The sequence below is a fragment of the Parus major genome, chromosome Z, assembly GCF_001522545.3.
Source record: "Parus major isolate Abel chromosome Z, Parus_major1.1, whole genome shotgun sequence".
Classification (NCBI taxonomy): Eukaryota; Metazoa; Chordata; class Aves; order Passeriformes; family Paridae; genus Parus; species Parus major.
The window spans coordinates 60,250,757-60,322,845 of record NC_031799.1 but is presented as its reverse complement, the minus strand read 5'-3'; the positions used below and the strand labels follow the sequence as shown (position 1 = coordinate 60,322,845).

The 72,089-nt window shown below is 37.7% G+C and overlaps 1 protein-coding gene across 4 annotated transcripts; it reads left to right on the top strand.

Annotated features, from left to right (window-relative positions):
• Positions 1 to 25,989: 25,989 nt before the first annotated feature.
• Positions 25,990 to 48,607, top strand: LOC107198483 (ribosomal large subunit pseudouridine synthase B-like). 4 transcript variants are annotated; one of them, XR_004495557.1, is made up of 4 exons: positions 25,990 to 26,426; positions 34,133 to 34,212; positions 43,400 to 43,485; positions 46,501 to 48,607. XR_004495557.1 is itself a non-coding variant. In XM_015615544.1 (3 exons), the coding sequence occupies exons 1-3, from the start codon at positions 26,031 to 26,033 to the stop codon at positions 38,346 to 38,348; spliced, it is 609 nt and encodes a 202-aa protein (XP_015471030.1). In that variant the 5' UTR covers positions 25,990 to 26,030; the 3' UTR covers positions 38,349 to 38,485. The 4 variants fall into 4 exon arrangements, 2 of the variants coding, with proteins under 2 accessions (XP_015471030.1, XP_015471038.1); XR_004495556.1 differs by lacking the exons at positions 43,400 to 43,485; positions 46,501 to 48,607 and adding exons at positions 35,331 to 35,462; positions 38,216 to 38,485; XM_015615544.1 differs by lacking the exons at positions 43,400 to 43,485; positions 46,501 to 48,607 and adding an exon at positions 38,216 to 38,485.
• Positions 48,608 to 72,089: the final 23,482 nt, after the last annotated feature.

Here is a 72,089-nt window from a genome sequence, read left to right as displayed (position 1 = left end):
TTGCTGTCATTTTCCTGATTAATTATTCATGCTTGATAGAGGACAGGACAAAGACCAATGGCCTGAAATTATGTTCATTTTTTATCTGACAGTTTGTAAAGGAAATTATGGTGCAAGAGGGATACCCTTGTGTTGTGACAAGAATTCCAACCTAGGCTGGCAGCTATGTGTACAGAGACCTCGTCAGCCTTTCCATTTTCACACAATTTTTGAGCTGATTTTCAAGAAGAGTGAGTATTACAAGTCTCATGTTTGGCTTTTAAAATAAATTTGCTTACCTTCACACAAGGGCCACTTGCAGAACAAGCACCCATCTCATGTGCATGTATTTCATGTGCAACCTTGAGGGCTTCCAGCAAGGCAATTCTCACGCTGCGATGAGCCATCTAGCACAAGATGCTACACCTACTTCATTCTGCTAACAAATCGGCTTCTGCCTGCTGAAGACTGCCTGACTTGACTTATTACACCTTCCCCATCAGCAGAAAGACTCATATCATCACTGGGACAAAGGTGAATTGCCTGAAGACAGAGTTAGAATGAATTTTTTGCAGTCCCATTGCACCAGAAATTCAAATCACTTTGTCTTGAGGAGAAAACACCTTTAATGGTCATATGTATATATGCTTATAAGGACAGAGCAGATTCTTTATGCAAATCTGTTCCAGGTGAATGTATCAAAACAGGTAAACCAGAGTAAAGTGTTTTGTTTCTCCCACCTTTTATTCACAATCAACACAATCACCCAGATGAAGAAGAGGTACGTTCCGGAGATGATGCTCCCCATGTGCATTCGCCTCCGTGGAGTCAAATGTGCAAAGCATGATGTAATACATGCTAAAGCATGCAGATATTCAAATTCAAATACAGTAGTGGGTTATGTGGGCAGAGCAAGGCAGGGGAACAAGTAAAGAAATTTATGCTTGTATGTGGCTTCTGGTCCAGAACAATATCAAGACATTTCCAGTCAGTGTCAGTTTTCATTTGAAGAGTTACTTTGTATTTATAGTTTTCTTAATCCCCAAAGCAAAGACTTAATTTAAAACCAAGAAATAATCAAAATCCCCAATTACAATTAAAATCTACAGAGCTAGATCTACAGAGCTACAGAGCAACTGTTCTAGCTTTCTTTATTGCACACATAAATAATCATACTTCAATTAACATGTTAGTGTCTAGGATCTCTTCCCAGAATTAGGTTGCCTCGAGACTACCTGGTTTGGCTACTGTAAATACGACGTGAATTCCTTACAGGAAAATATATTTTTCATGCTGTTTTTGAAGTAAATGATTTTCTTCTTATATACCTACACAACTGTCACAGGGAATTGCACTGCAGATTTAGTGATGTAAAGTGTCAATTGTAATTTGGTGACAACCATTTTATTGGCTATGCATATTGCTCTGCGAGGACCTACTTCTCAGTATGGAGGCCACCGTATCATTAAAACCCACTGATCCTTCACTGATGACATAATTTGACTGGCAGAGAGAGGAACAGTGAGGGGCTTGTTTCCACCTGTGTGGAATCTGCTGTGTGTCAGAGATGAATATGCCTTCAAATTAGAAACAGCATAGCAGACTGGTGCCTGTGATTTTGCCTGATTTCTTTTAAGGAGTTTTACTGGAATGGAGCAGCTGATACAAATTTGTTTAAATATGCCAAACTTATATACTATCCAACCTCTATAAACTATTCAGATATTTTTAGTTATCAGTGAAATACTTCCAGCTTAACTGAGGCATGTGCTTTGTCTCTCCCCCACGCCTCCTTTTGTGCTCTCATGCATACATCCTTTGGTCTGCAGGTCTGCCTTTGCAACAGGCTCAGAGTATTAAATTTTTGTGTTAAAAAAGGGGAAAAAATGTGTTAACATAAACCCCATGTTTCAAAGGATAAAATAAGTCATACAAACTGTGTAAAAATTTAGAGTATGAACAGAGCGATAATCATGCATTCTGAAAATTTTATAAACTGACAATTCAAGATATGTGTTTTATGCTAATACACATAGTGGTAACTTCCAGCAAACTGTGATTCACACATAAAAAGTAGAAAAGTTGAAGGTATTATATATGTAATATTTATTTTTCACATGTATATCTTTATATATACATTATGGACTTATTCTGAGAAAGAGAAAATAGATTATGAGACTTCCTTAGTAAATTTAAATCAATATAGCTGTCTTTCCATTGCCAGTGTTTAATGTTTTTTTTCAGCATGGCACTGCAAGGAACAAAGCAAAGTATCTTAAAAGAAACTGTATCCCTAGTAATTTCACCTCATTTCACACCTGCTTGGCAGCTTTTCTTAGCCAATTGATTTAATTGAAAATGCTGCCAATGTTCACTTATTAGAATTGTCCTTACGGTAAGTTGTGCTTTCCCCACTTAGATTCACTTTATTAATTTTAGATGCAGAAGAGAACTCTTGTCTTTTTTTTAAGAGAAACAACATTCCTCAATATATACTTTTGTCCATCTCTTGTTTTCCCACAATGCTTATTCTACCTTTTTTTCTTTGAAAAATCTTTATTGAACAGTAAATAGCATAAATTATTCAGTCAATTTCAGTCCAGTGGCATCAATAATACTCTAACAGACATGCTACTCATGGCAAATGCTTTGTGTAAGAGAAATGTACCACTGGAGGTTTAATCAGAAGCTCTAAACATTTCAGACCTGCTCAATTTTGTTCTTGGAAAGACGCACTCTTTGTTGCTGTATCTTCCAAAGCTTTGGGGAAATGTTCATTTTCCCCATGAGAACAGGCAGCCATTTTTTACACACCAAAAAGAGGAAAGCGCTAGCACTTTCCTTAAGAAAAAAAATATTGCTTTCAAAAGTTTATCTTATAGGAAAATTTGAATGTTTTAAATGTTTACTATATGATGAATTATATGATGAACTGTTAAGACTTTTACACTGTCCCTTTAAAGTATAAGTGTATGTTATGAAAACATATTTTTTTATAGAACAAAAGTATTTTTAAGAATTTGGAAAAAAAAAATACAAAAGAAACTCCCCAACATGAACTATCACCCTCCTGTTTTGCTGTGGTTTTAAAATAAGTCTGTTAAGAGTCTTGGCAACAATTGTTCTTCATCTGATTTAGAATAATGATTTTTATACAGCTTGTAAGAGTTGAATAACTGCTTTATTCAGAACCAAACTCTGGCTCTAAATATTAAATTGCTTCTGAGGAATTTTTAGCTTTGTTTCTAGCTATTCTTAAAATTACTTTTGAAAGAGGATCTGCTTTGTTATTAGGAATGTCTTTTTCACATTACTAATGTAGAAGCCTAGAGTCTTATGAAATAGCTAGATTGTACCCACTGTGTTCCCAAAAATAGTATATATTCTAATATGATGCCTTGCATGAGGGATTTTATTTCAGCATCTTCTAAAATGTTGTCTGAGGTTCTGGAATAAGATGTAGGTTCCTGAGTGGCTACCTGTTGCATAGAGAAGAAAAACACATGTGAGTCAAATTTATATAAAACAGCCACATGAAAAAATGATGGCATAACAGAAAGTAGGAAGAGAATTAGAGATGAACCAGTAATCAGCACAGTGCAGAGCTTATGCTCAGTTGTGTGAACGCAACACAAACTATTAATAGTTTCCAACTAAAGAGCAGAACATTTAAAACATGCAGACATCCAACAGATGAGAACAATCTGAGAGGTAACTGTATAGAGAGGCAAAACAGCTAACATGTCCTTTTAAAATAAAGTTTTGTTACTTTTATGTTCTGCCCGAAGTGAAGCTGTCTGAATAGAAAAACCACCATATGCAGAATGCATATGCCAGTTTTTGTTATTTTTGGTCATTCTAGTCAGCACCAAATAAAAAGGGATGTAAGTATTGACATCCTAAATCAAAGCTGCTATCTTCTGAGTCTCATAGATGCTTTAGCATAAGAAAAAGATTTGCCACTAGACATAGTGAATAAGTCTGTAACATATCAGTGTTTCTTTTTCTTCCTGAGAGTGGTGATTTGTAGAAATCCTTGAGTTTCAGACAGTGTATTCATTCAAAAAACATCTCTGTATTATAAATATTTGGATTATTAGGATTCTTGTTTGCATGTACACAGTCAGTCCTTTGTGAGTCTTGCAAGATTCTTGGTCTCAGAGGTAACATGTATTGAAGCTTCAAAGCATCGTTACAGAGCACGAATTTCTCTTTATTATTTCACCTTACTTGTATCACAACAGAGAGATTCAAAAGTAGCACAAAGCTGCCATTATAAACCTACTGCCAGACACAAAAGACAAAACACATTCTTCTCTGCTGAAATGAATCTTATTTAATTACAACCCTCCCCCCCCCCCCCCCCCCCCCCCCCCAAACAGGGAGAAATTTAAAAATCTACAGGGAAACAGGGAGATTCTCTGACACATCCTGCTCCATAATGAATGCAGCAGTTCGGTAAGGGCACACTAATGTTAGAGGACTGTAAGGAAAAACTGACATTCCCTCTCAGTTGCTTAGCTGGTCATGCCAACAGCCTATGACTCTCACCATGAACTGTTTTGGGGAACAGAATTCTCTCCTACTCCTGTGAAAAATCACTGCTGGAGCAAAGTTCTTCATGAGGGTTTAAACATGGATGCAGCTGAATGAAGAGCCATAATCCTGGATCATGTGGTCCCCATTTTGTGAAACATACTTTGCAGAAAATGATGTTTAAATCCCTCAAGTGCGAGCAATAATGCACATCTCTAGCCAAGCACTACTCATTCACTTAAATACAATTCCCCCTCACCTAAACATCCAGCACAGGGAGGGAAATACTAAGATTTCAAAATACTAAGATTTATAACCAGAACATTTTGGAATATTTTTTGTAATTGGATCTGATTGGAAGGAAGGGAACCATCTTTCCTTCTCAGAGTTCTGTAACTCAGTCTTGAGTATAAATAATTAAGAGCAGAACTATTTTTTTTCTTTATATTTGACATGGATATAAGAATAACCTAGAAGAAAACCAAAGTTGTTATTTGGTCCACTATGTAAAAACTAAAAAGGACCAAATCCCAATTGTAAAATAAGAGCCAAAGATTTTGGATACAGCCTTCAGACCTTTTAATAATGTTTATTACTCTTTTAATTAATGGTGATGTCAGAGATAGTGCTCTAAGTTCAAAACCAATAGATGTAAAGAGGTCAAAAATTCTGTGAAAAGGGTCAATCCCAATTTATTTAATATATTATGTGCAGACTCATATGTACTCATATGTATGGATTAGTAAATGTGAGGTGCTTGAAGTGAAGAAGACATCATCCAGATTAAAGTGGAAACTTAATAATGTGTCATTTTTTTGACTTCTTTGAAATGTTTTCCTGTTTGTTCTTTTGGAATGCTTTGGAAATCTCTTCCAAGTAGATGAGTTCATGAAAGTCTAACAACTGTCAACATTAGGAAAGGCCATAGTGTAGATTTAGAAAGACATAGTGTAGATTCTATGACATCAAACTGTCTGCAGGGTTAAAGCAAGTTCAAGCAAGGTCGCACCTTTCTCCTGAGAAGGCTTTAAAAAAAATCCACCCCACACCATGTTACCACAAACTGTCACAAAATCCACATCAATACATTCTGTGTAATGAAAGCATCAATTCACAGTCTGAGATTCTTTGTAGCTTTCTCTTGAAACCTGAAACTGAACCCACAAAACCAGCTGCTGAGTTGGCATGACAGCTTGAGAAGAGCCAGAAGACCACAATCATGTATTAGTTCTGCTTTTCACAAATTTGTTCAAGATATTGAATTTCTCCTGATTGTTAAATTATGACTTAAGGTGGGAAAATAGTCTGCAGTGTTGGTGTTGTTAGGTTATTTTTTTTTTGTTGTTGTTGTTGTTGTTTTGTTTTTATTTTCTTCCTAGAATCTTGTCTATGAAGTGAGAAACCCAAGACTTCCTCAGAGAAGTGCAATCTGTGAAAAAACGTATTTTTAATGTTTTTCTGCAATAGCTCATTTTCGGGGATGGCTGAAATACTAATTTTTTTTCTAGGCAGACTTCACTTTTATTTTCTGTGTCATGAGATAAAAGTATATAGTTCATTACTATAGTCACTAGAAGGGTGCTTTTGAGTACTAACACCAATTTTGTTCTTGCTTCAGCTTCTATTGATAAGTTAATGCACAATTCTTTTGATATGAAGCACAATCCATGACAGTCTCTTCACACTGGCAAGCAAGCCACTTCTCCTCTTGCAAATCCCAGATTTGCCTCATTTTTCAGTGTTTTCTCAATTACAGAACCTCTCATCCCAGTAGGTCCTAAAGCACCTGCCAGATTAACACCCCTTGATATACAAATGACTGCATGTCTCATAAAACTAGCATGAGGTTTTAACTCACCCTCATAACAGGCTTGACAAGGCAACTTTGTTCTTTAGCTAATGTCTTTAATTGGGCATACAGTGGTTGTTAGGGTAGGATTAATTGTGAGCATAGGAGCATCTATTTATTTACTGGGTTTTTAATCCCAAACAGAGAGAATCTCAAGTCTTTGCTGTGTGAAAATTCACATAAAGACTTGGCACTTACCTTGAATTTAATATGGCCTAAAAACACTTAAAGGAGGATTGCATTACAACAGTGTCTCTTTGTGACAGTCAAATTTGTGCAAGTTTTGTACTCCAGAAGACAGTAGATTTGTATGATAACTGGACAAATAAGAACCTTCATTCAATTCCAAGTTCTTGTAAAAAGAAGGTGGAAAAAAGAAAAACATACCATAATAGTTAAGTTTTGTGAAAAAGAAGAACCACTTTCTGAAGGTTGATTTTTTTAAAGGTATGCCTGAAATTAGCCTTTTCATTACTGAGGAGGGTTGTCTCTCAGAGATTGTACACTCATTTAAGTGCCACAGAGCAGGTTTGTAGGACAGAAGTTCTACACCAGAAAGAGGAGATCAGTGTGACACTCCAGTGCCTGGAGTTCTGATCAGAAAATGAGATATTTAAGTGCCTCATCCAGCTGTATTTTTTATATGTATGTATACATATATGGTATTAGTCATAGTGTTTGGTATGAAGAAATGACCAAAGTTCAGAAGGACGAGGGAGTTTTTGGTGAGACTGGTGAACACGAAACTTCAAAATCATTAATTGATAGTGTGCACAGTGATAAGAAAAGAGGTGTGAGACAAGGAGGACAGCTGTGTTGTCTTTTGAAGATTGATAGTGACAATTTAAGCATGTTCCCTTTGCAAAGCAGTTGGAGATTCCCAGTCTACATATTAGTGGTCTTTTGCTGGAAGAAGGCATTCCCTACAGCATAGGTACGTGTGGAGGCCCAGGGGCCTGTTGCTGGAGTGCGTCAACCCTGGAGGGGATGGCACAGGAGAGGAGAGGCGCTGCTTTAGATTGGGGTAGGGAGGAGCTTGCTCCCATGGGCCTGTGTCATACCTTTTGGGTTCTGGTATTATGGTTTGTAAAAATTGATATCACTCTTGTTGAGTCCCCGTTTGCCATTTATGTACACTTCCTAGAATGTTATTCCTTCCCTTAACCCCCACTGGCTCTGCTTTGCCACAATACTCCACCCCTGTTATCCCATTAGCTCTCCCATGTTGGGGGCAACAGGAATATTGGCAAAAAGCTGTGGGAAAAACCCCCTCAGTCATGGAAAAGAGAGTGTTGCCCACACTGCCTCCTGTTCACTTCTATGTAAATGTTACTAGAAAGATTTCTGTTCTCCTTACTGCTATTAGTTGACATTTGGTGCAGTGTTTTACATATTCTTAATCACCCTTCCCTATTGGACCCTTACTCTCAGACTCTGCCCCGACCTTAGTTTATATAAATTACTTCAAATGAGGACCTGTCCCTTTCCCTTTATCGTCAGTAATCTCTAGCGGTGCCTTCTGGGCCCTGAGGATACATGTTGCACTCATGGGATTGTTGTGGCAAGTGCCATAACAAGCGGTGCCTGAACAGGGACTTTCCCATAGAGAGGATGGATCCCTGAGAGCGACTCTGACAATGAATTGGTTGGTCCACCGTTGCTGGATGGAAGGTGCTTTCGGGTGAGCTACCACCCAGAAGCAGGACCTGAGTTTTATCAGGACTTACCAAAGGGAGAGTCGACACCCTCCAAGTGGCAGGAGGACCAGCTCTGCTGACAACACCCACAGGACCTTTGCAGGACCTGCACCCAGACCTGCCAGAGGGTGAGATGTTGGTAGGGAGCAACATTTAAACAAAAGAGCGCCTGCTTTTTGTTTAAGTCTTGTAGGTGGATGATCCCTTTTCATCAAGGGCAGCCATGGGGAATGTGTTGTCCTGGGCTGAGAGGGATGTGTATGTTTGAGTTATGGAAGTTCTGATCTTAGAGGGAAAACCATTTGTTAAGGGAAGCTTAAAATGTTTCATTCATTGGTTGTTTAAAGAGTTTTCTAATGTTTCTAATGACTCAGTTTATTAAATGCTGTTTTGGGACCCTGTTGGGAAAAGACTTTATTTTTTGCAAACTGAGGGGATGTTAAAGGTTGCTAATTTCTATCTCACTTTTCATTTGATTTATGGAGCTGTTTCCTGTGTTTGTGGTTAGGTTTGCTTTGACAGTTTGCACATTGCATCCCTTGCATCCCTAATCCCTCAGCCCCTGAGAACCGGACAGAAGATGGAGCCTGCCTTAGTGCACAGGCAAGCCACTTGTTATCTGCAATCCCTCCTCCCTTTCCATCCCCTACCCAGGACACTACTGGCCATGCCACCCTGGATTCTACCCCAATCCCTGTTCCATCATCCCTTGGTCTTATTCCCCCTTCCTCTTCGGTACAAGATGGCATCCACTCCATGAGGGGAACTGCAATTTTCAGCTCGCTCTGGCTGCCCCAGCCCTGTCATACTGCCTGTCCATCGGTGTGAAGCCCCAGCGAGAGAGGAACTGCCATTTTGAGTTTGCTCTCCCCACCCCATCCCGCTGCCACCCTGGGCCAGAGTGCCCCTGGCCCCACTGCACTCCCTCCACCTGCTGCCTGCACCACTGCACGCCTGGCCCTTCCCTGCCACTCCCTGCCCTTCCCAGCCCCTCCAGCTGCCAAGCGAGCTTGGCTCCCATGCCAGCCCTGGCATTCATGTGGTCTCCACCAGCTGCAGAGTGAGAGAGTAAGGGCTCAACCGATTATGAGGGTGAACCTGAGGATCACCCTCATAAAGGAGGCTGCATAAGAGGGGGATTGGGAACTGCTGTCAAAAATACAAGTGGCATCATTGTGGTATTGGCAGGGGAGCTAATCCCCGGTGGGAATCTGTCCCCCACAGGGAAATGAAAGATCTTTGTAAAGTGGCAAAACATTTTGGGAGGAATTAGTTTTATTTTAATAACTTGCTGAATGCCACTTTTGCTGCTCACATTATGGTGCCTCATGATCGGAGGCACTTCATGCAATTCCTACTTTCTCCCACTGAATTCATCTTGTGGGAGGGGGTATGGAAAAACTATTGGCACATCTGTTAAAGGACTGTGCCCGGGAGGATGGACGGGCACATCTAACTATAGATCACTTGTCCAGGGAGGGGGATTTCACAAAGCCAGGAGACCAGGCTGTAGACCTTCCCCAGACTGTACTAGAGGGTGCTGCAAAGACAGCCCATTTACAAATACAAGATGGGGCCACACCTAACACTGGTTTTACAGACATTTGGCAAGGGCCCGAGGAAGTTTGTCAACTTGTTACACAGGCAATTGACAAGTAGATGGAACACCCTAAGGCCCACCACAAACTTAGAAAGATAGCCATATCTAGTGCTAACAATGACTGTTGTAAGGTTTCATATGCTCTCTCCCTTGACCCTGAGCTGACCATGGCTCAGATGATTGAAGTCTGCATCTGCTGAGTGACATCCAACTGAGATACCAGCCTCTGGTCTGAGCTTCTGGTCAGGGTGCAGTAGAAGGATGAGTTGCAGTGAAGGTAATTCCCCAATGACGTGACAACACTTGTGGCAAGGGACAGTGCTGTAACTGTGGGGAGAGGGGACATTACAAAAAACACTGTATCAATAAAGGTGGTAGCAAATCCCAATTCTTGGGATGCCCTCCATGCCATGCACACTATCCTCGGACAACACCAGCACACATACTATCATCTGTGGCATTACCAGCCTCTGGGAAACTCCCAATTGAGCACAGAGTGACCTCGTGCAATGACACCAAATGCAAGGCCATTCCACCTCAGTCCAACTCCCTGGAGTTGGTAAGCACACTTGCTATACAAACTGAGGATGTTTATGTGCACACTATCCCAACTGGCAAATATGGGCCTGATGATCTGCCCAGGGGTGTTTTAATTACATGTGATACTTGAGATGGGATGGAGTGACTCACTTTGGTTTTACCAGAAATATTGAGTATAACATTGCTACAAGAAATAACAGTTCAGGTTTTATGCCTGAACTCTCCTTTTTTATCCCCAAGGGCACTGTTATCACCCAAGCTTTCCTTTTACTGAACTTGACTGAAACACCTCCTGACCCACTGGTTAAGTGGACACAAATCCTGGGCCATGATAGACCTCTGATAGAATGTGTCCTGTCCCCAAAGGGGAAAGAAGCTACCTGCTGGGACTGTTGGACACTGGAGTGGATGCTACCATTGTCTCCTGCTCCGAGTGGCCAAAAGAGTGACCCCTTGTTCCAGCTGCTGGGGTCATCTCAGGCATTGGGACAGCTACTACCAATTTCTGGAGTTGGGACACCATTTTTCTTTGAGGCTCCTGAGGGTAGGACAGTCACAGCAAGACCTTTTGTGGCTTGGGCACCTATAACACTCTTGGGGAGGGACCTGTTATCTTAATAACAGGGGATGAGACTAGAAATCCTGATAACACTGCATGATTTCTAGTCGGGGCCACTGAACAGCGTTCCACCCTTCAGTTAACTTGGAAGACCGATAAACCTGTATGGGTGAATGAGTGGCCCTTTCCAGAGAAAAAAATTGAAGGCACTACTGCCCCCCATGAAGGAGCAGCTGTCCAAGGGTCATACAGTACTATCCACTAGCTCTTGGAACACACCTGTCTTTGTCTTTCAAAAGCCAGGCAAAGACAGGTGCAGGTCCTGCAAGACCTCAGAAAGATCAATGAGGTCATTGAGGATATGGGTCCCCTCCAGCCTGGCCTACCCTCAGCTCTGATGTTACCCCGAGACTGGCACATGGTAATTGATCTAAAAGACTGTTTTTTCAGCATCCCGCTCCACCCAGAAGATGCTCCTTGTTTTGCCTTCTCAGTCCTGTTGCTAAATTGACAGGCACTTCCACAAAGGTACCATTGGACAGTACTTCAGGGCATGAAGAACTCTCCCACAATTTGCCAATGGTTCGTAGCCCAGATCCTGTCACCAATTGGCCAGAAGTACTCCGATGTCATCTTATTCCATTACATGGACAATATCCTGATTTGTGTAGAGATTCATGTTATTTTAGACTGTTCCCTTCAAGATGTCATCAATGCTGTCCAGAGCAGGAGATCTGAAATAGCAAAAGAAAAGATCCAGCACACCACCCCTTGGAAATACCTCAGCTTCAAGATCGTGGAAAAGATTATCATACCGCAGCCTCTGCAGATCAAGGACGACCCCAGGACTCTCTGGGAATTACACCAGCTTGGCAGGAGATCAGCTGGGTTCATCTACTGCCGGGCATAACCACTGAGGACCTTGTACCATTGTTCCAGTTACTGAAGGGTGATGAGGACCTGGATGCTCTGTGGTCCTTAACACCTGAGGCCAGGGTGGCAGTAGAAAAGGTAGCTGATGCCATACATACCAAACAGGCACACAAGTACCATCCTGAGATACCCTTTTCTTTGGACATTCTCTGCAGCAGCCCTAAATTCCATGCTCTACCCTTCCAATGGGATTCATATTTATCTAATCTCCTGATAATCATAGAATGGGCTTTTAAAACCTAGCAGACTCATAAAATCATCACTACAACACAAGATATCATGGCACAGTTAGTTATAAAGGCTAAGGCTCACCTTTATGCCTTAGCCAGAGTGGACCTTGCTAATATATATTTACCTCTCACTAATGAACACCTTAATTTCCTACTACAAACATTAGAACCACTCCAACATGCATTGGGCAGTTACCCGGGACAACTCTTAATTCACTACCCAAAACATAAACTATTTAATTTGGCTTTTAATTTAGTCCCCAAACCTCTAAGAAGTCAAATTTCATTAAAGACTCTGACCATACTCACTGATGGATCTGGGAGTTTCCACAAGTCTGTAATCACATGGAAAGACCTGACTACCCAGAAGTGGGAGTCAGACATTGAAATTGTCCATGGATGTCCCCTGATCATTAAATTAGTGGCAGTGGTCAGAGCCTTTTCTAAAAGTGAATAGCCATTTAATTTAATCACAGATTTGGCCTGCATTTCTGGGGTAGTTCAGTGGGCAGAAAATTCAATACTAAAAGACATCTCTAACCCTTAATACTATGAGTTAGTTTCCTGTTTAATTCATCTCTTATCCCATAGAAAACATCCTTGCTATGTCATGCACACAAGGTCCCACATGACCCTTCCTGGCTTCATAGCCAAAGGTAATAGGCAAGCAGACATCCTAGCCATGGTGGCCCGAAACACATTACCTGACCTCTTTGAGCAGGCTAAAATCAACCACTTTTTCCATTAGAATGTACCTGCACTAGTCCGATGTTTAAAATCACTAGAAAGCAGGCAAAATCCATTGTGGTAACATGCCCAAATTGTCAAGCTTATGTTCTGCTGTCTATCAGAGCAAGAGTCAATCCTTGAGGACTGCAGAGTCTCCAGCTCTAGCAGATGGACTTGATGCATTATGTCCCTTTTGGTAGGCTAAAATATACACATGTGTCTATTGACACATTCTCAGGGGCTGTCTTTGCTTCTGCACGTGCTGAAGAAAAAGCAAAAGATGCTATAAGACACTACCCATTAGCTTTTTCCACTTTGGGCATCCCCCAATTAAAAAAAAACCTGACAATGGCCTCACACCTCACACCAGTTCCACCTATTTTTAAATCAATGTGGTGTACAGCACATCACAGGCATACCGCACTCCCTTACAGGACAATCAATCCTTGAGAGGGCCCACCATTCCATCAAGCAGATCCTTGGTAAACAGAGAGGGGGAGACTTTATCTCCCATTGAGAGACTGGAAAAGGCTCTTTATGTGTTCAACTTTTTAAACAATTTGTTCATGGATCCCACTCCCCCAATCAGGCACTTTGACAGTTTGACTAATGGATAGCTAAAAGGAAAACTGCCTGTGTTGATCATGATGATCATGGTCATGGGCCATTTCCCACTAATAACCTGGGGGAGAGAGAATGCTTGTGTCTCTACAGGGACCGGCCCAAGGTGGACCCCAGCAAAAACCATCAAAACCTATATAGAAGCCATCAGACCAACTTCAAGACAACAGCTAGAGGAAAAACAAAAAGAAAATGCAAGGGAGGCTAGTGAAACCTGGAAAAGGAGACAGAAGTCCAAAGAAGATTCTCCAGGCAGTTTCACATCTATCAGGACCTGATACCAGATTTGCAGGACTGATTTGCCAGCCTCACCAGATATACTCAACTGCATTCACCAGACTTTATTTTTTTCATGATTTGTTAAATTGTATCTGGACTATATTTGAACCGTTTGTTACAAAGTCTGCGAGGGTTTGTATGTAGTGCAGGCTCTACTTTTAAGCTGTCATCTGTTTATTTACAGGCCACCCAGGTCTTCAGAGGCCAGAATCCAACTATGGCCAGAGAACTGTTCATTGCCCTAACGATGAAAATTTGGATGCTCATCTCTCTATTTCATGCCTTTGGCTGGGTGATCTGACAACCCAGCCACAATGTTTGGGTCACTTTAGCTAAGACTCTAAAACAAGATGACATGTGCCTACCTGTCGTAAGCCCTGATTACCCACTATCAACATGGGTGGTAGGGCTGCCCGTTGATGTGTGCCCAATGACTGTGGATACCATCAATGGAAGACAGTGTAGTCCCCCACCAAGGGATACAACCTGGTGGGTAACTGTGATAGCTGGACCATGAGGCTTCAATTTTTAATAGAAGAACCCCAAGAATTGGACCTACTGGAGTCTTAAATGAATTATTGTGTCAAATTTTATTTTAAACCCAAAGTGGGGGAGTGGAGAATAATGAGACCAGAGGAAGAAAAGGCAATTCCCAGAACACATATCATTATCCATCGTACAATATAGGGAAACAAACACTTGGTGCCAATATACATATCTGATCATTTCATGGTCTGGTACTTCCCGCCATAAGTTACCAAACGGTGTATTCCTTATCTGTGGGGATTGAGCAAGGAATGGGATCCCAGCTTACCTAAAGGGTGATTCCTGTAGCATTGGATGGCTTGCTATCCTCACTTCCAATATTACAGTAATTCAGGATTAGAAAGACAAATCAGGCTGAAAAAAGAGAGCACTTAAACAATTTGATGAAAATTCTGATGACCAAATTAAGAACTGGAGTTATGGAAAGAGAGTCGCAGCCTCCATTTTTCTACCATGAGTGGCAGCAGCCAAGAGTCTCAGAGAATTGACCCATTTAGAGTGTTTGATTAGCAAGCAGCCCATTGCTACCTTGGTTGCACTGACTGGCCTACTCAAAGATGAGGAAACCATCTAAAAAACATGCTACAATGCAGAATAGAGCAGCTATTGACTATCTGCTGCTTGCCCACGGATACGGCTGCCGGGAGTTTGAAGGCATGTGTTGCTTCAACTTATCATCATACAGCAAATCCATAACTGGAGCATCCAATTCTTAAAGGATCAAGTGAAGAAAATCCAAATGGAGGGCAACAACAACAACTGGGTCAGCAAGTTTTCAAGGACTGGGGACTTAAGGATTGGCTTCTATCTTTAGTTAAGACTGTTCTTTGGACGCTCTTTAGTGTTATTATTGTGTTTGTGTTTGTTTTCTTCAAGTGTCTGCAAAGATCCACGGCTGGTGACCTTCTTGATTAAGCAGAAAGGGTAAGCTGTGGATGCCCAGGGGCCTGTTGCTGGAATGTTTCAACCCTGGAGGGAATGGCATGGGAGAGGAGAGGTGTCCCTCTAGATTGGGGTAGGGAGGGACTAGTTCCCATGGGCGTGTATAACCACATGGTAATACCTTTTGGGTTCTGGTATTATAATGGTTTGTAAAACTTGATATCACTCTCGTTGAGCTTCTGTTTGCCATTTATGTACACCTCCTAGAATGTTACTCCTTCCCTTAACCCCATTGGCTCTGCTTTGCTGCAACACTCCACCCCTGTTATTCCATTAGTTCTTCTGGTCTTTTTCCACACCCCTGCACCAATTTCCCTTGTCCCTATTGGACCTTGACCCTCAGACCCGCCCTTTTGGCCCTGTATTTAACCCTGGGCCCTTCGCCTGGTCCTGTTCTCATCCCTGAATTTATTGGAGGCTGTTAGCCTTTGGATAAACAGCCTTTGGATACTCAAATGAGGATCCTTTTGCCTTTACCGTCAGAAATCTCTAGTGGTGCTCTCTGTGCCCTGAGAACTCAGATCATTCTCATGGATTCATTGTGGCACACACTGTAACAGGTATGGGTGAATGCTCCTGATTTGCTTCAGCATGGGGTCAGTGATGCCAGCTTAAACTCCTTGAAAAGGTGAGTTAGAGGCTGCTGTAGTGAATCAGGCTTAGCTCAAATACCCTAAATATGTGGCTGACATAGGTGGAACTGTTTCAAATTTCCAGACAACAACAATAACTTAAGTGGAGTGACTGCTGTAGCTACACAAACATCTGTCTATGTCTTGGCTGTCACTGCATGTAAACCCTGAAAAGTTTCAATCTATGGTACCTTGTAGAAATAATCTTAACTACAATGTAAGTGTTAAGCAAAGAATTTTTTAACTATGATTGGATAATATTCCAGTATCTAGTCATAATCAAGTAAAAACACTTTCTAAAGAATGTTCCAAAGCATTCATACATATTTTGCAAACTTGTTCATATGAATTTGTTCATTAACATTCTCTAGACCAGAAGACAATGATGCTAGGTGAGGAGTATGGATAGTAAAAGGGTAGAAGTCCTGGGATGGAAGTACCCTCAAGGAAAAGCTGTACATCTTTAACTACACCCCTTACTTGGTTTTGATTTTCAGAGAGAAAGTGGCATGGATTTGTGGGGCAAGCTTCTGAAACACTTAGCAGTAGGCTAGAAATACTACTAAATTCTTCAGAAACAAAACTATTTTATTTCAAGTATGAGATTATTGTATGTATCAATGATCCATGGCTGACAAGACTCTTCAGTGCATCTCTTGGCTAGTTTTAGGTTATACCCTGGAGCTAAAGAATGGACTGATGTAAAGTTTGGAAACCCCAAAAGGAACGATTTCTATCAGAATGCCATAGACATCCATACCTTGAAAAACATTGGCAAAAATTCTGATTTTTTTTTTTTATGTTACTTCCTGGTGTATCCTGTCCTAAAAGTGAACATTCAACAATTCCATAAAATTAACATTTCCCTTTAAAATCCCTTGACCAAAATAAAGAGTACTTCAACACCATGTAAGTATGTTTAGTAAAGGAATTAAAATTTCTTGGGACTAACAGAGCAAAATACTCAAGTTTTCAGAAGTAGGTTGGCATTTTTTAAATTTTCCAAAAAAAAAAAAAAAGGATTTATGTAAAGTTGTCAGTCTAAAGGTAGTTTTGGATTTACTCCCTGTATTTTAGTAGTCATTCACTTTGCATCAAGTGTGATATGATGAAACTTGGAAGTTTTCTCTTGAAAAATGATGTGTCTTATAGGTAGCAGGAACTAAGTAATTTTAGCTATGGCAGAGTAATAAAAAACATTCTTACTATGGATTCATTGAAGATACAAGGACAAATAATAACCTTGGTAGGTCTATTATAGCACTTATTTAAAAAACAGAAAAAAGAAGAATAAGGGAAGGAAAGGGTTTTATATTTGAATTATATCTATGTCTTCATATTAAGAAGAAAATTTATAAACCTACGTGGATAAAGGTTTAGGAGTAGGATGCTGTTGATGTGTTTGAAAGTATTTAAAAACAAATATAAAACTAAACAGCAGTTTGCACAATTTCTAGAACCTTCTTGATAATTTTTAGTAATAAAGTTATATATATTTTATATACATATTAGAGCGATAAATTAATGTTGTTTTGCTAATTTGATGATTCAGAAATTAGCAATTCATAACACTGATTCTAAACAAATAATGAATATAAGAGACTTATTGTCATATGTACAGTAGGAACATATTTGACTATATCAAATGTAATACATAAAGCCTTTGCCTGTTGGTAGAAATAACAAAAATGTAAATCCTATTCACTGTAAGCAAACAAGAAACCTATTGAAACCGATGGAACTATTTCCAGGAAGAAATGCAAAAAGGATTTGACCCAGGCACATAATTTAAAAATTACCTGAATCCTGCCCATGCAGGTGCAAAAGACAAATGGGTACACTCAGATATAGACATCCAGTCTACACTTCACACTCTTCCATGCAATATTGGAATTTTAATTTACTATTTAGGTATTTTCTGGGGTTGGCAGGGTGAGAAAGAGTTAAAGAAACATTTTCACATTTACCTAGGGAACCTGACCATCCTCTCAGTGAAAGGAAGCAATAAGGTTCCCAAGGTTCCTTGTTCCCATGCTCCGTGGGATCTCTCAGTTGCTAAAAGTCTATGGACTACAGTTTTGTATTTCTTTCTTTCAGCCTGGACTTCTAGTTGATCCTACTTTTAGAACTGATGTGCAGTATTTAGAGCCTGGCACAGAGCCGCAGTTATCATAAACCCTCTCTGCTAGCTGGAGCAGAGAACACTTCCAGGCTCGGAGCTCTCTTCATGTGAGAGAATTCTTAAATACAAGATGAAATACAATTTCTTAAATACAAGATGAAAAAAAAGGAAAATAAGTGAATTATTTGGGAATAAGTTTGGTAATCAAAGACTGAGAAATTTTATTAAAATGATAACAAAGGTCTTGTAATCAATTAAAGCCCTTTCATCTTTATGTAAATGCTAAACAGAGATATGATGCTGTTTGTAGTCCTTTCTGAAATGCATGGAGGATATCATGATGAATATGCTGAGCCTTCAGCCCTGAGGGTTGGTCTGTGTGGGAGGACACACCTGCCTAAATGGGAGCCATCCACTCCCACCTGTGGGATCTCAGCATGTGATTTCAGCACTTGTTCTTTTTGTCAAACTACAGTTTGGCACCAGAAAAATAACCTACCCCCAAAATTTGTTCTTGGTTTTCCCTTTACCTGGAGACAATGAACAGAAACAAACATACTTCTCAAAAGGAAAGCAGAATTATTTTATCATCAAGACACTAATTAAGATATTTTCTCCTGTTCAGAATCTATTTTCCTGGGTTGAATTAAAACTATTACATTAAATTGAAGGTATTTTACATTTTTACGGTAAAAAATAATCATAAGATGCTGTTTATTTGCTGCATTTTTTTAGCATATATGCTTGAAAAAATATGAAATAATGGTCCAGTTTTTCACCCTAATTATGAAATTCAGAGATTGAACTGAGTTTTTGGTTTCTGAAGGAAGTATTATAAGGTCACCATAATGCTAAACAGGATTCCATATTAGCTGATAATTTCTGAAAAGTCCTTACTTTTGAAAACAAAACAAAACAAACCACCAACCTAAAAGGAAAAAGCCCTGGCAACCATTCTGCCGAATAAAAAATATTTATATCAATCCCCTCATCTAAATTCTTAGACAGATCACTGCTCAAAATGCAGTCACCTGACAAAAACAGTTCTAATTATTACCCCCTTGGGCTAACATTTTTCAGAGTGACTGGCTAAAGTGCACTCCAGCTCATAATTTTTATCTCTGACAGTGGAAGACATAACCTAGTTTCCTCTAATGCAAAAGTCTCTAATCTAGAGGGCAAGACCCTTTTCCGTATAACACTGAAGGGAGAAAATGCAATTTGAGCACAGGAAAATTGCCCACATAGTTTGATAGTTCTACTGTTCTCATTTTTTTTCTCCAGGATTAAATGTCTTGTTTTATTTTATGCTAAATTATGACCTGGCTCAGACTTGTATATATTCTTCATCATATACTGGGAATTTTGTACTGTAAAAACAAAGGGACCTAGAAATGTGGTCTAGTTTTCTTATTCACATTTTAGCCATTAAAATTTCCAGTTTTCCTCATGGGGCTAAGGATATTTTTTTCTTAATAGATAGTTCTTGCTTCAGCAAGTGGCACTTGCAAACAATAAGCTTCATTCACCTCTGGGTTAATCCAGTTGTGTATCAGCACAATGTGATTGATTTCATATTGGTGTAATGCAGTAGTGAATCAAGGTTTGAAAGCAGAGCACTACATTAAAATCTACATTTGTATCCTGACACACTGGGGAGCAGACTTTCAGATGGGCTTCATCCCAATGTTGTTTCCTTGCAGCACATTTTTCAGCACAAAAATAAAATAATAATAATAAAAAAATCCACAATTTTGCTCTCATGAACGCCACAGGGAACAAAAATTAGAAAGTCTCTTGGATAGCGAACTCCCTGAATTATATATGTACCTACCTGAATTATACATGCAATTGAGTAGTTAGATGCTTAACTACTAATATTTGCAATAGAGGGTACCTGTCAAAATCTGGGCCTCGATGTGCAAACTCAACTGCTAACAGTGTCTCAGCTGAGATAAGCAGATTTACCCGTGTGCACAGAGGGGGCTGCCTCACTCCAATTAGCACCACCCAAACGGTTCAGCCTTCCCTCCCCCCTGACATCAGGGACACTACTGCATCTGTCCCCAGCTGAGCCTGACCAGAAGGATTCCTGGCAATATTAGGAGAAATGAATTAACCCTTTTCTCCTTTTTTTTTGGTTCAGTTCACATAGGCAGAGCTGAATAATAAATTGTCCTCAATCTTTTAAAGCAAAAAATGTTGAAGAGTTTGAAAGGAGTGTGTCAGGAATGCTGGAAGAGTTGTTTTTTGTGCTGTGTTTTTATTAACAATTTTTTTTTTCTCCTAGTCTAAGAACCACTTTTTCCTTTGTAGCTTGACAGCTGCTGCTTAACACCTTTTTTTTCCAGCTGGCAGGACAGCAGGGTGAGCATGTTTGTGGTTAGCATGCATTGCTTTTGTGAGCAGTGGGGGCACCAGTTCCCTCCTGAAAATGCACGTCACCCTCACAGCTCGTACATCTTCCATCACTTTGAGGACTATCTAGAAATACCAGTGGTAAAACTACTGTCCAAATAAAGGACAATCAAACCTATCTTCTGTTAAAAGCCCAATTGTGGCAATGATTATGTTAGTCCACATTCTTTTTTAAGCTGGACTCAATTTTTTTTTTAATACTGATGTTCGACAGAGTTTTCAGTGAATTATAGTACTTTGTGCTGGTGAGTCAGTGCTGGATGAATGGTCTCCTTTGCCTTTTTTAAGGACATTGAATGAATGAATGTGAGCAGGGAAAACTGGAGCCTGAGGCCAAAATAACCAGAAACCCTAAGTCCTTGAAAGCCTCTTGGGTTCAGATTCTGGGCAGAGAATTTTTTTTTTGTATAAATCCTTTTCTGTGTACGCACATCTGTTTGCAGGATCTCATCATAAACTTGTGCAGAAGATCACAGTATTTTTTAGCATCCATGCTTCAGGCTGAAATTGTGACAGGAACAATGGCTCTGAAGGGTGACTTTGGTTGCCTGGCTAGGTACCATTCACCAAGACATGGTGCATAATACAGTAGTTACTGCAGGAGACCATAAAATGTAAGATACTTGGTGGGTAGATTCTTAAGTGAGATTACCCTTTGCAATCAGAAGAGAACAGCTGAGATGTTTGAGTACTAAAGCCTGAGTTTAGCTGAGCAGTGCAATCAAAGTAAAATGGCATTTCCCCATATATTATACACAATTAGAAGGTTTCCTTGTTTTTGTGTGGTTAGTGAGGCAAGCAGGGAGATATAAAGCAAACTATTTATTTTCTACCATCATGTATCACAGCATTAGTGGTTAATATTTGAATTACCTTGTTTTCTACATTTTTTCTTGACTATGAGAGCTTAAGCTCATAAAGCATCAGAAGAACCCTACGGGATTTCCATGAAAACTTCTATTCTGAAACAAGCCCATCAATTATCAACGTATCTTATACTACTGCAGTCAGATGTATCAGTGCTCCATACTCCTGGCCATGGTGGACCCTTGCAAAGGTCACAGAGTTTTTGATGTCATCCTGAACCATCAGTCCTTAGGCATCCTGCTCAGACAACTGTTTGTCAGCCTGCCCAGAGGCAGGAGAAGCCCAGCTCCTCTCAGATGCTGTAGGAGACACATGATTAATAGCTTTTAGTCAGTCCTGGTGAGTGGGATTATAGTCAATGAGAAAGGCTTAACACCCGTTCACCAAGACATTTGTCCTCTGGTAGCTAGGTCTCATAATTGTCTATCCTTTGATATAGATTAACTGATGGCTTGTCCTTCAGTGAGGCACAGCATAAATACTGAAAGATCCTTCATAACACTGGTGGTTAAATTCAGACTGACAAATGAGCTGTAACCACTACCTGAGGGAATAATTGTACAGCAGCTCTTATGCAGCCAATGAATTGTCAAGGCAAGAACTTCCTATGGGCAGGTCACTCAAATAACCTCTGCTGAAACCCAAGCTCTGAGCAGCAAAGGGCTGAAACATGCCCAAACTCCCGGGAAGAGCCACTCCAGAGGCCCAAAGATAATGCAAATTCTGTAATGCTGAACATAGTATGGAACACATCAAGGAATGCATGTAAAGAGCAAGATATCCATAATCAGCAAATGGTGCTTGAAGGTATTTCTGGTGCTGTTTGGAAAGGACATGATGAATGAATGGTGAATCTTACTCCTTTGCAAAGAATGCCTACAAATACTGAGCCTGCATTTTTCTCACCTTCTGACTCCCACAGTTTGGGCACTGTCACACACTCCCATGGTGCCACACACTCTTGTCATTCACCAGTCCCATGTGACTGGTGTTGCTGGTCTGAGGACCTGCTGTTTGAAGCCTAGCGCTTTTCTGACATGATGTTGTCTACTTAATGGACGAGGACAGTTGAACAGTCCAGACTCCAGCTTCATGTAAATAATTTTTTAGAACAGAATGATCTTGGCACATATACAATATTTTATAAGAAGGTAATTTATTAGGACAATGAAAAAAAAACCCAACAAAACTAGTCCTTTTTTGTTTCTGTTTTTCTGAGAGCTGTGTAGACATGAAAGGAAGAAGCCTTTATATTAATTTGGACTACATATAGTAGTTGGATAGTGTAGCTGGGATGAGGAAGTGTTTTTGAACACTTAATGATATGTTGTTTAATGATTACTAAGGGAAGAAGTGAGGAAAAGTGAATCATCTGGTCAGTGGGAGATCTGCAGTTCACTTCAGCAAAGTTAGGATTTCATCACAAATCTGCTGCTGACAGCAGTGTTGATGAACATCTTAAAAACACTGCAGTATTATGTCATTGTTTAGTTGGGAAGGGAGTAAGCCTGTGCCTTGGGAGTAATTCACTATATCACCTAAACAACTTCATCATCTAAGTTTCTCATGTGTATGCAAAAGGTAGACCCAGATACTTGAAAACGGAAAACAATACATTTGAACACCTACTGGAGGTCACAAAATCCCTGTATTTTCCTAGGGAATTCTTCATTTTAGCTGCACTGTTTCTGAATTGTAGCTCTGGTTTAATTTTCAGCCTGCTACATAATGGATTTCACTGTTACAGGTTTTCATACTTGAAAGTAGAAAACTGTAAGGAACAAAGAGAGGAAAGCAGTAATAGCTTATAAGCAAAATAGTGTAAAATGGTCTTACTTCTGCAGTAGAGTTACTGATTTGATTGCTCTTCTTTTAACGTATTTTACCTACTTTCCTTAAATATAAATTACACGCATGAAGAAAATAATGTATGTTTCAGTTAGATATCTTCTGTCCATATGCTCATGATGGAACTGGAAAGGTTCAGGAAGACAGGGCACAACCATGTGCATTAAGTCTGACTTCTTCCAAAAGTAAGCAGAAGTAAAACAAAGACACATGCCTAATTAAGAAGAATATGAAATAAACTTACTCATCTACATAATCCTTATTTAGGAGTGCAGTGTAAATAACATCACACTTGCTCATGTGCACACAGACTGCATGAAATACTTCAGAATGGCTTCTTAGAACAGTCTTGTAGACTGCAATTTTTTTGAGCAATCCAAACATCCCCATTAAACAAACCCAAACAGGATTCAGAAAATGCAGGGTTCCAACACTTTCCCCCAGGATTAGAGAACCGCTGAGCATTCTTGTTCAATTTAAACAAAGTAAATGGCATACCCTCCATTAGTATACCCTCCCCTAATGGGCACCCCCACTGGGGACATTGTTCAGGCACCACCACGGACACGTCCCAAGTGCAGCTGGATATGTAAACAAGGACATAATCCGCCTGAAAGAATACTCACAGTTTGGCAGAGCTCGCTGTGTTGTTAATGCATTGTGCCAAAGCAATAACAAAGCCGTCATTTTAAAGTTTATTTGCAAGATTTTAATAATCAAGAAATTTTCCAGAAATCACTTCTGAGGGAAGGATGTTCCAGAAAGTCACCATTTAGGGGAAGAAAGTTTCCAGATGACATTTTTTTGGTGTCTGTAGCCTGTCCCTCAGAATAAATCACAATTTAGTCTGAGTTCATTTGAGACAGAAAACACATTGCTCTAGTACAATGTAAGGGAGCCTTCTGGGTTTTTATTCAGAATTCTCTCAATTTCTTGCAAGACCAATAAGCTTTAGGTTATAGTTTTTCATTAGGCTGGAGATAGTCAAGGTGCTGTATCTTGGCTTACTAGCAATGAATTCAAAACATTAGCATTTATAAATTCAATATAGTCATCCTGTTAATGTACAAACAAATATTTCTGAGTTTGGTACCCCAAGGAAAGAAAGTAGCTTGACAATTTTTTTCAGTTTTATTGGTTGATAATCTGGATTTTTAAAGTTTTTCTGGTGTTTTTGGGACAGTCATAATAATAGCAGAATAATGTGTCGAGAAAAGATGACATTTTGAAAATCAGATTTCCATGAGCCTTCAGTCTCATGAATCAATGGTCTGAGGTAAAACTATATCAAGAAGTACTAGCAAGATTTGTTATGGATATGACTAATTGAAAACAACTTCTAAGCCTTTTTCCTTTTTAAATTTAAAGTAAAAAGATCTTAGAAATTAAGGAAAAAAAAATACGTACAATTATATACAATACAATATATTGAATAAGAAAGAAGGCCAGAATGCAACAGGGAAAACGATGCCTGGTTAATTTTATCATTGCATACATTCATTGTGACCAATATTCACAGCACTTACACTGAAAAAGTAATATTTTTCAATAATACATTAATGTTGGAATTATTTTTTGTGTATGTGTTTTTTAAAATTTTCTTTTTTTTAAAGTTACACCATATGTTCAGTATATTTTGGTGGACTGAAAAAGAAATATATATAAGTGTATATCTTTTATGTGTATTGTGTTCAGCTCCACTTAAAAGTCATTGTTAGCCCTCCATTTGTGGGTAAACTCTTGGCGATTTGCAATGCTGCTAAACTGGACACTGCAACAAATATTTCTGGATACAGGATCTCTGGAAATCCCAGGTAAATTACTACCATGCATGCACAGAACAGATGTGTATACACAGACAAAAACTCAGTGTGCTCCTGCTGCATGTGGACCATTGGCTTGCCCTGTGCTCTGATGCGCTCACCACAGAGGTTTGGTTCAGATGAGCGTGTTTGGCAGGTCCCATGCTCTGCGTGGCTATACCTGTGCACTTCAGCTGCAATGCTTCAATTTACCACGCTGATGCCTGTTGAGTTCAACAGATGTGTGTTTAAGCTGTTTTTCAAGGGAAGTTTAACTGGAAACCCTTATCTGCCATATAAACCTTATCAGAACTAACAACTGATTAAAAAGAGAATGCATTTTGGTCTAACTTGATCCTGACTTCTTTGCTGAATTCCTTTGCACTTGAGGTCCTGCTAATACTGCTGAATATTTACCATTCCAGTGTTTCTACAGATCTGTGCTGTGCAAAAGATTCCTGTACAAGGTGACATTTACCTTAAAAGCCTCTTACACCCCAAACACTGCCGTTACTGACTATGCTGTTATTTTCAAAGGAAAGTTCAGAATTCACTGCAGCCTGTGCTTTCTGACCTGATGAGTTAAGGGCTTTCAATCTTACAGCCTGCAGTCAGGCAACGTAAAACTAGAGCAAAGCCTTTAATTTCTCTGATGTGGTACCTCACTCTTTGTGCTAAGGTGCATCTTGTAGTTGGGAGTGGTGAGCCTCTAGTATTGACATTGACTTGACTTCTACAACTACAACATTATTATTATTATTATTATTATTATTATTATTATTATTATTATTATTATTATTATTATTACTACAGAAATTATAATTTAAAATCAAAGAGCTTATTTTTCACATCCCTGATGGTTTCTGTTCTATTTCTTTGGTGATCAAAAAGCCATCTTCATAACATCACAATCTCTTAACACAATGCTTTAATTGCATATTAATAATTTCAATGCTGAAAAATACTGGTCAAAAAATTGAAAACAATGGCCAGCTGACAGTGACATGTTATTTTAGATCAGTACCTTGAGAGAAGTTGAGCCATGAGTGAAGCACAGCACTGAACTTACTGCAGCTACCTGCTAGCAGAGGTCAGGTATCTCTGAATCCTTGCATCAGTCGAACTGACTGACTCTACTTTGGAGCTGGTAAGCATGATGTAACAAAATTACATAGGGAAGTGTCTTGGTTTGAAAGATAGGTATCTATTAAGAAAGGTAGGACCCTCCCTTGGAATGGAAAATGTAACCCCCTGGCTCAGAATGACTATAAATTTGAAATGAGGGGTTTTCAGGCAGGGACATGAGAACAGCACTAGCATTTCTTTACAGGTGTGCACAGGCAGGCAAACACAAGAGTGGCTCTACAGGGCCCAGGCCCAGAGCCAGGCCCCAGAGCCCCTGCCCGGCCGCCCGCGCGCTCCCCTCGCTGCACTTCCGGGCACGGCCGACAGGGGGCGCTGCTGCTCCCGGCGGGCAGCGCGGCTGCAGGGATTCCGCCGCGCCGGCAGGGGGCGCTGTGCCGCGGGCGCGGGGAGGACGCGGTGATGGCGGCTCGGCCCCGCCGGGAAGGGCTGGCAGGGAGGCTTTGCTGCACGAACCCTGGGGCAGCCGGGCCCGCTGCCCGGCAGGACAGAAAGGGGCGAGCCCAGGATCCCGGGCACCCGAGCAGGTGGGCGTTGGTCTCTCTTTCAGTGAGGTAGGTGTCATTAAGGTCCCAGCCCAATGGCTGCTCTTTGGAGCAAAGGCTCACCCACAGAAAGGAAGGAGCAGTGCGGGAATGGGTTCCGGCGGTGACAGTGAATTCTCCCCGCAGTAAACAACTTGGCCATCCTCATCCCATGCCAAGAGCAAGAGAGAGAGACTAGCCCCTGCCCCTACCACTTTGCCTGCCCAATTTCTTGAGAGAAACTCCAAAAAAGAGAAGTGTAGCCCTCCTCCCCCCTGAATGTGGCTACTTTGTTTTTCTTAAGTGCCTGTAAGTGCCCAGTAGTAAGTGTTACTTAGCAACTTACAGGAAAAATTCTATTGATAAGAAGGAATAAGATAAAAGAAATTCAACCCCTAGGGAAGAAAGCAAAAAACCCCAAAATAAAATAAAATAAAATAAAAAGCTAACAAAAATCCCCTACCATCCCAAAACCAAAAGCAAACACCAGAAAAGAAAATGTATGTTTAAGAGGTGTATGTTCTAATACCTTCCACCTGGAAAAGTCAAAACATAGTAAAGAGCGGGAGGCTTAAATTAAAAATGTGCCTGTTTTTTCCCTTCTGAACATAATTGGTAAACCGTGAATTTACACTTTTTGTCATGAGGTACTATAGAAACCAGAGAAACATAGATACTCAATTTGTGCAGCTCCTCTTCTTCTCCACTGTCAGTTCTTTGTGCATTTGATGAGGATTGGGGTCTGTCTGACTTGGATTTCTGAAGCAGACTACTTGCAGATGCTACATTTAAAAAGATTGCGTTGACTATTAAGCGAATATGTACATTTTCTTTCCCCTTCCACCCCAAAAATCTCCAACACTGCATGGAGGAAACAAGGATTTAAAATGTGTTTTCTGTAAAAGGAGTGGAAGGGTCACACATAACCATTAGAAGCATACTAAATTTCTGGAAAAAAAATTATTTTTATTACTTTATGTTTGTACCTTAGAAGTGAAATAGTAAAATAATTTTGCCTTCTTTTGAAAAATATATAACCTCTTCATTATCATACATAGCTTTCAAGCATACTATTAGTTAAGGATACAGTGTATCCATCTGGTTGCTTATATAATCTTGAGGTTTAAATTTATATAGTAGGAGTTTTAGTGTATTTATGATGCATAGCAAGAATGTATTTAAAAATGTATTTAAAAAGTAACTTGTGCAATATATTATACAGTCTTGCTTAACACATACATGGAAACTTAAGAACAGATCCAGATTTTCTGTTCAGAACTTCAAGAATAAGTGAGAACATTAGACATTGTCAAAATCCCTGATTTCTTGTAGAGATGACTTACACTGTGAAACATTTTAGTGCTAAATGGAAAAAAAAAAAACCAACACTTTTGGGGCACCACTTCAGCTGGAAGGAAGTAGCAGCAGAAATCTGCTTGGTTTCTACGGATGAAAACCAAAGGACTGCTACTCTAGATGGCTGATTAGTTGTCTGAGTTGACCTCTTTGACAGCTTAACTCTTTCTCTCAAATTCCCTGGATAAGTCTTGCATGTGTTTTGGTTTGTTCTGATGTAATGATGGCCAATTGTCAAATGACCTACATTTCCATAAGTACAACGTTAGAGTATTGGAGAGTTTTACAGCAGTTGAAATAATTTAAAGACCATTTTATACTGTACCTTGCACATACCATTCCTTTGTATGCTCCTAATCTGAAAAATTCTCTAGAGCACCATTGTACCCACAGGTAACAGTCTCCAAATCACTAAAGACTCCCGAGTCTATAAACACTTATGTTTGGGGCATATGTAAAGGTCAAAGATATCTAGCTCCGGAATGCTTAAAGGTTTGGTTCAGGATGAAACCACAGGTGGGAGTCTTCACTGAGGTATTCTCTTGTCTGCCTTGTGAACAGAGAGGAGAAAAAAAAGTGTCAAACTATCTACATGCAGTTTTGAGAATGAACAATCAAATCCTGCCAGGAGAGTTGGTTTTGCTCAGCTAATAAGTTTTTTATAACCAGGTAATGTAGAAGCATTGAACCCTCTCATTCATGGGTTCTTGGTTAGATATATGGAGTGTACCTAAAAGAGGAAGATTAAAGGTTAGGATCTTCCATATTTCCTGAAGCAAGAGAACTGATACCTTGTTTTTGCAGAAGTGGAGCTCTTTGAAATTATCAAGGCTTCATGGTATAGTCTAGAACAGCACATGGTCCACAGAAGGAAACAAAATTCAGCCTTAAATTGTACAAGTTTTTCAGCCAATGGCATATCCACCAAATTTCGGTAATGGATGTGAGAAAAGGGAGAAATGAGCCCCATACATTTAAATTTGGGACATAAAGATACTGAGTCAGCAAAAATGCTTGTTACTAATTGCTGGTGTGTCGTACTTGCTGTTGGAAAAACCTGCTGGTATGTCAAGAAATCCTTTTGTATGGTGGACTGAGGTTTATAACACATTTCACTGAAGTACAGGTTAGACATCTGTGACTTTTACCTCTGAGCAGAGATATTTGTGAGGGTGTGAAATGGTAATTTTTGCTGTATGCCGAAGAACAAGTGAAAGAGTGGAAACAGCAGATCCTTAAGGATCTGTCTATTCAGTGCTCTGAAAACCCCATTTAGCAGCCTCATTGAGGGTGATGGTTGAAGCAGTGCTTAAAAAAATAAGTGACAAATCATCCGTGGTCCTCTGAAATAAGTTGTGCAAATTACATTGGTTTCATTTTGGAAACTGTGAAAAGTAGTCAACAGTTGGGCTGGGACTTTGATGTTACTTTAATTTTGAGTGGAATGAACACTTGAAGAGAACTGGGCACACAGCTTAATGTCTTTCCTGAAGCTTTTACAATGTAAGGAATGGGAATAAAAACTAGATTGTTTTATGTGGTGCTTTAGCCCTCCTAAAGCCTCCACCCTGTGCCTTTCCTGTGCTATCTCAACACATCAAAAGCTAGGACTTTTTCTGATTAATTTAATAAGAAATCAAACTTAGTTCAAAGATCATCCTGCCTTGTCTAAAATGACCCAGTGAATAAAAAAAGCAAGTCCTTCATCTGGCATATAAAGGTCTTTGAAATCACACATATGCTTTATTCTTTCTGTGTATAGATTATAGAGCTGTTTTATTTTAAGGCCTACTTGGGAATTATTTGATCTAAAGGTTCAATATTGGTTCCAGTTTGGGCAGGCACAATTCTATTTGGATAAATATATCATGTTCAAAAGGACCAACAAATGAAAAATTTTACCCTAACTTGGTAAAATGATGATTCTTTGAGTTCAGAAAACAGAAGGTCATACATTACCCCAATACCTTTTTTAACCTCTTTAAATTAAATTGGAATCAGGGTTAATCTATTTAGTCTCTCAATAGTAAGCATGTGGAAAAGGTCTGAAAGCAACATGGTAAGTAAACTCTGTTGTCAAATCCCCACCAGAAAAATTTGTTGGTAATATTTTATTCCTTCTGAATAAATCTTGCTGACCAATACTTCTGAAATACAAATAAACACACAGGGAGAACTTCCATTATACCGGCCTCACGCTGAATTATAGATCAACTCTGTCAGGACATGTAGCTGGCAACAAAACCCATTTAATTGAACAAGAATATATTTGCCAGTATGTTAAATAAATAAATGCATAAATGCTCTAACTCAATGGACATGTATTGGGAAATTTCTAGAGCTTTCATTTTCAAGATGTCCAGTGGAGTCACTTAGTTGTGTGTTTTTTCCTTCTCCCTTTCTTCCCTCTCAGGGGGGAAGGGGACTACTCATAGGGACTACTACTTACACAAAACTTTTACTGCTTTAAAAGAGCTAAATTGTTTTGGAAATTATATGCTTCCAACCTCATCCCAAATACCATTTCAAATTGTGTTTGGATGAAACTTCATAGCTTAAAATACTTGATAAATAAAAGCTGCATAAATGTTCACAAATTTTAGAAAATGGCCTTTGTGTCTCTGTGACCCACTTTTTTCTTATTTAGCCACACAAATCTTGGCATTGTACCTAGACACATTTTTTTTTCCTAGACTGAAAAGGAGAGGAGGACAGGAAAGTATGAAAGTTTAGTGCTTTTCTAATTTCTTGTGAGATGTTTTCCATTGTGGTTAAAGGGCTGTCTTAAATACCTAAGATGGCATGGCAGAAGGACAAGATAAACAGTAGGGATTGAAAAATAATGATTAAAAACCATATGAACTGTTACTGAGACCTACCGACCCTCCCTCCCTCCCTCCCATCCTTCCGTCATTTTTTCAGCTGGCATCATCCATTTTAACTCTTCCCTCTGACTCTGGGCTATTTCTGGGTCAACAAATATCCTGCCAACATTTCAGGCAGGGTGGTGTGACTCTGGCAGTTAACTGTCTGTCCACTCTCACCAAACATGGGAGTGCTGCTGCATGCTTTCAGACCATGCAGACCTGGCAAACAGATGCAAAATCCTCTTGAAAGTCTCCTAGAGAATGCTTTACTTTTGGTTGCTCTAGATCAACAAATTGGCAATTTGTTAAACTGAAAATTGATAATTGATAAAAGTTCAGTCTAGAAACTTAGGTGTCATTAGATTTGAATTTTTATACTTGTAACTATCTTATTAAAATAATTCACCAACTTTTCTAAACACATATGCAAACTGTAATAAAATGTTTAAAGAGAGGATTTACAAGCAGCTTATTAATACACAATGAATACCTAGAGAAAAAAAAAGAATTATAAATATAAATAAGAATATTTATTCATGAGACACTGGTATTTATCTGAAAACACAAGCCTAACAAAAATGCAAACAGAAATAATAAGGCTCTGCTGTCACCTCCTTCCCTTTAGGCTACAGTCATGGCATGTGATGGATTACAGTTTTAAGAAACAAACAAGGTTGACAGTTTTTAGGGACATATCCAGTTGCTTTCTATCTGCATGTACAATGCCTGGCATGTGAGAGCTCTGATGCTGTAATTGTCTTGTGGAAAATGTGGAGGATAATAACAAATACAATTGGCTGTATTACTGATAGGTGCTCTGTGTGCACTAGATGTGAAACAACATCTAAGATGCAGAAAACATACAGAGGAGAATGAGGAGGGTTCATCATTTATAGTCTTTGGGTTAGAGGTTTCCTTGCTGAAGGTATCTGGGCACAAACAAATTTGACATTTTAAGTAACCATTTTTCTTTCTGACTTTTAAGCCCAAACTAACAGCCAATAGTCTTAACCTATGATTTCTGATATATAAATAAACTCTGTCCCTCCAAGAGGTGCTAATTCAGATTTCTTCCGTAAGCCCACCATTCATATTTCCTCATCAAAATGTTCAAGGCCTACTCTCTTGTTACTGCTTTAGAATTTATTAGTGTTATGACTTGTTCCTTGTAGAATGTTTTTTTTTTCCTTTTGTTATTTCTGTATTTTGAAAAATTCAATCACTATTTGTACTTTTCCCTGAAAACTAGGGAACATATTCCACTCTTTTCTACCACCCCAGATGTTAGCTCATGCTGCACTGGACTTATATTGCTTATATAAAGTGAAAACTTTTTATAGTAAATAAAGAGTAGATAACAAAATCATCATTCATTTAAGAGTTACAATATTGACCTCACAAAAGTCAAATAAAAGTAGAGCCATGAATACACACTCTGGAATAGATTTTCAATACTTGAACAGCATCTTCGTGTAGAGAAATATTTTATGACACTCAGGATATTTCCTAATAAACAGATGAATGGAGAAAAAAGAGGGGAAAAAAGGAAGAAATTATGTAAGGAGAGTTTTATTTTGTTTTAATAACCCTCATTACTGTAATTAGTTCTATTCTTTTCTCCAACCTTTGTTATCTGAAGCCATGTATCTGAATTAAAACAAAACTATGAACTCACATGTACTAAAAACACAATCAATATTCAGCTAAAACTTCTTTCTCCTTAATTAGGAGGGTAATTGTAACATTTCCATGTTAAATCACAGAAAGCAAGAATTTTATGTTAGATTGTGAGAAATGCAAACAAAATCTGCAACCTACCTGCTTTATGCTGCAGCAAACAGAGTTAGCCAAGGTAGGAAATTTTATGGAGCCTCTCCTGTAAAATAGGTATCTTTATTTCTGCTATTTATATGCCATGCATAGGCTAAAATTTTTGCTGTGTATATATTGATTCTGTCTGGTTATCTAAATGTCCAGAGAACCAAAACACTTGCAGCAAGTCCAAAACGTTGCTACTGTCTTTCACAGTTGCTTGAGTGCAATACTGATGAATTTGTAATTTGTTAATTTCAGTAAATGAGACTATAAGCACTAACTCTTTATTTTTTTTTTCTGCCTGAACCTGCTCCATTTTAATGTCATTGTTGCACATCCAAGTCTACCATTGAGGCATTAGCATTATTTTCATATGGAAGATGACAATGAGGCAAAGGCCTCCTCTTGCTTTAATATGCATTATAGATGAAGAATGTGTAAAGGCTTCTCAGTCTCCCTTGTCTCTGATCTGTATTTGAGAGATAGCACAACCTGTGGGAGAGTGCATGACAATTTCTCCAAGGCCTTTGCCATCCTCTTTATAGCACACATCTTCAGAAAAAAATCTCAAACCAAAAAGAAGAAAAATCACCAATTCTGCCTGGCAAACAAAGACTGTGGTGGCTAATGGGTGGCACTTATATATAAATGGAGATATTCATTTGCCATCTTTTAAGACTTTTCGGAGCCCTGAATAGCCCTACTGCATCCGCGAACCCATACATCTTGTAATTGTCAGCTTATTGATACCGCTGCCTTTATCCAGAAACATTAGCTCAAAGAATTTTCAGCCTCTGCACCGTATCAGCAGCACCTTGCCCAATGGATGTTAAAGAAATCTTCAAAAGGCTTTTCTATTTAAGTTACTTATTAAGTCCTGTTAAGGTAACCCAGACTATTCCCATTGCATTTAATGTCCTCTCTACTTATGATAAATTCCATCTGTATTAACACACCTGTGTAAGGGAAACAGCATGCAGAGGTCTACAGATGTTAGATAAAGTGTAAAAGGAAATGTTTGAGGTGGGCTTTATCTTGATGATCTTAACAGCTATATTGCTCCCTCTAGATAGATGCTCCATGACATTTGAATGCTTCATGGTTGAACATTGTTTCTGTAAGAGAGGCATTTTCTGTAAGAGAGGTCTTTTCTCTAAGAGAGGTCAGTTTTTCTTATATACATACCCTCACATTATTTGACCTTTTGGTTGACATTGTGGGGTCTCAAGATATTTTTTTTTCAAAGACAAGTATTTTCTTTTTTTTTTTTTTTGTTTTTTTTTCTGAGGAAGTGTCATGCGTCTGATTCTGGTATTTATTTCAGGCAGGGACCAGAAGAAAATCTCAAACTCCTAATCTTTTTAGGAAATAAGATCCAAAATTGTTGTAAATCACCTGATCAACATAAGAAATATTTGGTAAAGACTCTTGGTCCCCATAACTGAATTAAATCCTGATTAGATCACAGTGTATAGGTCTCAGAGAGGCTAGGCATGCAAACATGTGAAATGTGTATGCCATAGTTGAGTAATTACCTGTGAAGACCAATAGGTGAATCTCACACTCAAGGTATGAGAGGTGACAAGGACTTAATTAAATTTAAGAGGTTTCAGCTGTAGGCTTTAATTTTAATATTGTGTCAAGACACTCTGCATTTTAACTCTATGCCAATCTTTCTATTTTATTTTATTTCTTCAGGATCATGTCTGCATAGACTGTCTTCAAGATTTTATCCAAAAATTTGCAAGACTGCAGATTTTTCTTCTAGGAAAGTTCAGGTAGTGAATGCTGTGTCTTTCTACTAATGAACAGAATAATAATCTGCAAACTTAAAAATCTTACAGTTACAGAGGGACTTCAGTTCTCCCATGGTCATTGTAAGTCCTTGAAAATGTGAATTTGTACTATGAATTATAGATATTGTACTGAATGTAATCATATTATGAGCAGTGGCAACTTCTCTTGAAATAAGGCACTGTCACTGATGATGCAAAAAATTGTTTTTGAGAAGGTCTCCTCCTGGCTAAGCTTAGGCAAATGCTTATAGAAAATAGTAAACCTTTGTAAACAAGAGAGTTTGAAATAAACAAAAGTCAGGAAACCAAGGGAATACATTTCCTGTTTCCTAGTGTAATCTTTAGAAATAACAGCATATTTGGCATGACCTAACAAAAAAAATTAGTGTAAAATCTTTTTTGTATAAATAATTTTTCATATTTGGCATTTATGAACCATTATGCATTTACAAGTAAGACCTGGAAATAGATTTATTGTAGAAAATTTGAGTGAACTCATAGAATTTTGGAGTTTGAGTTTTCATAAATTTTTATTAATTATTCCTCTCAGACTTTAGGTAAAAGTGAGTAATTCTAGGAAGAAATTGTATTCAGTCTTTCTCTGAGGGCCTTGATATCCATAAATACAAGACTCTCTGGTGAATATTGACAAAAATTATCTGTAAGACTGAGCTTTCAAGTTCCTTATTAAACCATGAAATTAGAAGTTTTGAAATGGACATATTTTTGCAATTAACTATACAAATCTTCTCTAAAAGGTTTCCTCTAATGTGCTATGCACCAAAAAGAAAATGTAAAGTTGTTATGTGCAAGAAGAGGCAAAGGCTTTTAAAGCCCATCAGACAGATGATGTTTCCTCAGAAATATGAGAAATGGAGGCTCATTACTCATCTCCAGTTCCCATGTTTGCCATCAGTGTGCAACTTACATGAAAAATCTAGTGATACAAAGCTTAACCTTGCTTGCTTCTCTTAGCATTAAGAATATGTCTTGTATATCTCTTTTTCCTATCTATCTGGCTTATAAATATTGAAGTCTATGGGTGGACATAGATGCTAAGTGAATGTTAGCGCCTATCTTAACTATCTTATCCTTGACAGTTCTGATTCCTGTTACCACATAAAGATGTTTTGATGCTTCTGAATTCCTGTTACCACATAAAGAATCACCAAACCATGACAAGGGCAGATTTCCTTCACCACATTTTCATACGGGCAAAATACAGGAAAAAGGTGGGAGGAGAAATTTCCTGAATGTTGCATGTGAGACCATGATTTGAATGCTTTATGATGTTGAAGAAAATGTCTCTTCATCTTCAGTAAAAGCATTTGCTTTTCCAGAGTAGTTGAATACTCAGATTTTTAAACTAACCTCAGTAGGAGCTGAAACAATCCAGGCCCTTTCAAAGTCCATACCATAAGGGTACAATACCCTCTAGAGGAATGGAAAGCAACATGCATAACTACAGTATTGTGTATTTCATGTCTAGCACCAGTTTTGGTCTGAATACTCTTTTTTTAAAAAAAAAAATTATTTCTGAACTAAAGTAACAACTAATAATGATCCAAATTCATTATATTGCACTAAGTACCTTACCCTTGCCCCCTTTTCTACTTCATTTGCTAAAAATGGCAGAGATTCTTTTGCACTGGAAATACCATTGCTGATTTTCTAAACTACTCATGCCTCCTTCTTTATTCACCTAGCATTTAGTTCATTCCTTTTTGAGGGGCTTAACTCTTTTGCTGCTACTCAGAGTCTCTATACAATCAGCTTGGACTTCTAAGATGAATATCCTCCTCTCCTGGGAAAAAAAATAACCAACACTTTCAGAACTGTAGCTTTTTACCTCCAAACTTCATTACCTTTTCCACGGATGTTTTTCTTAACCTCAAGAGTGATTTCTCTTGAGACATGCAAAACTGCACAATCACAGCCAACAAAAAACCAGAAGCACACCTTTTTCACAAAAACACTGATTTTTTCAATCTTTTCCATCTTTCTATATGGCCTATTTTTCCTGCCTTGTAATTCTTGCACTTTACGTTTTTCTACACAGCTGTGTCTGAATTCTTCTTGTCCAGCAAGTGTAAGAGAGAAGATTTTCCTACAGATCTGTACTCCTGCACAGATACTAACAGGAATTTCGTTGAGATTATAAGTCCTTGACGGTTTTCTGCAATACCATTAACTTGTGCTCGACACAAGGTCCCTGGTAGCAGCAGACTTACCTGTCTAAGGATTACCTCCTCAAGGATGATTTTGAAGTTACAGCACTTATAAAACAGCTGTGAAAATACATGGAGAGCTCGAACTCAGCACTCTGGAGATACAGCTCTTCTGCATCTCTTCTATACCTCCCTCTGCAGGCTTATTATTTCTGCAACATAGATTAGTATCGTGTCTGAATGAATTTATTGTTTAGTTTATACAAATAAAGTCTAATGTTCTCTAATACTGAGTTGGCTAAGGAAGAATTTTACTAGCTATATCCCTGCAATATCTATCAATACCTTTAACATGAAATGGAGAAAAAGGATTATGTGAATCCCCGTATGATCAGACTAGGCCGGACATTTAAAGAGCAGAATAGAGAAAGCCCAAAGATGTGTGAGGTAGAACACTAATATTAATATTATTTGTCTAGGGTTCAATATATCTTAAATGAAGAATGTTATGCTAACATAACAGCAGTTATCCACCTGTATTTTTTAAAAAAAGGAGAAAGGAGTTCCTTGAAAGACCAGTTCAGATTCACAACTAATTTATTTTTCAAAGGGAAAAAAACCCCCACATTTTGTATCTTTATGTTATTTGTCAAAGTTCTTTAATCTAAATTGCTAAATGTTGAGGTGTACCAGGAGAACATTCAATTGGTGACTCTTAGTACTCTAAAATAGGTGTTTGTAATTTAATTATTATGATAAACAGCAGCAAAGGAAGTATGGTAAGCAATGTTTAGGAGAAAAAAGAATTACTCTTAGGCTGATAGGGTACGTGCTAACCAGTGTTTTTTGGCTTGGGATGCTTTGCCCAATTTGTGATTACATTGATGTTGTATATTTGATGATGGCTTGAGCTATTCTCAAGATTTCTTGGCATGTCAAAGCAATGGAGACACCAGCAGCTTCCTCAGAAGTGAAAAAACTGTGTCTTCTGTAATTAATAATGCATGAAAATACTGTTTTTGATACTTACTCCTAAATCCTGACTCACGAAAAACAGTACTAATGAATGAAAAATTTTAGTTTGTACAGTTTCTTAAACTTCAGTAGAATTGAACGTGTAAGAAAAACATAATTCAGCCTTCTTCTCAAACACAAATTAGTATTTTTTAGAAATGAATCCTGAAATCTCAAGACTGTAGTGAAAGCCTAACCAGTTTTGGGCAAGATTTCATTGCTGAAGCCTGCATGGCTTCAGCAAGAGCAAATGGCTGTCAGTAATAATGGACTGAAGATGTCTTTCTGGATCAGCTGAGGTACAATTAATATTAGTTCCATTTTCCTTCCTCCTCTTTTCAAGAGAAGAGAAGTAGGGACAACAGCCTGAATCCTGAGTCTTCCTGCCAGTGCCCCCACCATAGTGTCACTGCCCCCACCATAGTGTCAGAGGTGTGTTGGAAAATATTTAGCTCATTTTTACTGGTAGTTACAACAACAAAATAAAGCAGGTAATATAGGTTTTCTGCTTCACGTCAGTGGCCCAGCTAGTAAATCTCTGGTAGAACAGGACCATCATTGGCTGCTTACTTGTAGCCTGACATTTTATTGTCTTTTTTCAGTGCCTAGGAATGTTTCAGGATTTCAGGATTATGATGGGTTTAATGAATCTGAACGAATATCTTCATGAAAGATAGCTGAAAATTAATGCCAGACATGTTTGCACATACCAAAGGCTGATCTTTGTTATCTCTTCTGTCCTGATGTGCTGGAGGAAAGCTGGTCAAGGCAGTGATTTCAACCTGGATTTCTTACAATGGCAGGTGTGAAATACGCTGGAATTTCCGATGGGATGAACTTCCTCTTCCAATGGAGAAGGGCCATGGTGACCATTGGGAAATGAAAGGAAAGAAAATTTCTAACTATTTTGATCTGTCTCATGGGTGTATTCAGTAAAGTTTAAATTCAAAATATACTCTCCTTATGGTTCCTGTGTTGCAGATGTCTGTAAGTTCATTCATTTTAGTTTAAAATAGAAGTCAGTGTTTCCTAACAATGATTTGAATAAAATGAGAGCAGAAGCTAAATATTGATTAATATTTTATCGTGTGATATTTTCCATATGATAGAATTTTCAAGTTTTCAGTTTAAATGCTTATAGGAGTTAAACTTGTTCCCTACGTTTCAGCTCATTGCAAAGAGCAAGTGAATGCTGAAAATCAGGACTTGCAATGGCTAACCCAAGCTGCTTACACCTCTATAATGTCCTATACTGGCTATGCAACTGTAGAAATAGACTTAAAGAAGTAATCTGTCCTTTTAGCTAATAACATCAAAATGAGACCTTTTTCTTCACTTTGCCTGGACCTCTAACCTTTAAAGGTGAGTTAGACAGCTGCACAAAACCTGATCTCATTTTCTGCCCCTGGCAAGATTTTTTCAAGTTCATCTTCTTTTTTTCCCCCCTTCTCTCACAATCTGATGAAAAATGAAATGTCATGAAAACAGGCTCTGAGGCTAAAAACCCTCTGTCTGTCTCTGTGACAGATGTCAGTTTGAAAGGTTTCAGGTCACCTGTCAGAACTATGTCAGTATGATCCATACAAACATCTACTCAACCTCTAACACTAACATTGAGTTCTGCTTTTTAAAATACCCCTTGAAAAAGAATCAAATGATTTCAAGTCACTGCCTTTTCCCCTTTCTTTTAACTCTGATTAATGAGCCAAACTCTCAGGCAAGGAAAAAAAAAAAAAAAGAAATGGGTGGGGGGAAAAGAAAAAAGAGCCTTTAAAAAAGGACAGTTTGACCTTTTTGTGCCCCTGGCAGTGAACCAATCAGCATTCTCATAATCCAAACACAGACGCCTGGAGCTAAACAAATCCTATACTTGTGAACAAGAATTCAGTTTGCTGTCAAAATATAATGACGAGCAGCAAAATGCTGGTCTTAAGAAAAATATCCTGAAATAAATAAAAGTGTTTTTCATAAATAAAGGAAGTAACATGAGTAATGTCATACATCACTAATAGCATCATTTGGGAACAAATATATTGATATATTTATTTATATGTATTCTACCTGTATACATTTAAACCACAGTACCTCATCTCTACATGAGACATAGTCCCATAATATTTTATGACACCAAAACCACTGCTCATCTAATGCTGCAATTCAGTACTTTGTAATGATTAATTAGCAGGCTTGCATGTTATTTTGTTCCTTGCTTAGTTTCATAGCGTCGGCATTATTTCTCATAGGCATGATCTGCCCTTTTAAAGTTTAAGCTTCTGTTTTGTTAAAAAAATACTGCAGTATTAAAGAGAAGATCCCAGCTGCATGGCAGTTTTCATCAGCATGTTGTTTTAATAGTCAGTGAAATAAATATGATTAGAGCTTTCTGCCAATTTCTATTTTCAAGTGTCCCACATAGATCCTATCAAGTAGGCTGTTGATGTTGATGGGCATATTTTTGGATGTTTCTTAAAAATCCGTAATGTCAATTTTAGGCTTCAGTATGACAGTTGGGAAAAAAGATCTGGACATCGCACTGATACACCACAGATGCACTAGATACACATTTAAATGCAAGCACAAAGTAATTCAGTACTATTTTTGTCTCCATGGCTAAATATGTGATTTAAGTCATGCATGAAACTGGTGAGAAAGAATAGGTGGTGATTTTATGCTGTGTTATTATGGAACACTCTCCTCAGATGCAGAGTCCTCTTTTTAATGTTGTCCTAATAGGTATTTGTATGCTGTTGCTCCCTACATGTCCATAATCTTGCCTTTTCTGATACGTGCCTATAGGAAACAAACTTCATCAGATTTCAGTTCCTCCTTTTTCTTTTTTTACATCTAAATGCTTAATGATGGTACTATGCCACTCATCAGCAGTCAGTTTCATTAATATTAAAACTGAGTAATTTAACAAGTCAGCTTGATAGCAAATGGTTACAGCTCTTACCAAACAAGTACCAGCTTCATTTTTGGCCATCCTAAAGAGACTTGGGAACAATTGGAGACAGAACCATCCACAGAAAACTCAGTATTGTTTAGATGAACAGCCACAAACGTCCTGAAATACTTAACTGTAATCTCTTTGTGACTCATATTTATACTGTTTTTTTACTTTAATGTAAATTTCTTTGGTTTTTATTATTTAATCTTCCTGTTGAACATTATTGTTTAAGACAATTATAGAATGGAAATAAATTTACATGTTGTATTAGACTGCAAGGTGGACAGTATGATTATTTCAAAGCTCTGATGGAAATGGATAGTTTCTCTGAAAACCCAACTGTTACACAGTTTTTCTGGTCACAGTGGCCACGACTCAGATTGTACCAATTTAAATACTTGCTGTTGCAGCTCCAAGTCCACCTTGCAAATGTGGGTGAACCTCTTTAAAAAGCAATATGCCTTGTGTCTGCAGAATTGTAAATAATAATTCGAGATATTTCCTTTCCACCAGTCTCCTCATAACTTCAAGGCTTGCAAATAAATCTGCAAGATGTTTTTTTTTTTTCTTGTGCCAAAACCCCTATTAATGCTATGGGTTAAATACTAAGAATGTTTAACAGATGAGAAACCATTTAACATAATTTCCTCGTCTGTAGTTATTTTCAGCACTTAGTTTCTGACACTTTTTTCCTCAAAATAAAACTGTAAACTACAAGGTATGCACAGTCCTTACCACATAGTAAGGACTTTTAGAACCTAATAAATTGATTACATCTGTGGAAAAGTCTTACCCTTGCTTCCCTCCCTTAGCATTGACATCTGTATCTGGCCAAATAGCCAGATACTGAGAGGGCCTTATTTCAGATAACAATCAGAAACGTTGAAGCAGTTATTGGTGCCACACTGCAATAGAATATTACCATTGCCACAAACAGTCTTTCCCTTGTTAGAACAGTGCTCAAATAGTGTTCAAACCCCTAGCAAGAGTATTAGGGAACAAGCAAAACAACAACAACAACAACAACAACACCACCACACAAAAAAATCAACCAAAACCCAACCAACTGACCAACCGACCAAAACAGAGGGGAGGGTAGAAACAGCAATGATTGTGAAGGTAGATTTCCCAGCTGAAATGAAGAATTCTGAGTAGCACTAAAATTAATTACTCTGTAGTAGCAGGCAGGCAGCAGATTTATGGTAAATGACAGAATGTTTGCAAATTTTCCTGACTACTTGATTAGAAAGTGCACCAAGTACAGGCATCAGTCGAGTATGCATTATTTAAGTGGTTGGTGTATGGTGACAGTCTGGAATCATTGTGGTTGCCTCTAGGAAAATTGCACTTTCTGGGAGAAATTCTTTCACCTTTGTGTGCCCACAGCACAGATCTCTTCTCATAGCAGCTTAGGATACACTGGAACTTTGTGACCTGGAAAATGTGGGACAACTGACACAAGGTGACCCCCTGAATGCTGGGGTAGGTCCAATTAATTTAAAATTTTGCTTGGCCTTGTCTCTTCCAATTTTCTAAATCCTCTGGAAAAATGATTAATGCGTACACTGCCAAAGTGAAAATATTTTTGACCCTATTAAAGTCGACCAAGGGTAAACCAAGTGTAGGCTGGCATTGTATCAAACTAGCTTTATTAAATTTGATTTGAGGTTTGTATGAGGAAGGGACAGACAAGGACATTATTTTGCACAGCAACTCCCTTTTAAATGAAAATACTGTGAGGAATACAAAGTACTGGTGTACTTTGGTACAGAGATGTATTTAACCTAACAGAATTTTACCAAAAAAATGTTCAGTTTCGAGAAAGCTTAGTGTTTTCTCAGTAGGAAAGCATATTGTTGGTAAAGTTGATTTATTATATGATGAGCATTGTTTCCCTTGAAGTGGAGAGATTCAGACCTTGCCTTATTTCTTGCCTTTTCAGATTTTTATTCCCCAAATTATTCTTGTCTTGCCACCTCCAGCAGCTAGGGAAAGGGTTTGAGGATATGATGTACAGCAGATGTAGGCAACTCAGACATAGAAAGTGCTATTTTCAACACTTTTCCCACTTTCTACAGCACTCATTGTTGTTGTTTTTGTCAGTGAAGTGCTCCAAAGTTCTGCATAAACCAAAAATCACTGTACTTCTCAGCATGTATTCTGGTGCATTAATGATTGTTAAATACAGGACCCTGTTCTCAGCTCCCAGGAGCTTATATGGCTGCAAAAGGAATAAAGGCCAAATGTGATTGCTCACTGCAAATATTGTAGCTTAAAAAAACCCCAAAAAACAGACAAGCAAACAAAAAACCCCCACCAAAAGTAAGAGGACACTGCAATTTTTTGACTAGAGAAGAGTCATAGCTGCTCTGTTTTTCAGCCCCCTGAAACCTAACAGAGGATTTCATATGCCATCCTGTCCTTGATCCTTTTTGGCCTGTTTATGTATCCTGTTGGTAAATTTGGCTTCTTTAACACGATTGCTCACAAGTTTGTCAGCTCTCAGTTCACTCTTGCCTAGCTCGAACTTGGAAACTGCAACTCCATTAATTTATTTTTTTGTGACTTTTTTTGAGGGTGGGCTTGCCAGCTCTGATGGAGTCTCCAAACTGACCCTTGCTTAGCCAGCAACTGGACTGAGATATGTGCAGCAACCACTGAGCACATTGGGCTGCAGGTTATGTGGTACAGATTTAAGGCTAAGATAACACATTAAACAGTCCATCACAGGATTTTTCTGCTTTGTTTTTGTATTGCTTATTGTATTTATCGTATTTGTATTGTTTGTATTATTTGACAATAAATAAAAACCAAAATTCCTTTAAATACAGTGGTCCAGCTAATGCCGAGGAGAACATTCAAAACTTTCAGAGCTTTTGAGCACTATAAGGCTCATAATTGCAAAATATTATGTACAGACAGCACAAAACAGTTCTTCAGCTACTGAGGAAAACTAAAGCAGAAACTGCACAGCCTAGACAGCCTTACTTAGAGTAAAACTACAGCTACAGTGAAAAAATAACCAAACTATTGTCCTTAGGAGATGGACAGAGCAATGTGCCTGTATGACAGCCTTATTTCGGTAAAATGTGGGCTCACTGGAGGTGACCAAGAAGTTGTCAGCAGGTAAGCATTAAATGGTTTTGATGAAATAACTGATATTTTGCTTGCATTAAGCTTGATACACTAAAATGAAGAGTCAGCTGATTGTCCTTACTGAGCTTCCTCCAAATGCAAGTTTGGCATCCTCTGAAAGCATTCAGTCACATCTAGATGTACTATAAATATGCATATATATATTCATTGGCTTTTTAATTATGGACAAATGGTTTTTGTTGACACTAGTTTCAGCCTACTTACATAGTCTCAGAGAGATTTCTCTTTCTCCAGGCCTGTCTGTTCTTCCAGATGTGTCAGGAAAAGATAGATTAAAAATCTGGCATTATATGCAAAGCTTGGATCTGACTATCAAACATGATTTTTTCTAAAAGTCAGAACTCTTACACAGGCCTCATGCATTTATAGCTCAGGAATCATTAATATGAGCAGATCCCTGAATGTCTACTTAGTGGCATAAATTTGAACTGGCTGGAACTAAGGACAGTGTAAGCTTGACGTGAAAGCTCAGATTTAGGCATGTAAAAGAGAAACACAATCATAGCTCATCCAAATATAATAAATGAAATGGTTACAAGGATTGTTGAAATGAAAAATGCATACATAGAAGTGCAACACTACTATATTGTTTACTATATTATTTCATAGTTCTCCTGTGAGTAGACTTGGTAACTTCTCCAGTAAGTTTGTTTTTCTGGAACATAGTGGACTGCCTACAGTATTTTTAAGAACAACATCAGATCCAAGTATTAAAAAAAACTTCTTTCATGATTCTGAGCTGATTTTAATACTGGAACTTCAAAAATGGGTTCATCAAAGGGTGAGAAGATTAATAAAGTAGGTCCAGTTTTGCTGAAGAGATGCAGACAGTTTCCAAAATGACTAAACAAATCACAATTTTTTTTTCCAGGTCTTTTTCACCTCCATGATTTATCTATTTATAAGACATCTATCATTTTATATGTAACTGTGAAACATTTTGAATCAAATTCTCATTAAAATTTTCCCTTGGTAAATAGAAACAGAAACACAGAAATACCTGTAAAGTGGTTCAACAAAATATTTTACTTTTCTGTAATATAGACTTCTGATTAGAGGGCAATGTCTCCGGTTGAAGTCTTGCAAATACTACCCTGTAGCTACATCAAAAACATCTTTTGTTAGATTCTTTGTTTGGATTGCTTCTAGGGCTCCCACACCTGTGGCCTTTGCCACCACCTTGCTATTTTACTTTTCCTTTCAGCCCTTTCTGGAGAAGTCAGCTCTTTTGGTGACAATTACCCACACAAACAAGAATTGTGCTTTGCTGCCAGGATGTTTGGGTGTTGTTGAACTGCTTGATGATGACCCGTCCACTGTCAAAGACTGTGGGATAAATAAGTAATGGAGGGATCTAATATCCTGTAAATGGAATGCAAACAATACATGTGTAGAGAGCAGGTACATTTGAAAGCTCATATATTTTCATTTGAAAGCTACTAGTGTTGTTGAACATCAGAGGAGACTTTGTGTTCAACTGACAAAACACCACAGGAACTGCAAACATAATAAGCCAACTGTTTTCTGGTGTAAATGGGAAATTAGGAATCAGGTTTGAGATTTGTTGTGGTACTAAAGCTACTTATCGTACAGATTAAATCCTGGTCTGCTGATAATTAGAGACTCCACATTATTATCCTTAGGGAGAAAATGTGGATATGCTCTGTCAAATAATTTTAATGCCCAATTTGTGGAAGGACTGCTTACGATTTATGTGGATCCGAGGATCAAAATTAAATACATGTTGAGTTTAGCTTAGATGTCATTGTGAAGATTTACTTCAACAAACAGGAGAGATGGTCAGGCATGAATAAGATGAATGCATCCAAAATGTGCAGCATCATGAGTTCCTTTGCTCCACATTTGTCCATAAACTTCACGAGCTGGGACTCAAGACGTTTTGGTTTGAAGGCTTCTTTAATCTTCAGATTAGGTATTTTCTGTTTTTAGTCTCTTCATAGTTCTCAATTTTCTGTGCTAGGCACTTCTGATTCTTGACTGCATATTTTTTTTTATTTAAACCAAAATCCATGAGATTCCCATTTCCCTTAGGATGAGAGAACCAGGATCCTCTTGCTTGTCAAAATAAAGGTTATCTTTATAGAAGTAGCCCTGTGGTGACTGTGTTTATCAAAATACCCCTATCAGACTGGATCTGTACCATTAATTGTTCTCTATATTCCTGCATGGACTTCTGGAAGAATTGACCTGGCTTCACTTTGTGGTGTATTAAGTGCAGACATTAAACTGGCAGTTTTTTGAGGGCTACAGACAGTAAGAGGAGCAGCTGAATATCAGTTTACAGAGAAAACCAAGTAATTTTAATGGAAAAAAAGTAGTAATAGCTCATTTGAGCGCCTGGCTAAATGCAGAGGCTTTAGTTGCTGGATAAGATATTAGAGATGGGTCTGTGCATGGGTAGCTAACCATATTCATTGCCTAAATGGGAATGCATTCATTGTTCCTGCTGTCAGCTGCTGTGGGGTGAGGTGAGATGTACAGGAGAGATAATGAGAAGTAGATTGATAGTGCCTCTATGTTGAAAGGTCTGACAAAGACTAGTACAATCTTCAGTTCAGTTCAGCTTAGCTCTATTATTAATTTTCAATGAGGACCAGTTTTCCAAGAAAACTATCTCTATAGGGTAGATGAGTGGAATAACGGCAGATAATTTTCTCTTTAATGACTAAAGACACTTACATTTCTGTATTAAATAGAAAAGCACTACTGTAGCTAGAATGGTAGATTTCATGTTTTATCCTGTGTAATGTTGAAAAATCTTCTAGCTAAGGATTCTGCAGAGGCAAAATGTGCACAAATTGGTGCCCAATTAGTATCATAATTCCAATATTTCCAAAATTAAGTATAAAGTTTGAAGTGATTAGTAGTTATTTCCTGTACTAGGCACAGTAGAAATTAAGCCTTTCATAACACCACAGTTCGTAAATTATTGAGAATTGCCTTTTACACAACATTTTCTCACAGGTCTTACTCTGCTATTGAAGTTGCATGCTTCAGTCAAGACAAGAATTAGATTCTCTGCATCCCAGACATCCAATTGCAATTACAGCATCTTTATAAGCTTCATCATGGTAATGTATATGATTGGTTCTTGTTCTGTACAAGTTCCTGAAGGAGACACTATCTGGGATAAAAAGTTATTTAGGACAAGTATCTGTTCTACAGCTTAACTCTGATGGAAGCAATCTTGTTGGGAGTTCTTTTCATGTCTGTATTTCTCTGTTTCTCTATTTAAGTATCATGACCCTTCTGATTTAGTATTTTGTGTATTATGTGGGCAAGCAGGTATTCTTATCATTATTAATGTGTACATTTTTTTTTGGTGTTTTCACTTCATAGCAGAATTGTTACAATTTCAGGGTCAACAGCTTTTACCCTCAGCTATTGCTTAAAATCTTTCCCTCTAAACTATTATCTACACATATTAATAACCCAGTGATAACTCAAAAGATCAGTAGAGTTTAATGGCCTAAAGCTTTGTATTTATTTTTGAGGTACTGCACTATACCAACACACTTCTATCATGTCACATTTTGTTACACAAACTTACAGTGGGAAGAAATTTAACAGGAAGTGACATGGTTTAAGTGATGCACTGACATGTATAATTTAAGGATTGTAATCTTATTGGAAGCAGACACCTGCAATTAATTTAGATATTGGGAATTCAAAATGAAAGTTCTTAAAGCCAGAAGGAACTTATGATGCACATTAGGCTCATGAACTGGTGAATTTATCGGTTTATCTAGAAGAGCAGCACAGTTAGAGTTACTAAATCTTGTACACTCTTTTGTGGAGTACCATTGTTGCTTTGATGAATCTATAAAACATTTAGAAATTATTCAGCTCCTGCCCTATCCATGAAGACAAAGCTTGATTTGAAAGCAGTTTTAAAGGGAGATGTCTTTGCTTCCTTCAATATCCAAATCGGTGATTAAATTAATGAAGGAAATTACAGTTACTATCAGTGGTGCTGCGTTGGTGAGTGTATTGGATACTAAGCAGAGATACTGTTCCATGGATATGACCACAAGTCATAATTCTTTATGAGCTATTTTGCAGATATATGAAGTTACATCTTACATATACCTCTTCATAAACAATTTTAATACAGCAAAACATGCAGGCCTTAACATAGGCCTACCTATTTCCTAGATTTTTTTTTCTGTAGTAACATAAAAGTAATCTGAATACAGTAATTTGATAATTTCTAATAATTGGAAAATACTGCTTTGTTTAGCTGTGGCCTACTATGAAAGCCCTAAAAAACTCTCAAGCCAGCAGCTTGAGTCCTGCATACTAATAGTAAGGAACACAGTGGTTTTATGGTTGAAGGAATTTTTATTTTCTGCCTATTCAAATGATTAAACACATGGTGGGTATACATATACCCATATACATATACATATTTTAAGCACCTGTTTGCTTAAAAGAAAGTAAGAAAAACTCTGGAACACCTTTGAAACATACATAATATGAAAAATTACAAAAGAAGAGCAGCAGCAGTAGAATTCATGACACCAGTAGTTTCCACTGTAAGTTTATATTTACTAATTTTATAGATAATTCTTCACTGATTCAATGTTAGCCTTTATTTATTTGTAGTTTGTGTATTATTTTCCACTGTATTTAAATTAATCAAAAAGGGTCTATTGACAGACACCTGAATAAATAAAGCAGAGATTAGGATCTTTATTTAAATCTAACAATCATGTGTCTGTTAATGTTTAAGGTTCTGTAAAAAGTTTTGGCTTTTTCCTCTAAGTGTAAACTTTTCTTTTCCTGAGACTATGAATGTTGACAAGAAAAGTAAGAAAAGTAAAGCTTGGAGTGTGCCCTGGCAATAAGAGATTACTATGGCATCAGGTTATCACACATATTAAGGAAGCCCAACAATTACATAATAGTGCATGTATACAGAAGGCTTAGCAAACTCTGATATATCTCAGGTGGACTGAATGGGTCAAGAGCAGAAATTCAGGTAATCATTGTACTGCAAAGTGGATGTACCGCTGCCAAGATCCACCCTTCTGAGCTGAGGCAGCCTCATACAAAACTGCTGGAAAATGTCTTTTCCTGACACTGGAAATATATATATATATATATATATATATATATATATATATATATATATATATATATATATATATCTGTATCTTTAAAAAAATTCTTCAGCATAGGAAGATGTCTGATGCTCCCCAGTTTGAAAATTATTTATTTTTATTCATCCTCTCATGTCTGGGACTGTTTGATTAGGCAACCTTTTTTTTTTTTTTCCCTCTGGTTAGACTACTTATATCAGCCAATAATAGGGTTTGGATTGTGAGGCTGGCCAACCTACTACAACATACTTGCTTAATTTTCTCTGAAGAGTTTGGCAGTCCTGAAAGACATGCTCAGTGTAAACGAATAACTGAGAATGTAATTAAGAGGCATGTTAAACTATAAAAAAGGGGTAGTAACCACAGTATGCTTTCATCAATTAAAGCAGTTTCTAATATCAGCCAATTACATCAACCTCCTCTGGCCCTTATATTTCTTAGGCTTTGTGTAAGTGCTCCCTTTATCTCTAATGGGATCCTTATAATGCTGACCATGTGGCTTTAGAAGAACACCAAAATGCTAATCTAATCCCCAGTGTTGCCCAAAGGCATTACATGGGCCCTGACATGGATCCAGGATTGGTGGCACCCTAATTCAAATAAAAGCAAGAATTAGGGTTGATCAGGTGTCTCGATGACAACAGTACAATGAGCAATTGGGGGAAGGTGGGGGCAGACTGGGGAGGGGGAGAGGGCAGCAGCAAACGATCAGGCACATTTCAAAAGTAATTGGTCTCCAGGGAGGGTGTGGGTTGCTTCCTAGACCACTTCTACAGAGCCCTTTGCACCTTGCCAGCTGGAGGGAAAGTGCAGCCACTTCCAGAGAATAGCAGTGGGGCTAATGGAACTGCTCACAGAAAATGAAGGGCTTCCAGCCTGAAACTGAAGGAGTCGATTAAAGTGGGACTTCCTTCCTGATTTTCCTTTTTCTTATTTTTTCTTTTTTTTAAATTTAAATTTGGTCTTATCATTATGCTGACTTCACACAAAACTAGGTTAAATGCAAAAACTTAGGATCCCGAAAATCCTAAGGGATTTAGTTTAAAATCAGAGAGATACATTTCCCTGTCTTGCTGCATATGTGGCATGAAATGAAATAAATAAGAAAGAAATTAAAGATTTTCAGAATTTTTTTTGTGTGTGTGTGGTTTTTTTTTTTTCCTAAACACTGACATATATAAAAAAACTTTTGTACTGTAGATTTTGAGGCCTTCTCCAGTTGTATGACAGCACCATCAAACCTACTTTTGCACGAAGGGGAAATATGCCGAGAGCTGGTATTTTGTGCTGAAAGAAACTGGAAGCAACCTCCAAAAAATGACATCTTATGTGCTCATCCTACAAGAATTAATCTAAATGTTAATAAATACATTAAGTCTTTGCTGAAGTTTTAAATGGAGAAAATTACCATGGACTGGAATAAGAAACCAAATAACCCAAGAAATATTTCAGCTTGTTTTAGAACTCCCCAGTAATTCTCATTATCAGACCTGCCCTGGCTTCTTGCTCTGTCAAGTCAGGTGCTGGCAAGTCTCTAACTTTAGCTTGTAACCAATATTAATTAAGCTTTTCCAATGTGGCTAAAACAGAGCATTTATTTGGTGGAATTTAATACTCTCTCTCAAGACCTGTGACTCTGTTGCTGTGCCCCAGGCACCTTGTGTGATCCAGTCTGAGCTTTTGGGCACTGGGGCAGAAAATTTAATGTCTTATTGGGAAGGTGACTCTAAGAAGGCCCCAAATTTTTATTACTTTATAGCCTATATTTTTATGGCTTTGCAAGTGACAAGAAAATGTGCAACAGGTGATTAAGTGCTAATTTTTGTTTTCAGCTGCTGGAAAGATGTAGAAAGATATTACAGTCCATTAGAAGACAGGGCTTGCCTCATAGACTAGATCAGCTTCTACAAAATCTTTTCTGAGTGGGTGGCAGAAATACATTTACACACTTAGTTTTTGTTATTAAGCTTCTTTTTATTTCTTTTAATGATGTAATTCTTAAGTTATTTCACTTCAACTTTTCCACATAAGAAAACGCAATGTTGTATTGTGTTAATTCACCTGGAAAGCTATAGTGTAACACAGAACTTTTCTAGAAGTGAACAGTCTGTAGGTTTTGTGTGTTCTTGCTTACAATCCATCCTCTGCAAAAACAGTGTACTTGTACAATTTGTTGTACAAATCAATCCTGTTTTGTGGCCTGGGAACACATCTGACTTTTACCAAAATATTTCAGCTTTAGAGTCGAACTTACATAATTGTATCCCAAAATCATCTTTGTGTCCCATGCTATTCTGATGAAGATTTTAATAAAAAGTTGACTACTGTAATTTTTATCTCCTTTCTGAAAAAAAGCTTGTTTGTGACTGCCATCAGGCTGCACCTTTAACCCTGATAACTGAGCAGGTTAAATCCAGATACATTGTCACCATCTTATGATGACAGGGACAATGGAGAGAGGGAGATTTTGGAAGAAAGGAACTGGTTTATGAGATCATTTAATGGTGGCTTCCTGTTCGTATGCATGTCAATGGACTGCCCCTTCATGCAGGACAGAACCTCAGGCTACAACACTGTTTGCTTCAAGCCTTTCTCAGGAGTTGGCATTCAAAACAGAGGCACACTGAAGAATTAGACACCTCCTCTTGCTAAGAATTCCTCTCCCTTTGCATGGACAGTTTAAGTGGCACATTTCTGTGCACATCCTGCTGTTTAACTTGCATCCTCTGCTGAAGGCACTTGCCTGTTGTTGGAAATATATTCTCTTAATTCTGGAGAGTGTAACAACTCTGATTATATTTTTAACTGCTTTATGGATCACACAGCAGAGTATAACATGTGTTCTAAAAAAGACAACCAATTTTCATTTTCAATCAGCTTCTCCACAAGATTTTTCACATAGCCAACCTTCACACCACTAATTTCATTTTAGACCTGCAATCATATCACACATCCCTTTGCCTGCTGTGCTAACATGTTTTCACATGCTTATCCTTTATTTATTCTGCAAGAGAGGCAAGACTCCTAACAGCTATCCCTCTTGTGTTTTGCAAAAGGTTTGAAGCAGGACACTGGCTCTACATTTAAAAAGGTAGAGAAAAAAGGGTCTGAGGGAAAAGGAGCAGAGAAGAAAACAGTTGAGAGTAAATAGAAGCTCTATCCTAAGTGCATTGGAGGTGACTTCAGCAGCACTTGGCTAATGAGGAGAGGAAGCTGGTACTAGAAATTTTCAAAAGAACCTGTGTAAGTAGATTTTCAGACAGGGGAAGATTTTAGTTGATATTCAAGCAACTTCAGTTCAGGCAAGATTCCCTTGTTAGAGTCTGTCAAAGTTATCATTTGAGTTGTTGCATGAAAGTATGGAGGCAGCTTTCCACATTCCAGATGCAGTGGATGGTACTTGCCCTAGCTTGGTGACCACTTTGCTCTGCAGTAAAAATGGCTGGTGGAAGGGGAAGAGTTATGCAGGCAGCTTCATTGCACAGATGTAAGATGCAATTGTCACCAGTGATAAGGGGAATATGTATTCCCATTTTTTTTTCCAAAATGGCAAAGCTGAGGCTTTTGTGTTTTATGGGAACTGATAGTGCTGTGGTGATGTCCTAAGGCATCTCCTTTCTCTTAGCAGAATTAGATTTTACATATGTCCCTGGCTTTCCATTTGTAAGAGCAGAAGAAGCAAATGGAGCACTTAGAGATCAAAGGACCAGTGTGCAGAGCAAGTGGTTTGCACACCAGTGTAGTGCTCCTGTTCCCACCCTGAGTGCATCATCACCAGCTTTGTGCTTGCTCTTGGTCTGTCACTAACAAGCTATTATTTGCAGAGGCCATCCATGCTAATTATCCTTGTGCCAGCAGCAGTGACACCTCTGCTGATGGCCACTGCATCTGCTATGTGCCTCACTGAAATGCCTGTCTTGTTCTATTGCGTGCAAGTGTCTCAGAGCAATTGAAAACAGAGCATAATGTTATGCTACTGAAGTAACATAAAGATATAAAACATATTATGGACAGAAAATCGAAAAAAAAAAATCTACTGTTTTTGCAGGGTCATTGATATTAGCTCAGGTGAAGACCCTCTTCTGCTCCTTGTGTTGAACTGGAAAAATCTCCTGTGTGTTGCCACCTTTCTCAGCTGAAACAAGATTAATCCAGAAGGAATTACAAGAATTATTTTTTCCCAAGTTTTATTTTAAATTAAAAACCAATTTTATTTGGAAAAATAAATTTCTAACTGCTTTATAAGTACAATTTAGTCTGTACCTGCAAATTAGAGAGAAATTATTTGAAACATCTTATTTAGCTGAATTACTCTTCCCTCACATCCGTTCACACTTCTGCTTAATAGTCTTTCTGAACCTCTGTGAAATGTTTTCTAAGGTGTTTTACAGCAATTGATATTGTTCAAGGTTTTCCATGTTTTTCTGTTAAAGATATAATAAAGTGGCAGGATTGGGCTAAGGGGCAGTGTTGGAAAGAACTTCAAATATGCTTATAACAGATGGCTCAAGAAAAGTCTCTGCATAACACGTTGAAAAAGTTCAGTACGAATGAGATAATCACTTCATAAATTCAACTGATAGCCTTGAGAGCCAAACACCAAGCACCATGGATACAGAGAGGAGAGGATGGGTGAAAGCTTGACACAGCCTTTGAGAGGAAGTTTAAGTCTGTGATGTGTGGTAGAGTGAACAGAAAATCACCCAGGAATTAACTAGGTTAAAAAAAACAGCAAAGGATTGCTGAGTTTGGGCAGCAAATACGTAAGCATCAGGATTTTGCACCCGATGGTGCTGAGTTTTTTCAGAAATACTTGGAATTAATTCCAAGCAACCAGAAGTAAACAGGAAAGTAGTGACCTTATTAGAGGAATTCAGCAACAAAATACCAGAACAAAAAGGAGATTAATGGTGATTTTCAGTGATTAATATGGAGTTCAGAAAAAAAAAAGTTGATATTCTGTTCTCAAATATTTCAAGGATATGAACAGAGAATATGTGCCAAAGCAAACTTTAATGTTACCTTAAAAATCTATACTACTATTTAGACATGGTTTAAGATAAAAAAGGGAAAAACACCCCAAAGGAACAAACAGAAGGAAGCTTCCTGGTCAAGGTGTTTTAGAGTCTGGAGTGCTTTTCAAAGAGAAACAGAAGAGTCCCATTGATTTAGGTACTGGACTTCAGTTAAAGGGCAAAGCAATAGCCAGTAAAGCATATAGGCCACCCTGCTCAGGACTTCTAATGATCTCATATTCTTTCCCAAATGTCAATGGTGTAATTCTTTGTTTCATAGCCTGAAATCCTTGGACTACTCGCAACTATAATGAAGGCAACTGAAGTGAAATAGAAAAAAAGTAAGAAAATTTCACAATGGCATTGGAGGTTGGGGTAGAAATGGGGGGGTATTACCATTTTCAACTCAGCTTAATGCATTTTAAAGTCCACTTCCTTTTTTTCAGTCTAATTAATTGGTCACTTCCTGACAGATACAGATTCTATAAACATTAATTAATTGAGGATTTACTTGAGCTTCTTTCCCACTCCCTAAGTGCAAGTGTGCAACCAAGAATTTTCTGCCTTTGGAACACGCAGCTCAGGGGTTTTACATTTTGCTTTTAAAGGAAACTTTCACATTTGAAATACGTTTTTTAAAATTTAAATTCTACTTTTTTTTCATTGGCTCAGTTAATGTTTGATATCAAAAGCCAGGCTGAGTCTTGCTTGGAATATTGAACTGTTATTTAATTATTATTTACTGTCAGTATCTATGTTTTATATTGTAGCTAAAGCATGGCAATGTCAAGATGTAACATTCATTTCGCAAATTATCATTATCAGCAAATAGTTTTTAAAATTCAAAACAACAGGGAAAAAAAAGCTCACTTACCTTGGAATACCTTGAATTGAAATTTTTCTCACCTGAATTCTTAGTTACCATATTGTTCAAGACTCTAAAATATATGGTATGGTATATATGAAAATGAAAATATATGAAGTTTTTCTGAGCATTTAAAACCACTTTTATATTTCTCTGCCCCCATCCCCATGCAGAATTCCATATGCTTTGGGAGCAGAAGTTGTTTTTGAAAACTGAAAAGTCAGATTTGGCTTTTAAAGCATATAGTTGGACTACCCCAATTTGCTGTTTGTTTATGAATTTCATTTAACCATTTGTGTTGTGCTTGGCTTTGTATTTACATTCAGCACATGGAAACAGTTATGCTACTTATGTAAAATACAATAGGAAAAACTTTTCCTGAAATGATCAGTTAGAGTTTCTGTACAATTTCCCTCTTGAGTAACTAATAAGAACAAAATCACATTTTGAATGATAATCTTCGAAATGTATGTTTTAATTGGTTCCTGTGCACCATTGTGTTTTCCAAGATGGCAGTACCATGAAACAATATTAGTATCTATTCAAAGCAAAGCAGATCACAGCTGGCAGGTGGATTTTATTAGAGAAGAAGTAAATTAAGCCACAAGGGATAAAACTGAGTAGGTTGAAGGCTGACTGAACCCTGAGTGTTATCCACCTTCCTACATTAAATTTGTCTGGCTTGCAACTTTAACTAAGTTGTCTTTGAAAACACTAAATGGGGGCACTGTGTTTGTTGTGGAGGACCTTACTTCCAGAAGCCATTAATGGCACCAATTTCATCTGGATTTCTGTTTCTGCAAGGATCCCACTTAACTGATTCACCCTTCTGTGTTGCACAGAAAATGTTTAATTTTCATTTCCATAAGTAGAACATAATTAGAAACAAACTCCTTAAAGTTTACAGGTCTGCCTTGACTGTATGTGTACCTCAAATCTTTTCCCTACACTATCCGCTGGCTTAATAAAATCACGGCTTTTTCCTAAAAACCTTTATCCACCTTACTGTGTATGTAGGGACTGAAGTTGGGTCATTCAAATTTAGTTTAAAGCAGTATTGATAAGAAAGTGTTTTCATCTGATAAACAGTGGTATACGGGGTTTTCTAAAAAGAATAATTTACAGCCTATGAGATGGAACTAAGCTTTGATGACACATATATTTGAGAAGGATCTAGTGTCCTTCTCTGCTAGTACTGCATTGTGATGCCCCTGGTCATGTCCTCTGTTAGTAAGAAACCAGACAAAAGAGATGGGTCAGAAGAAAGCTTTATCTCCTGTAGCTTCTGATTAATTTGCTCATATAGACTTCTGCATGCATCTCTCCTTCTGAGCTACAGTCCCCAGGAAGCTTAGGAAGAAACAATTAAAAATTTGATGGTGCAATATTTAATCAAATACCAAATCTGATTTAATAAAAATGAAATGTTTTCGTGAAAGTGCATGGACTTAATAGATGTTTTGCTAGATGACATACATCCCTTCAGTAAGATCAGTTTTTTGTTTAATCTTAATAGAAAAAAAAAATTAAAAAAAATATGCATAGTCAGGTAAGAAATATGAAACTCTTGTGATCCCTGCAACTGAGATGACAATTACATTTATTTTGTACTTGGCCTTGCTGAATGCACATATCTAAACGTAGTCTGAGATTTAAAAAATTAAAAGCTTGATTTAATTGCAGTTCCTATAGATAAAACCTGAAAGCTGCTCCTGTACAGGTGAAAGAAAAAGCACAGTGTTGTAGAAATGAGCATTTTTGGAACATCTTTATTGTCCTTTTTCACATATTTTTGCACATCCAATTTATGGGATGCAAATCCTTCTTTTTGCTTGTTTTAACTTTATTGTGGCATAATACCAGTTAATTAAACCAATAAAACTTAGGGAAAGGTTGTGAAACACTTGCATCTAAAAAGAAGAATTTGTAAAAATATTTAATCATTTATTTTTCAAGTAAATTCTTGAGGTTGTAATAATGAGGATTATTAAATTATGTCTATTTACATTTCCCATTTCTTAAACCTGAAAGCACTTTGTGTGCATTTTATTATTTCTCTGCAGGTAGGAAGCTTATTTGAAAGATTCATCTTCTGGTTGTGAAGGTCTCCCTCAATGCAGAAGTGGAATGAGAAATATTTAACAAAACAGAAAAAAATGTGTGTAAATCAGTGGAAATTGGTGGGCAGCTTAAGATCTGATTTCCTTTACACCATTTAAATTAATCTTTGCAATTAATTGACTGCATTTAAAGTTTTCCCTGTCCCCTTAACTTTCAGGTTTTGTGAGGCTAGAAGTGCTTTATGCAGAAGCTGACCTATTTTATTTCCTTTTTCATGCATATTGTAGGAAAGAAAAGTTTAAGGCATCCTAATATATTATATACTGTAATTATGATGTTATTGTATTTGTGTAGTTTCAATGCAGATAAACTTTTTTTCATGTTCTGCTTGAACCAGTTGCCTTCAATAAGAACCAAAGTGACCTCTTTCTTTCAGAAACTATTTATTACAGTTGCAAGACCTACATATTCTATTTCCATATGCACTGCTGCTAGTTGTTGAAATATGCTGGCAGCAGGCTGTTTTCCTTTTGCTCTGGTACAGTCAAATACAAAAACTAACACCACTATACATTCACTGAATCAGCAAACAAGCTTTAATAAAACTGGACTATAAGGGTGTACATTGACTTAAAGCTATGGAATAACCATTGAAGGTGTAATATTGTTCTACATGTAGTGGTGTGAGAATACAAAGAAATCAAATGAGAAGCATAAGATAAGGAGAAGTGATATTTTTATTATATTAAAGTTGGAACAAACATTTCTGAAAGGCTTGTGGCTACCAAAACATGTTCATTTTATCTGCACATCTACCTGACATGTCTAGCTTTTCACATCTGAAAGTTTCCTAGTGTTTTATGAGGGTATGATTTGTCCTGTGAAGAAATATTTTGTGTCTTTCCAAAGTTTTCCTTTTCTGGACTCTTTAAAAAGTTTTAAAGAGTAAATGTAAAATTATGTAAATTAAGGTGATATAGCTAGTATAAGTCTGAAAAACATTCTCTGAGTTTGTTACCTCAGCTTTTTTTTTTTTCCCTCAGAGTATCATTTTTTATTTCCCACACAACTGAAACACAGTTTCTGCCCAAACTGCATCTTGGCTGCAGGTATCATTCGGGAGGTGATTATCTAACCTGTTTAGATTAGACATTAGGAAGAAAGTCTTCTGTGTGAGGGTTGTAACTGGCACAAGTTGAGCAGCTCTGGATGCCCTATCCCTGAATATGTTCAAGGCCAGGTTGAATAGGGCCCTGAGCAACCTGGTCTAACGAAAGAAGCAGGGGGGCTAGAACTAGATGATCTTTAAAGTCCCTTTCAACTCCATGATCCTGTGTCAGAATTTTCTCTGTCTGCTTCTCATGTCTTTGAAGCACTAGAACCTAAGAAATTATTCAACTTGTCTACATTATTAAGGCCCACTGTTGAGTGGACTCCTTTGTCAATCTCTGCTCTTTCTGCTATGCTAAACAGATATTGGTAGAGGTTCTAGAAAAGCAGCCAAAACACAAAAAAATTGCTTGATTTACTTAAGAAACAATGTTGTACAAATATTCTGCTTGTAATACAGGTTTGACAATAACATTTTTCTTCCCTTTACATTCTCTGCAATCTCATGACACATATGCAAGAGTTTGCTGGTGTTTGAAATTGGTTTGGTTAATCTAATCTAATCTAATCTAATCTAATCTAATCTAATCTAATCTAATCTAATCTAATCTAATCTAATCTATGTTTCATTGATGTGGAACTCAAATCATTAGGTTGTGAAAGCTTTCTGTTTCACAGAATTCAGTGTTACTCTTCTAAGTATCTGACTGGTTTGAGGATTGAATATGATTGTATTTGGTCTGCAATATCTTACTGTAGAAATTAAGGCTATATTATGTCAGAAGGAAAATGTATCCATAGAACAATGCTGATGTGACAGAAGCTCTTCTGTGTCCCACGGACTCAGTCTTAGGAGGAGACTGGGGAGATGTGCCCTCTAGATTTTGCCTAAACATTTGCAAAACTGTTGCAGAGTTGAGTTTGTAACATACAGAGGTGCTAAAAATCATAGAAAAATTGCATCTTGTTTTTTTTTACTCCTTACATATTTGTCCTATTGGTACTGAAATCTTCGTGCCTAAAAGAAAATTTTGGTTTGAGCTCAGAGAAAAGCCGAGCAAAAGAAGTTGTCTGTTGGCATATTGGATTGCTCCTGACTGGGGAAAGTGTGAAGGATATACAAATTTTTGTGGGTATTATTTTGCATTTTCTGGATCTGTTTTTTTGCAATATTCTCCAAGTTTGTATTTGAGCAGTGGCCACCCCAGGCTGGTCTTTCAATATCTCTTGTTTGTAACTTCTTGTTTTCCAAGCTTTATATCTGCACCAGCATCTTCCTGGTTTGGCTGAGGAAGCTGCTTAGGTGAAGAAAAATGTCCTGTGACAGGATTAAAACTGGTCCAGGTGTAAGGGGAAGAGGAACCAATGTTCTTGCAGACAAACAGTGTGGTAGTTTTATAGGAACAGTAACCAGATATTTTAAATTATTTTCCATGAAATTAGAATTATGAGTGCTTTTGCTTGGCTTAGAAGAATGGGAATATGCTACCCTTGTTCTCTTGTTAAGAAACTCTGAGAAAAGCTCTGGTCTATGGTTATATAGCTAGTACTTGTAACGCTTCTGTCTGCACTGCTTTTGAACAACTTCTGAAAAATTCTCTTCTTCTAGTCTTTGTAGATATTTCTACCAAATGTTGAATAGCTATCCATTTACTTCCTGTACAAATAATGCAATAAAATGATTTAGTATATTCTCAGAAACTCAAAACAAATGGAAATAAAATGGAAAGCAAAATTTTTCTATAGCACTACACTGAATTTAACAGCCTTTCAAAAATTCCCATAGTTTTAAATTTTTTATTTGGAGATTCTATTCTAAACATAGAATTGAGTAAGTGGAAAGTTATATGATACTGCTAATATTTGGTATGTGCTTAGTTAGCTTTATTTTAAACCTGAAACCGTGGTTTATATAAAAATCAGCTGTACCAAGATTTATATTTTGTAGCTGATTATATATTCTTACTACCTGGAAGTTGGAGTGCAATAATTATTTTCCCAGTGGGTCTGTCTTCTCAAACTATGGCTCTTGCAACCTTGGAATAAAATGCCTTCCAAAGTATTTTTTGACATAAAATGTGATACTTCTATAAAACTATCTGTGTTATTTGCTAGGTGTGCTTTTGGTTATATATAAGCTTTGAAATTATAGGGGTCTCATGTTGCTTTAATAGTTGTAATCGTCTAGTAGGAAGGAGAGCTCCCCCAAAAATCTTTGATTTCCTATCTTAGTTGGTTCAAATGAAATGCTCAGCAGGGCAAAAGCAATTGTAAAAGACAATCAATATTGGAAAGGTGATGCTTATATAATGCACATGTAGCAGAATTTGCTGCCATTTGTAAGGACTTTTGGTGCTTCTAATTAAATGAAATATTATAAGAGTATAAAACATCAATTAAATAGAGGGATTGAAAAATATTGAGAATTCCAAAAACCATGAAAACAATGTGCGAAGTATATGAGGATTGGCTGAAGTAAAAACATTTAATCTCTACACTATATTATTACTTTCTTTCCCACATCTTTCTGGAGCATGTATACCTATAAGAATATCAATAGTCACAGATAATAATCATGTTGCCAGTAAGTTTAGGTATCGCACCTAGGATTAGCTGGGGCTTAGCAGAAGGACAAGGTCATTGCCAGGGCTCTCCAATCACCAATGGTATCACTACCATTTTTAAAGTATCAAATGACAACACACTTTTTAAAACTAAATCCAACAACAGCAGCTTCTAGATGGGCCGGTGGTAAATGAGTGACACCAAGTCTGAGAGTTTGACATTTTTTGGTGTGATAAGTTCACAATGAAGATGACTTCCATTTCCAACATAAGCTATTTATAATTAGAATTCCACCTATAAACTCTGCTGCAAAATGCCTGACCCTGATGAGAGGGTGGCTTTAATAAAATTAATGACAATTCCCAGGGATATTTGGGATAATTAATAATTGTTATTGTGATATATTTTCAGTAGCTGTTGCTTCACTTTTTAGACTCAGATAAATCTATAGTGGTCCTTTATTTAACAGGGATTTGGGGTGCTAACCTGTCAAAGGGCTATATGGTTTGGTTCCTATCAATGAGATGCAGTGAGCCCTTGTAACCAGAGGGCTCACATGATGAATGCTATTTGTTTATTCTTTAACACAATTTGATTATTTCTTCCCTGATAAACAAAAAATGACTTGATAACTCACCCTTTTTTGGGGGCAGTGAAGGTGGAACAGGAGGAAAAGGAGAGTTTGCATGCAGTATGGCAGTTTCACAAGTAAAATTTGCAGGATTCTCTAGAATTTGGCTCAAAACACTTAAGGAGGCTTCAGAGTGTTCTACCAGTAAGCCATAGAGCAATTAATTTTTTCAGGAAATTGTATTTATTTCCTGTTGTTCATTAAGATACTGGATTTCTTGTTCTTACTGTCCTTAGTTTTTAGGATCTGGAAAGTGGTTGGTGAAATTCATCCCTTTCTTAAGGTCATTCCTTTATCCTGGTAAAATCTGTGACAGAGCATGAGTGTCCTGTGCTCCTATTTGGTGTGCCCCATGGGTATCACACCAGAGAACATGACAGTGTACTGGTTTGAAGGCAAACCACTGGGAGGAGTTAACTCCACACAAATACGTAGTTACATATTCCAAGTCAGAACTACAATTTAATAGGAAAAATTACAATAAAGGCAATAGCACAGAAAGACTGGTTTATACCAACAGAATCACAATGTGACATGACACCCTGTTGGTCAGGGTGGTGGCAGCAGTCAAATTGGAGTGATGGATGTGGTCCTGTTGGAGCAGTGATGCTATAGAAAGATCTGGTCTATCTCTGGAGGTCCAGTGGTGGTTATCAAGAGCTCTTCTCCACCCGTCATGGTGGTGCTGTGGTGTTCCAAGCTCCAGATTACATACAGGTAGGAATATTTGGTTCCTCCCACAGGGTGGGGCATGTCACAATGGGATGATGTAATTCTATCAATCATTCTGGACCTTGATGTCCTGTTAGCAGAGATGCCTCCCCCACAGGGTCCATCTTCCAGGCCCACCCTGCAGGGTGTCATGGAGAAGATAAAGGACTTTGGTCCACCAATTTGAACAGCTCATGTTAGTAGAATACATTTGGTTGCACCTTCTGTTGTAACCCAAGACAATGGGTGAGATATCCCAGTCCCTGTGGGATGCTGCTAGGCTCTACTGATCACTGTGAAGTGCAGCCTTAGAAACTAAGTTCACCTTCTGAATGGCATGGTCTGAAAATGTTGAAGGAATTTTTCCTTCAGGAAGTTTTCTAAGGGAAATGTGAGAGCGGAACTCTGGAGATTTGGCAGTATCATGGTTTAGGGATGGTACTCCCCAGTTTATTCCCACTGAAACATCCCAGACCATGTGCTGCTTGCTCACTTTCCTCCCCCCCTCCATGGTGTAAGGATGGAGAAGAGAGTTGGAGGCATTTAAAAGTAAAGATCATGGGTTAAAATAAGAACAGTTTACTGTAAACAGCAGTAAGATAAGAAAACTACCAGTAACATCAATAGTAATAGCAGAATGTGCAAGGTAAGCAAATGATTCACCTGCAATGGCTCACCTTGTGGAACCTGGTGTCACCTGATCACACACTGCAAACAGGGAGAATGTCCCTATCACCCTGTGCATGGTGAGAGGTGGTATAGAATGACCCCAAAGCCTGCTGCAAATATTAACCCTTTCCTGGCCAGAACCAGAGGAGGCAGCAAGTTTAGCAATCTCTGTCTGTAATTTGCAAATGTTTGAAAAAAAATACACAACAGAAAAAAACCCAGCATTTGAAGCTGCTCTTTACAAAGCAAACTGAAACTTATGAAAGCAGTATAATGAATTTTTAAAGTAAGGTAATTTCCTTGCAGTCCTTCAGATAAACATCTCAGTGGTGATCCCCATTTCTATTCTCAAGCCATTGCCTTTCTTCAGTGAATACATATATAGTGTCATACACCTCCCTGTATTTAACCAAATGTCAGGCTGCATTTCTTGCAAAGATTTAAACTGAAGGGGAAACCAGCTTTTTCATCCTATGCTTAATCCTTTGGTATAAATAGCTCCTGATAATCTGTTACCTTGTTTTCTTATTTCTCATGTGAATAATTTTCTTATAAAAAGGGTCCTATATGAGTACAACATTGTAGAAGATGCATGGAGAATACTAAGAAAAAAGACTTTTTTCAATCCTGCACTGATTTATTTAATAGAATTGGTTGGTTGTGATTTAAATTTTAAAAATTCCACCCACCAAATCCACCTAAACGCTGATTTATTTCTGTTCTGTTCCAGAAGCTGATTTTACAAGCAAGTCTAATGGTGCCCTATAAAAACAAGGGCTTTTGAAGACAAATCTTGATGCTGAAGTTGATAGAAGTTTCATTTTGGTATTTCTAACAGTGAACAAGAGAAAGACCCAATATCCAGCAATAAATGGCAATATGCCAGTTCTATTAATTATACTGTTATTACTATCTATTAGCTTAGACATGGTGGTTTAGAAGAAGTAGCGGTAGTAGTTTTATGTACAAGGACTCCAGCCTGTCACCAGAAAATTAATCTCAGGCAGGGTAGGGGGTTTATATGCTCATGGGGTACACAAATGCTGCACTTGTGTCTATTGAAGAAGCCCAATGCAGAAAAGTAACATTGTATTTTGCTATGGTGTCTAATATCCTTGTTATCAAAAATTCAGCTCTTTTGAAATTGGGTTTTTACACAGCTTTTCAGTTGAATGATTTTGGTGAATGACTCAACACTCAAGCCTGGACAAAAACTTGCAAAATGAAAAAAAAAATCCCTGAACTGGAGTTTCAGTCTGAGTTTCTGCTCTCTTAAAAGTGATGCCATGTGACTCAGGTTCCTTTTGTTTTTGGGAGCTCATGGTTTTTCTCTTTCAAGGGGAGTTTTTGTAGCCATGAACTGGACTGAGATGTAGCTGAGAGCAACAATATTTTCCAAATACAGGTACAGAGAGGGAAATGTGGGGGTTTTAGTTCTGTTTTTTGCTTCTCTACTTTCAGAGAATTAACTAATCATAGCTATTCTGAATTTACTGCTCTGTTTGCAGATAACTTGTGGGATTGTATTTTATTTTTCATCATCTATGTTATTTCTTTTTTACAACACAAAGTTGAGTTTTTCTGTTTTTCTTCAATGGACGAGAGTGTGCTTTGCATTTATTCTTTTTTTTCCCCGTAAGGGCTCCCATGAGCTCTAAAATTAAGTCAATCCCAACTGAAATGGTTCTAGGTCTCTGCTCATCTCAAACCAGACTGTGCTTGCAGGAGACTGGTGATCTGGAGGCACTCAGTTTGAAGACACCTGCCTTCTGCCTTTCTTGGAAATATTCTGACCTCAGGTAAATTCTTCTCCAGGAAGTATTGTATTCTGATATTATTGACACCATTCTAGATTGTAATGAAAATAGATGTCTGATGTGTAAGATTTTAGTGGATTCATCTGCCCTCAGTTCTTCCTAGGTCTTGCATTTTATCTCTTTCCTTTGAACACATACAGATCGTGTATGCTTTGTTGTACAGTTCCTTAGATTTGATTACCTCACATCAGTTGCTACTCCCCCAGAAACTTGCATGCTGAACTTTGCACAACAAATGAGTTGTGCAAACTAGCAAACTAGATCAGAACATCATCTATAAATCAGAAAAATTTCAATAGATTCTGAATACTTGTCATTAATATCAGTGGCCTTCAACCTCACCCAACAGTGGCACTGGTGTTTACATAATGTCCCTTCAAGTACTCAAACTAATAATGTGCTAGGCAAAAGCTGTTGTAGGTTGACATCTAAGTGAAACTCAACAATGCATATAAATGATTAAAATATTTATATTAGCTCCACTCTGTTTAAGGACCTTTTAAAATGTCTTTATAGGATTTATGTGCCGTCTCTCTGTTGTGCAGGTTAGAAAAACATCCATTTCTGACTACAGCATGATCATTAGTTTAACAGCTCATTGACCACCACTGCTTCTGTAAAATCTGAACTGCTGCCCTCCTTCTTACATTAAACCATAAATAGATTCTGCTGTTCAGTCTTCATCATGGTGAAAGTGGATCACCATGATGCAAAAGTGGAACTACCCTCTTAGCTGTGTTGCAAAGGTTTTGACCAGGAATGAAAAAGCTCTTGATTCTTTGGCTTTGGGTGCAAACTTAGATTTTAAAGGTCAAATTTAATCCAAAGCCACCTTGAATGAATTTCTTATGAGTTTTTGACTTTTTTTTTTCCTCCCTCCAATAACTTAGGTATCACACTATTGCAATTATTGAATGGGGAGGAGGAACTGAATAGCACCAGGGAGCTAATAGCACCAGATAAATTAGATTTCCTGCATTCAAATTGTGCTTTAAAGTTGAATGGAAATGTAAAAATAGTTTGAATTAACAAGATGAAACTTGCAGATGACAGATACCCTTCTATCCAAAGTGTGCAACCACTACATTATGCAAAACCAAGCTAGGATATACACTGGTGCACAACAGTAAGAGTGCAATATGTAAACTTCTCTTATTTTGGAATGTGTTTTTGGTTTGTTATACTTTTCTTTTAAATAATTTTAGAGCAGTTAGATTCTGTCCTTGTGGAAAGGGCACAATTTTCTCATCTTTTCTCATTTGGGTTTATGTAAGCTGACATTTGCCATGCCATTTGTCTCACTCTTAGCTATTTAGAGGCGCTTGCCCAAAGAATCCTTTTGGGAACTGTCTTTCCAGACTCAGGGCTGATGCTGCTTTCTGGGTGAAACCTTCTAACCTCTTCAAAGAAAAGACAGATTTGACCCCAAAGCCCTTATTTATAACAACCAGTCACAAGGTGAACATCCTGCATGACCTGTGGAATATACTACACACTATTTTTAGACTGTACAGAATGCTCTCAAGGTCAAGTGACACAGTCCATGATTAACAAAGAATTCCTGCAGAATTATTATTCAATATTAAACCACACAAATGGTCCCAAATAAAGGAAAATCAAGAGAGGGTAGATAGAGGTTTGAGTAATATCTGTGCTGTTCTTGGCCAGCTTGAGTTAGTGACTTTTTCACTCTAAAAAGAAAAGAAAGCAATTATAATTTAAAGGTTAAATGAAATGTCTTGGGTTTATGCTTATTAAAAAGTATGCATACACATATAGACTTATATATTCTGCCTTGTAATACTGTAATTTTATACAAATATGCTTTGTCAATCTTTCATTTTCCACAGAAAATTGTTATTAATACCATGAATTGAATACTAACATGATTTAAGCAAAAAAAGAAATAGATACCACAAATCAGTGGTCTCAATGTAAATAAAACACAAATGTACAAATAAATGCACAATGAAGAATTGAAGAAGTGTTGGACAAGAGTTGTAGAAAAATTTAAGTGATCCAAGTTGTTTAGGAAACTCTTTTTTACTAAGATTTTAATAATTACTATATATTTACCTGTTAGGGATATTAAGAAATAATTTGATGATCAAATGTAGTGCTGCATGGTTATTTCATCCAACAAAGAGAAACTCAAGTCATTCATTTGAATTTAATTTTTTTTTATAGTGAATTGTTACAGTAGGACTTGAAAAAATTGCACTCTTACTTGGTTAATAGTTTATTATGCAGCTCTCCAGTTGAGCTTTGCTACAGTTAACCTCACAATGCCTTTTTATAGTCTTGTGAAAGTGGACAATTTTTGTTTTTTTAAACAAAAAACTTTTAAACTTTTGTTTAGATCTTGAGAAAATCTGAAATGCTGAGCAGACAGCTCAGCAATTACTTTTGTCGTGAAGGATAATAACACTTTGTGTTCATTTCAGGGTTTTAATATTTCCATTTTAAACATCAACTTTCAAGAATTTAAACTCAGTAATTAAGTAACTCAGTTACTTAAATTTGGATCAGTATTTCAAACAAAGAATTTTTTTTTCTTTTTATATAAGGAGATAAATATGCACCCTTTGTACAAATGATACATAATATACACATAATTTCATAGGTGGAAAGTCTTATTTTTAAGTAGACGAAACTCCCAAAATAAAAGCACACTTTACAGATCTTTCTAAAAGTTTCTAAAGTACTTATTTTCAAATATCTCTCTCCACAGACACACTTCCAATTTGTGACTATTATCAATTATTCTTGCCTTCGCTCTAGAAGTTTTTTATAGAAATGTTCAGTCATATTGTACTATGCTTTGAACAGATCTCTCCCATTGAATATGGTCAGCTCTGTTCTTTCTGCTCCAAGGGGAAAATAATAGTGCTGATCCAAATTTCTTCTGAATCAGTACTAAGCTCAGTGGTGTGAAGCTATTCTTTAAAAAAGAGGTCAAACAAGATCCTGATTTCTCCTACCTTAAGAAAACCTTGATACATTTTATAAATTGAAGACACCAGATTAAAATTCAGAGATAGCTTTCTGTTATTTTAAATTTTCCTTATGATATCATTTAGCTCTGGAGCTCTGTCCTAAAAACAGTATGAACAGTGTTCATATGAACACTGTGATTCAGTCTAAGGGGAATCTTTAAAGCTGTTTTTTGGCACCCTCAACACTAGGGCTTTTTGTATTTTATTGGTTAGTTTGTTTAGGACTTTCATTGTTTTCCTTTTTTATGAATTATGACATAAAGATAACTAAGCACCACCTTGAAAATGTAAGGAAGTGGCACATTTTTAGAAGCTTTTTTTTTTTCTCCCCCAACAGTTTCAACTCTTAGAGTTTAATCCCTTTATATGCATAACCCTCCAGAAAATGGGTATCTTTGAAAAGCTGGAAATATCTGGCAATACCGAGATTAAAAAGAAATAGTATTGTTCCATATTCTGAATTTTTTTTATAGTCTCCAAAAAGGTATTTAATTCTTTCTACCACGAACTACTCCATATATCACCGTTGCAGTATGACTAGGAGTGTCTTTCATAGTCTCAAAAAAGTGTGTCAGTGAGAAAACATTCATGCAGGAGATGAGAAAACTTTAGGAGTGTTCAGAAAACCTTAGTGAGAGTAACATAGTTTTTAATTATTTGATTAAAGGGAAAGTAACTTGGGATTTTTTGTTCCTGTCTGTCTGCAAGAAAATACAGCAGCATTCAGTGAAACCAACAAAATTTGAAGTAAACCATTTAATGGAGGAAAAATTTATGTGAGCATCAAAATTGGCCAAAGCAATGATTAAAAACCTGAAGATATTTTAAAAATCTGGTATTTTTTACAGTCAAGTCAGGGACCAGCACTCAAGCTGCAGCTAAGTTCTTGCATCTTCTTCACTTAAATTGTTTAATAAGTGATGTCACTTTGAGGGACAGAAAACAGGGTTAGATAAACCTCTCATGTAATGTGGTATGACAACATCTACATTATCTAACTGGAAGGTCTGTGTCATGACAGAGTTTTCCAAAACTATGTTTTATTCTGGTGGTCTCCTTGGGGTAGTAAGAGTAGAACAAACTATTCAAATGCTATTTGAAGTCGGAACTTTGCTTTACATGATCAATATGTATAAACTCAATAAAAATCAGTTTTCTGTTATTATTTCAGTTCCCATTATATAACATTTTTTACCAAAGATGAAGTAGCCGACATCACTTCTTAAAAAGTATTAGTGAGACAGAAAATTCTCCATAAGAGTTGTAAGGAATATACCCTAGAAACAGGTAAATGATTCTGTTTACATTCAGAAGCAGGAGTGGCAGATATTTTGTAAAAGAGTTTAATTTCTGAAAATTATTTTGTTCAATATTTATGGAGGGATGAGGAAATGACAGTTCCTTAAGAGATCATTCTAAATGCACAAAGTGAAACACAAATATCCCTATTTTATGTAAAAGATGTTCCACATTTCTTGGAAAATAGTTGATCCATACAAAAATGTGTCACCTGGAAGAGGGCCAAGGTTTTGTTGCAATGTATTTCTTGGTAGCAGGTAGTGTACATCTAAGTTTCAAAAGGAAAATTTTAACTTGTGCTTTTCTTCTATCGAGTTTGGGAAGAAGAAATGCCTGCTATGTGTAGAGGGATAGTACTGCCATATGCATTCTTAGATGAATTCAAAGAGAAATGAAATCCTACCATAGAACAAATTGTGTACCTATTTGTGCTTAGCACTGAGCTGCTCATTTTTAAATTTCATTGAGTTATTGATACTGAATACCTTATAACTCTTAACTTCTTGAAAGATCAGACTCTTGAGCACTGTAGACTTAACTTTACAGGCATTTCTAACAATATATCTTTGAGTGACATTGAAATAAAAAAAACAAGGAGAAGAAGAAGGAGAAGAAGAAGAAATTACAAGCCATCTTTGCCAACTTCCTCAAACTATTTTAGAAAAATGATGGCAAAGGTTGAAGGCCTTTAAATTTTTGACATTTGCCCTTTTATCCCAAGGAAATTTTTCCAACCAGTTTTTTTTGTTTGTTTTTTATTTTTTTAAAAAAAGAAATTTAATTTTTAAATTCCTGTGTCAAACATGCTGTGGAAGAAAAGCCCTGTGATGAACTTGAGATATGGCAAAGCCTTAGTAACTGGGGTGTGTGCTATTTTTAAAAAGTTTGTGGACTCAGAGCCCTGTGTTGCTGTTTTCAGCTATAAGCTGGCTGTTACTCTATGTTTTTTTTAAGTGTGATTTCATCGAGCTCTGTGTTCTGTCTGGGTGATGTATCTCAGTGCAAACAGCTCACTGTTAGCCATTATGTACCTATTAGCACTGATTGCTTTCTGATAGCACTTTACCAGTTGGTTTCACTCACTCTGACAGGTTTGGTGCTTTGTTTAACCTTTAAACTTGTGGTCAATAACACTGCTGACAGAATCAGAGAAATAATTAAGGAAAACTTAGTCAAGGCATAAGAAAACAACTGTAACAAGGCAGATCTTTCTGGTGGGTTTGAGTTGTCAGTTAAAAGAGGAAAAGGATGGGGCAGACATGGCCACAGCACAGTACAGCATAACTATTTTCCATTTAATCTGCAAGAATCCAGAGATTATTACTGTTTCACTAATTTTATCTTTCTCTCTGAAGGTTCATACTGTTTCTTAGGCCAGGAAATAATTTTTTTCTCTGTTTTTTTACAGTATGTATAACATCAGTGAGAATACTTACAACTTAGGGAGCATTTTTGGTTTGATTTATAAGGGAAAAAGAAAACCTCAGTGTTTTTAAGCATTGTCTGTAGGAAAAAAAAAGAAAAAAAGTCAAAGAATCACAGAATAAACTAAGTTGGAAGGGACCTAAAAGGATCATTGAGTTCAGTTTCAATCCCTGCAAAGCACCATTCCCAAGAATCACACTATGTACCAAAGAGCATAATCCAAACATCCCAAACTCTGTCAGGCTTGGTGCTGTGACCACTTCCCTGGGTAGCCTGTTCCAGTAACCAAAAACCTCTAGATGAGGAACCTTCTTTTAATATCCAGCCTGAACCTCCCCTGACACAACTTCATGACATTCCCTCAAGTCCTGTCACCAGAGAGAAAAGATCAGTGACTGCACATCCTCTTCCCCACAAAGAGGATGATTTAACTGCGATGACATCTCTCCTCAGTCTTTTTCTCCAGACTGAACAGACTAAGTGAACTCAGCTACTCCTCATACAGCTTCCCCTCAATGACGTTCAACATCTTTGTTGCCTTCTTCTTGACACTCATTAATAGTTTAATTTCTTTTTTATATTGTGGTGCCCAACACCACACATAATATTCAAGTTGAATATTATGTCCCAGAGCAGATCGGAGCAGAGCAGGACAATCCCCTCCTGGATACTGGAGAGAGAGCATCGAAAGCTTTGCAGAAATCCAGAAGGATTACATCCACTGCCATCCCTTGATCAGCTAGGTGGGTAACCTTGTCATAAAAGGAAATCAGGTGTGATAAGCACGATTTCCTGTCGTGGTTTTAAACTAGTAATTAAAAAAAAATTACTTATTTCTTGCTGTGAGATATGGATTAGAACAAGAGCAAAACAGGCATAAAACTTAAAAGGAATAAAGAAAGTTTATTAACAAACTACAATAATAAGAACACCAGAATAAACTTCCAGAAAACCCTTTTTATCCCCTACTACCCACCATTCCCTTGTTCACATGACAACACAGAGACAAAAAACTTTGGAACTTTGGTGTTTAAAACAGTCCCAATTCCTGCTACAGTCTTTCCATCAGTCTTTGTAGAGAAACAGAAGTTTTCTTCTGCTAATCTATGGAGTTTTCCACAAGAAAGCTATTTCTGTTATAGCTTTCTATTTTTCTGATGCTAGCTGCTCAGAACTCTTATCATCAGAATTCACTCCTCCCATTTCACATCACTCTGAGGTGTGTATGGGCCATGAGTTTAGGAATGTCATTTTAAGGATGAGTTATTCAAAGGCAAAAGTCTTCTTTATCTCTGTGAGCTCCACTAGAAAACAGTTTTCTCATTGCCCCCCAAGGCTTCAAATCTTCCAGCACTTCAGTGTATCACAATTACTCTACTTTTTACTCAAAGTCCACACTTTGAACACTCTATTCCTCCCTACATACTCTATTATGAATTAAAGGAGTTCTTTCAGGACTTTATAGTCCATCTCCATAGCTTTAACAGAAAAATATTTCAGCTTATAAAGCAACTCCTTATTCTCTACCTTTTCTGAAGCTTCTTTTCTTTACTGTCACTGGTAGTTTATAAAGTCTCTTTTCACGTTGATTATTCTCTTTTTCTCTCTCTGAATAAAAAGATTAATCTGCAAGTCTCATCTGGGTAATGAAAGGGTTAAAATCTTGCCCAGGCTTTTGTAGATGGTTCTGTGATCTCTGCAGGAGCAGGAGCTGGAGTTGTCTTTGACAGAAGATTCCTCATGGCTGCTCTGGAAAGTGTAGTCGCTGCCTTAGCCCGCCACAGGTTCAGAGACCCTTTCTTTCTTTACTCGGCAGTCTCTGGTGAATTCAGTCACAGCAAAACCTGCAGCTGAGCCAGAGACCGGCCTGGCCCGGCCAGAGCCCGGGGCAAGCCCCCCGCAGGCCCCATCTCCCGGCCGGGAGACGCGGCAGGCCCAGCCACATGGTCAGGCAGAGAACGGGAGGCCGGAGCTCTGTTACCTTTCACAGCCAGGAAACAAAGAGAACCAAGAGTGCTCTGGCTTTACATCTTAAGGTAGGGTTCACAAGTTGATCCCACTTTTCAATGGTCAAAACTGCTGTCAATTCCCAGTAATGACCGATAATTGGTCAAGAGGAAAGACTCCCATCAGCCACCAGCAGTTTCAACTTCCTTAGCTCCCAAAACCACCTTAAAGGTAAAGTCACCCCATGACACTTCCCCCTCACGAAGCTGTGCTGCCTCTGAATGATGACTGCATTGTCTCTCAGGTGTTTTTCAATACCTCCCTGAATAATCTTCTTCAT

What these genes read in the sequence shown, in the direction of transcription:
- LOC107198483 (XM_015615544.1), top strand. Translation starts at nt 26,031, where the DNA reads ATGAGAACAGCACTAGCATTTCTTTACAGGTGTGCACAGGCAGGCAAA. An exon ending in TTGGTCTCTCTTTCAGTGAG is followed by an intron (nt 26,427 to 34,132) that starts GTAGGTGTCATT and finishes TTATTTCTTCAG; the next exon opens with GATCATGTCTGCATAGACTG. An exon ending in TTTCTTCTAGGAAAGTTCAG is followed by an intron (nt 34,213 to 38,215) that starts GTAGTGAATGCT and finishes TTACAATGGCAG; the next exon opens with GTGTGAAATACGCTGGAATT.